The sequence below is a fragment of the Alexandromys fortis genome, unplaced genomic scaffold (assembly GCF_014885135.2).
Source record: "Alexandromys fortis isolate MF-2015 unplaced genomic scaffold, M_Fortis_MF-2015_v1.1 scaffold_65, whole genome shotgun sequence".
NCBI lineage: Eukaryota > Metazoa > Chordata > Mammalia > Rodentia > Cricetidae > Alexandromys > Alexandromys fortis.
The window spans coordinates 1,374,902-1,445,944 of record NW_026067986.1 but is presented as its reverse complement, the minus strand read 5'-3'; the positions used below and the strand labels follow the sequence as shown (position 1 = coordinate 1,445,944).

The 71,043-nt window shown below is 47.1% G+C and overlaps 2 protein-coding genes and 1 long non-coding RNA gene across 3 annotated transcripts in view; 2 read left to right on the top strand and 1 right to left on the bottom strand.

Moving 5' to 3' along the window:
* Nucleotides 1-13,602, top strand: part of Sgo2 (shugoshin 2) — an 18,343-nt gene extending 4,741 nt beyond the window's left edge. The window contains 5 exon segments of the mRNA XM_050159294.1: nt 281-366; nt 1,616-1,863; nt 3,346-5,916; nt 7,510-7,664; nt 13,255-13,602. Coding sequence (XP_050015251.1) covers nt 281-366; nt 1,616-1,863; nt 3,346-5,916; nt 7,510-7,664; nt 13,255-13,266 — 3,072 coding nt within the window. The 3' untranslated portion in view covers nt 13,267-13,602.
* Nucleotides 13,603-16,091: 2,489 nt separating this feature from the next.
* On the bottom strand, nt 16,092-66,748 carry LOC126511844 (aldehyde oxidase 1). The gene is made up of 35 exons (XM_050159293.1): nt 66,421-66,748; nt 62,386-62,443; nt 61,452-61,548; nt 60,055-60,163; nt 59,018-59,144; nt 56,446-56,507; nt 55,270-55,362; nt 53,565-53,645; nt 52,325-52,469; nt 51,564-51,656; nt 50,251-50,402; nt 49,981-50,074; nt 49,526-49,635; nt 48,436-48,620; nt 47,342-47,504; nt 45,609-45,701; nt 42,041-42,210; nt 41,609-41,723; nt 40,339-40,461; nt 39,577-39,673; nt 37,113-37,237; nt 35,674-35,807; nt 34,718-34,805; nt 31,847-31,933; nt 30,870-31,061; nt 29,314-29,541; nt 27,471-27,566; nt 25,340-25,468; nt 24,640-24,714; nt 22,681-22,733; nt 21,378-21,492; nt 18,555-18,620; nt 18,009-18,197; nt 17,202-17,369; nt 16,092-16,379 (listed from the first exon to the last, which is right to left on the bottom strand). The coding sequence occupies exons 1-35, from the start codon at nt 66,460-66,462 to the stop codon at nt 16,329-16,331; spliced, it is 4,005 nt and encodes a 1,334-aa protein (XP_050015250.1). The 5' UTR covers nt 66,463-66,748; the 3' UTR covers nt 16,092-16,328.
* On the top strand, nt 50,409-53,540 carry LOC126511849 (uncharacterized). Its single transcript, XR_007594795.1, has 3 exons — nt 50,409-51,352; nt 52,747-52,923; nt 53,344-53,540. It is a non-coding gene; the product is annotated as an uncharacterized lncRNA (long non-coding RNA).
* Nucleotides 66,749-71,043: the final 4,295 nt, after the last annotated feature.

The window sequence follows — 71,043 nt, the reverse complement described above, 5'->3', positions numbered from 1 at the left end:
ATTCAATTGTTAAAGGCTAAAGTGCAGAGTCAGTCTGCAGCCGCACACATGCACAGTGCAGAGTCAGTCTGCAGCTGCACACATGCGCAGTGCAGAGTCAGTCTGCAGCTGCACACATGCGCAGTGCAGAGTCAGTCTGCACCACACACACACACATACACGCAGTGAGGGAGCTATTTTGCTATTGTCTCTGTTGGTTTCCTGGTATAGCTTGCTATTTTAATGACAAGGTTGAGATGGTCAACTATTTCACCATTTTCTCTGTTTTACTCACAAACAGTTCCATCAAAGCCCTTTTTTCCTGTCAGCTAGGAAGAGGAAAAGGATCAGTAAGCAAAGCAAGTCCGCGCATCTTCCATTTGCAAGGTAATTGTTTAAAATTTGGTTAGATACTGACTTTTATGTTTCTGCCTTAGAAGATGCTAGGTTGGGCTTCAAGTGTTTTGTTTACTTACATCCTAAACCAGAAAAACAACTGTAGATAGTTTGTACTTTGCTTTGTTGAATTAGACATGTTCATGTGTTACCTGGGCTCGAATGCCCCTGGCTTCATGAAACCCTGTTCTCTTGGTCAGCCTGTGGCTGTGCTACTCAGGTGGAAATGGGAGCTGTGTGTGGTGACTCGTTAAACTCGGTCTTCGGGGCTCTGGGGAAACTTTGTCCCCACAGGCAGATAAACTAAGTTCATCTATAGTAGTTTTACTTTTCTTCTGGCCTCTTTAACATCACGTCTTAACCTGTGAGATTAACTCTCATTTTGGATATTCTCTAAAGTCTTTTCTTGTTTTAATTACTGGTTACAAGTCATCAGAGTACCCAGTTCCAACCCTGACATATTGCACAGTAAACACTGAGGCTGAGTGAGGTGAGCTGAGTGAGAGTGGACAGCAGCGGCCGGAACCTGTGTCTGCGTCACTCGGTGTCTCTGGTGCTTTTATCTGTGTTGAAATATTACAAACCCTGTGTATTACATAGTGCATACATAGTCATGAGCTGCCTTGTGTAAAGGTCTTAGTATGTGTGGGTAGATGCACGTATACTACTCCTGTACATAGCAGAAAATTAGAAGGTGATTTCAAGAAGCATCAGTAGAATTATAGTTGTACATTGGGTAGTTTGATGAAGGGAAACCTTCGCATTGTAATGAAAACATTTAACAGGAAGACGTGTTTAGATATGAAATATCCTATACCACAGGAGAAAAAAGAAGCCTCCTGTCAGATCACTTATCTCGCTTCCTATTTATTTATTCTAGTTCATTCTGTCGATTTATCTATTATCTGTATTGATACCGCTTTCTACCAGTACATTTTATTTTTAAAATAGTAAATTATATTGTCTTGTACTTTTATTTTTTTCAAGCATACACTGGCTGTTAGGCTTTTATTGTTTCAAATATAGTCATATTCAGTCAGGTGTGGTGGTGCCTGCCTGTAATCGCAGCCCCTGAGAGGGTATAGTCAGATTACAGTCGGTACAGTCAGACCAACAAAGGTCCAGACTGAGGGAAACGTCACAAGTTCAAGGCAAGCTAAAAACTAGCCAGAGTTATCTAAGCCCACAGCTGTTTGGTTTTTTTTCCATGCATTCATTATTACAGTGTGTATGCCTTTAGGGTTCCATTAACTTCAGAAAATGATGATGATGATGATGATGATGGTGATGGTGATGAATGGAGAACAAAGTATTACAGCAGAATTGCATCAAAAACGTCACCTGACGTCACCTCCTCGCTCTCAGGACAATCTTTGTCCTTACGCCAGTGTGACTTGGAAGTATTGCTTCCCAAGAAAGATAACCAGAATACATGTGTCTCCAGTTATTCAGAACGAACTTCTTCTAGTGTTGATGTTCATCCTAAAGGTAGGATTGTTTTAGAAACTTTATGTAGTTGTTCATCAGACTTTCTTGAAGACAACAATGTCTAAAAAGCTCATGAGTTGGTGTCTTAGTTCCGGTTTCGATAGCTGTGAAGAGACACCTGACTAAGGCAACTCTAATAAAGGAAGACATTTCACTGAGGAGGTTAGCTTACGGTTTCAGAGGATTAGTCCATTATCATTGTGGCATGGCAGCTGGAGAAGTAGCTGAGAGTTGTCTTGTAGACAACAGGAAGTGAACTGTGTCACTGGGCTGTATTTTGAGCATAGGAGACCTCAGAGCCCACCCCCACAGTGATACACTTCTTCCAACAAGGCCACACCCTGAGACTATGGGCCAATCATGTTCAGACTGCCACAGTCAGCCAGGTCTCTTGCATTTACTAACTTGTACTTTCCAACTTCTAACATTTAAAACTGCTGGTGAAAATTTCAACTAGAAGAAAGAAGTTCCACAAATGTCACATCCTCTGAGACCTAAGACTGTTAGTCTGGAAGCAATCTTGAAAAATTAGCAAGACTAAGACTTCCACTTTGTTTATCATGATTTGAAAAATACTACTACATTGATTTAGTCTTATCTAATCCTTTTTGTGGATCTGAAAAGTGGGGCTGTAGATGGATATAGTGACTTTTTTAATCACAACCAGTTACTGATTATGATGATAAGTTTTAGTTGCCAATCTGAAATAATCTAGAGGCCCTGGAGAGGTGATCTCAATGAGAGATTTCCTGCGAGGAGGGTTGTTTTGGTTGTATTGAGTTGGGAAGACTCCTCCCCTATAGGTGGCGCCATTCCCCAGGTAGGCAATGCTTGACCTTTCAAGTGGAGAAGGCAAGCTGAGTGCAAGTGATCCTCCATTGACTCTTCTCGGTACGTAAGGGGGTACATATGGCACTTGCGTTTCAGGTTCCTGCCGCTTTGATTTCCTGGCGAGGGTGAACTGTGCCAACAACTGTGAGTTGAATAAACTCCCCTAAGTGCTAGTGTCTGTTTAGTCAGAGCACCAGAAACGAGACTGATCGTGCTGATGAGCTTGATCCTGACTCACTGAGAAGACATTCCATTTACACGTCTTCCTGATTGAGGGGCCTAGACTGTAGTCTGCTTGCTCACAGATTGGCTGGAGATTTTCAGACTGGATCACAGAACCCTAACTGTTGAGCTCAGAGCCTGCTGATAAACATTAACTAGGATAATGGAGCGCTCCCACATCCCCCCTTTACCTCATATCCATGAGAATGGATACAGCCGCACCTTTCTCAGGACTAGGATGGGGTGTGCCCAACAGTGGCGCCAGCACAGCTTCTAGGAACTCCCGCTACCGTGGCTAACTGTGGTCAGAGTGAGTTCTGCATAGTACAAGGATCTGTGAAGAACGGCTTAGCAGAAGTCCTCTCGGCAATAGCCAAGTATGTTTTGTTTACTGTAGCATACTTACTTTTCTATTTCTTTATTTTGCAGAAAGCCGTGATGACTCAGACCAAAGCCCTAAGAGTTCTCTGAGTGAGATGAAAACTGCGCCATCTTCCTGCCTCAGCAGGGAAAAACCGTCACTTAACAATGTGACTGAGAGGAGAAAGCGCGGGTCTTCTGCAGAGAACCCGCACGGCACAGACTCAGGTTACCCACAGATGTCTAGTCCAGAGTTCACCTGGGACGTTGAGATAAATGGTTGTGCTAGTGAAACCAGTAGTAAAATGCAAAGAGAAACACAGTGTTCTCCCCGCTTCCCTTCTGAGGCTGCCAGCGACCCTCAGACACAGCCCACGGCCACAGTGCTGAACACCCATGGGTTTCTGTTGTAAGAATCTGTGTACGAAAACGCCGACATGGATTTAACCACCAGTGAAGTGAACAAAATCATTGTAATTTCAAAATGCAATAAAAATCAAAGGAAGAAAAAGACAGATTGTGGAAAGGAAGCGTTCAGAAAAGTTAAAGATGCAAGCTCTGACAAAAGGAGAGAAAGAGCCAAGAGAAAATGTAAAGGTAGTTCAGAAATGGGTGCAGAGGGAAAGACGGAAAACGGACCTGAAGGAGGCTTTGTTGTCTTAGGTGGCAGAGGGGACTCGGAAGATCCAAATTGTATTGCTGGTACTGAGCCACCTCAGGCAAACATGCTAAAGGAAATAACCCTCCCAAGCAGCTTGGATCAAGAGACCATCCAAAATAAAAAGAGGAAGCAAAGACGTATGACAGGCGAGCAAGAGGAAACACACCCTTTCTCTCCATGTTCAGTCAGATTCCTTCAAGGTAGTGAGTTTGATCAATGTCAGAACGCCCCGCATTGTAATAGAAATAAGCCTTCTCGACAGACATTTGTGATTCGTAACTCAGAAAAGGATCATTTATATCCAAACCAGAAGGACGAAGAGACCAGTTCTGAAAAGCTAGACGTTGCGAATGAATTCCATAGAGCTGATCTTTCCACGAAAGATAACAAAACTGTATGCGACTTTGAGACCCAGACTATGTTGGACTTGAAAAAGTTGATCAGTGCGCAGCAAATTCAGTCCAAGCTAAATAATCCTAAGCCGAAAATAAATCGGAGGACAAAAATAATTTCTAGTATGAACCAAATATATGAGGATACTGACAAAGACGTCCCCCTCCAAACCCCAGCGAGTAAAGAGTCCACCCGTGCAGCCGTCAACGCTGCAGAAGAGTTAGAAGCACCTCCACTTGTCGCAAGAAACAATGGAAGCTTACATGACTGTCGGGCACAGAATGTTCTGGATCTGTCCAAGCAAACCACCAGTGTGCACCCTGCTCAGATAGAGTCCCATGTTAGCAGGATCCCCAGGCACAAGGTAAATCGCAAGACAGAAGTGATCTCCAGGGTGAATAATTTTAGTAATGACGGAGGTGGTCATTGTTCAGAAATGGACAAGTCTTTCTTACCTCAAAAGGATAAAGACATCCCCAGAACCTTAAAGGATTTTAGTCAGTTTGAAGTGCCTGCCATTTGTAACAAAGATAGTGCAAAGTTATGTGAGTATAAGACTCACACACTCCTGGGGATGAGAGCGCACGACCATGAGATGCCACCTGCTAGTCACAAGGACTCAAAAGAAGATAAGAAGCCTAGACAAAAGGCACTTCGAAAGACAGAAATAATTTCTAAAACCAACCAAATGCATGAAAATGATGAAGGAAGTGTGCATGACCCATTAAATAAGAAGGTCTGCCAGAAGGTCAATAAATCAGAAATTGTTTCTCAAATGAGCCAGATACATGAGAATACTAACGCAGACGTGAATGGTTTTAAGAGCTGTGTCAAAGACCAAGTTGTTATGAGTTCCTACTCTGCAGGAATCAAGAGTAATAAAGAGGGAAATGGTGAGCCAATCCCAGATCCGTGTGTACTAGTTAAAAAGCAGAGAGACTTTGCAGGCAGAGCAGAGAACATCTTGACAGGAGGGAAGAGCGAACATTCTTCGCAGCTTCCAGGTTCCTCACAGCAGTCTGTCGCCTTGGAGTCTGGATCACACCAGGGCCAGACCGGAACAGATGCTTGTCCCAGAGAGCCCACTAGCCCGCATAAGAGCCAGGAAGAGAGCGCTGTGCTTACTGCCAGCTCTGTGGGCGTGGCCAAAGGAGGAAGCTGCCCAGCCAAAAGAGGAGATAGAGTGAAGTCCAAATCAAAGAAAAGAAAGAGGCCCCTAGCTCTTCCTTCAGATACCCATGGGGCGGTGGAAATGACAGCCAGCACTGACCACACAAAGTCAGGCGACTCCCAGCAAGCCGATAAGGAAAACTACTTGGAGGATGGGAAAATTGCCAAGAATAAACCGTACTTCTGCCCAAAGGCGTTGAAACCTTTGTCTCAGATGCGCTCATCTAACATAAAGAATTCTTCCTTCTACGACATGTGGGAGAGCTCACTGCCTCTGACGTCTTGTAAAACTCTGCTGGTGGAAGGAAGTTCCTTCCTGGAGAGTGCGGACATCTTTCCAGCAGGTGGGCCTGCTCCTGAGAAGACAAAGGAGAAGACTCAGAAAAGCTGCCGCAGAACACAGAAGTCCGGAATAGGTAGGCCAAGGTTTTAGAGTTATGTTCTTTTCACTTGACCACTGGTGTATTTTCTGTTGAAATGGGCAATTTTGCAAAAATTTTAAAGCAGTATATGACTGCACATATAGAAACAGAAGAAATGAAAGGTTTGTCCGTTGAGAAGAGTAACAGATTCTCTTGCACATTTGCATCTAAAACCTGATTCAGGCTTTACTAGGCTTTATCTAATGATGGTGTTGGGCGGATCGCACCCCTCTTCGTGTGTCGGAAGGGGATTAAAGGTCGTAAATGCTTGTGGTGGTTAATTGCACTGAATTTATTCTAGGGAGGGAAACTGCGAGTTTGGGAAGGTGGGGCTCGGTCCAGCTGCCTTCAGTTCGTGTGGTCAGAGCAGCAGTAAGACTGCTCCTCCCCGCAGGGTTGGCACACAGAGATGTAAGGGTTGCCGCGCAGTGTGCGGGAAGTCGTTTATAAAGCAGACAGTGAGCTGCAGAGATGATCATGTAGGTCGTATTGTAGACTCTGATGGGTTGTCAAGACTTTCAGCATTAGTGTTTACTTTTGTTTAACCCTGCTTATAAAAATAATAGTTATTACCAATAACCAAATACAACGATGGGAAAAAATTTGCTGAAACTGGCTCTCACCATTTACCATTATGGATCTTTAAACATATACTATAATAATGCTTTATATAAAACTACTTACCCACTTCTTCCTGAAAGCCCAGTCATAAATATTTTCTTTGTCATCAGAGAATTTGTAAGATTTTGTAGCATTAGACATTTGTATGTAAAAGTTTTTCTACTTGGGACCAACATTTCAGTGTGCCTATACAACACCGGACTTTACAGGCTAAGGCTAGTCTAGATAAAAGGGGCCCTAGGTAAAAGAGTCACAAGAGTCCAGGTGGTAGGATATGTTAGAAAAATAACTCCTCTTTGTCTGCCCCAAGGTGACACTCACACCGAGTAGCCAGAGCTGTGTGTGTGAATGAGTGTGCAGAGATTGCTGTAGGTTTAGGAAGGGTTGAACATGAAGAACTTTTATGTTTTAGAGCTGCAACATTGTAGCCCTTGTTAGTGGTGTGCTGGCTAGTTTTACTTCAGCGTGATACAAGCTAGAGTCAGTTGTGCGAGGGACTCCCAGCTGAGAAAATGCCTTCTGTAGGCAAACCTGTAATGCAGTTTCTTGATTAGTGATTGATGGTGAGGGCCCAGTCCGTTGTTGTTATTGGTAGTGGCCTCCCTGGGCTGCTGGTCCTGGGTCCTATAAGAAAGCAGGCTGAACAAAGAGGAGCAAGCCAGTAATCAGCGCCCTCCATGGCCTCTGCATGTGCTCCCGCCTCCGTGTTCCTGCCCTGAAGCCTCCCGTGATGGACTGTGAGTGAAGTAGGCCCTGCCCTGCCCTGCCCTGCCCAAGGTGTTTATGACCGGGGTCTCTGTCACAGTAGTGAGAACCCTAAGTAAGTAAGCCCGTTTTCCTCACAAAATGAATTTTATGTCTTAAAATGTGTTCTCTTTGCTAGGCCAACTGTATTTATTTACTTCATACTTATTTCCATATCTTTATATATGCTTTTACAAATATTTGTGAAAATATTCCTTTCAGGTAGAGGACTATTCCCAGACTTGGTGGACACCAGTTCTGTGACAAGCAAGCCCGCTAACCCCGAGAACGGGTCAGAAGAGCAGGCTGCAGAGCAGACGAGAAGGAAAAGGCAGTGTGCCCCTCTCAACCTGAGAGAGCCGAACCTCGTAAGGCAAGTGTGGCAGGGCTTGTCACTGTACTTCGAGAAGCGCTGGGCCTGTATTAGTGTTGAACACTCCTGAAACATGTTCATGTGTACGCAGGATGAACTTGGGAGAGATGCCATCAAAATGAAACTTCTTCTCCTTTCTCTTTCAGCTCTGGTTTTAAATTAAATTAGTTTCAGTTAATTTCCATCTTACTGCTGTCATTTTAGAAACTTTAATTGGTAGCTATATTTTTTTATATTTGTTGAAATACAATTTACCAACCACTGTTTTCATAGCTATTACCCACATTTATTTCCTGCGTTGCTCCCTGGAAGTCAGTGTGGCTTATATTTCCTCTGGTTCCGAAGAGAAACAATTTTTTTTCTTAATTTTTTTCACTGTAAACATACACTAGCAAAGAAAGACTTTTAGCCACTTTACCCAGTCCTGTCCCACCCCCACCCCCACCCCCAGCTTTAGTAGTTTTCGACAATGTGCTGGGTTTGATTCAGCTGTGCATCTAAAGCAGGTCTCTGATACTGAGTGATTTCATTCACACAACACTTTTGTATTTGTCTTTAAAGAATAAGGTTTATCTGGGGCCGGAGAGATGACTTCAGCAGTAAAGAGCTAGAAGACACAGGAGGACCTTAGTTCAGATCCCCAGAAATCACGTGCAAGTCAGGCGGGGCAGCGTGCGCCTGCCTGTCCTCCCAGCCCTGGAGAGGGAGGGGCAGACAGCAGGGTCCCCGTGCTTGCTGGCCAGCCGGTCTAGCGAATCTAAGTTCAGTGGGAGACCCTAGATCAGAGAGAGCCAGCTGAGGAAGGCATCTTGACACTGACGTCCATCTGGGCTCTACACACGCACAGGCACACGCACATGTGCACACTCATATGTATGCACTCTCCCTTTCTCCCTCTTACATACACGCACGCATGCACATACACGTGCACACTCAGGAATTTCTTAACGAAGTTACCGCATTAGGATGCAGCAGAACTGGGTTACAGCTCAGGGTAGACTTTGCCCTGCTTGTATGAGACTATAGTTCACAAAACTCTATAAATTCTTACTGCCTTCTAATAACCACTCTTTGCACATTTCCTTCATTCCCATAAAGATACCCCAATGACTGTTGACATTGTTTTGTTCAGAAATCTCAGGTTTTTAAAACTAAGTCAAGTAGCCTTTCTCATAAAATCAGTTTTTTCTCAAAATTCTCAAAAAAATCCTATTGTGTACAAATATTTTTCGTAAGCTGGAGAAAATGATCACAAAATGTCCTTTGGGTCATTTCAGTGTTTGCTCCTCCTGTCAAACCCTGATGATTCTGTCTGGCGTTTCCAAGCAGGAACCAGCAGGTGGCAGTACTCCACGGAGGGTGAAATGGGAAGGGCGGGCCAAGGGGTTTTTACAACTTAGCTTTTTTGAGATGTACACTGTGTCTTTTGGGGACATACTATATGTTGCCCCCATTTTGAAGTGCACAGAATCATAGGTTTTTAAATGCGCACAGATAAGGGATGCAGGGCATACTTGAGTGTGTGAGCCCTTGCAGTGGATTCAATTCTGAACACCACCAAGAAAACCCTCTCACAAGTATGTACAGCCACTACCACAATCAATTTAGAACATTCCCTTATCCGAGAGGAATCCTGTCCTCTGTGCACCTTCTAGCTGGAGTTAACTGTTCTACTTCCTAGTGGTAGCCACCTCTGTTCTGGACATGTGTGAGCACAATCGTATCTAGTCGCTGAGACTGGCTTACTCCGCTAGCACGGGGTTTTCTGGGCTCCTCCATGTGGTAGATGAGCAAGCATTCGTCCTGTGCTCTATGAACAGCGTTTTGCTGTGTGTCCAGACCACAGTTCCACTCCCCCATTATGGGGGTTGGACCGGACCTTTGTTCATTTCTCTTCCCTGTCGTTCCCGCTGTCAGGAACGATGCGGTCGGGAAGGTGGTGTGTAAATGTTTTAATTTCTCTTTGATCTTACACCCAGGCTGGAAATTGTGTACTGAGCTAGACTGTTTTACATTGCTACCCTGTGTTAGAATCCAGTTCCTTCACTCTCATCGCCTGTTTGGCTCTCTGGGTCTAGCCTCTCTGTGAAGCTCTGGTGAGCAGGGTTGCCGAGCATCTCTCCGTGTACGCACTGGCCAATTGCACACGGCTCATGGCCTTTCTCTGCATTAGGACTCCTCTGCGCCCTGTGTTTCGTTCAGCCTCTGTTTCTCCTTAGCCTACCCCACCTGCCGGTTCCCTAGTCCTTTTGTTCTCCGGGCACTTGAAGATCGCAGGTCAGTTATTTTGTTAGAATATCCACAAATTGAGGCTTGGGGATTGTCCCTGTTTGTTCTCATAATTACACGCGTGATGCATTTGTGAATGAGTTCCACGCGAAAGACACATCCTTGGCGCAACACGTCAGGGCTTCGCGATGTCGGTCTGTTCCACTAGCAGGGAAGGCTTATCTTGATCTGACCTGCTGGGCTTCAACTGTGAAAATTTTATTTTTTCCTTAAGGATTGGGAAAGATGCTTTGAGTCCATACATCCTTTTCCTCAAAATTTTGCTTAGTGATTTTAATATTTTTAGTAGGGTTTGCTTGAAATCATTCCAGTGTGGTGCTTGAGAGCATCGCTGAGTTTCTGTTCTGCTGCTTCTCTGAGGAACTCGTGTCCTTTCTTTCTTAATATTGACACGGTGAGGCGAACCAATAGCCGCTGTTATAATCTAGTTGGAATCCAACGTGGTCCATCTTTACTTCGTTACTCACGTGATCCCAACTCTGGCATCGGGAGCCCTCAGAATTGCTTCTGATTTCCATCAACAGTCTTCCTCTTCTGACCGGTCCATTGCTTTCTGACCACACAGGTGTTCAGTCATCATAATGTTCTTCCTGCCCTGGCCTGGGATCAGATGATGCCCTCCGTGTGCTCATGACTGACACTGTGTAGTACTGTCTTCCTGTCTATTCTGCACAGCATCACCGTAAATCTAGCTGCTGAGAAGACAGCACCTACTATCACTTCTCAGACTCTGGGCATGGCTTCATGGGGGTTCGGCTTAGGGCTTTATAGTACCACAATCAGGGTGTCAGAGAGACTGGATCTTCTCTGAGGATCTCCTAACAGATGTTGTCGGGAGACTTTCCTCATCTTGATCTTGGCCCTGGGCTGTTCTCACTTCCAGCCTCCCTCGCCCACAAGGCTCAGAGCTATAGAAAGTCTACAGCAGAACCTTCCGGTGAGATCGTCTTTTCTGTGAAATGTGCTCTCAGAAGTGAGACGACCTCTCTCTCACCCTTGTCACCCCATGGCTGGGCACAAATCACTGTTCCTCCTGTCACCAACTAGAAGGGCTTACATAAAGGCATGACTGCCAGTAGAGGGGATTGTGGGTGGTGTCCTGGCTCAAGTCCATCTACCCAGGGATTGTGGCTAGGCCCTCTCACAGACAGCACTAGGAAGCATATGTATCTCTGTTAATCCAGTGTTGGTGACGCAGCTTCCCCGGGGGATGCACCCACACATCTACTCACATCCGATAGGAAGCCCACAACAGACAGGTACCACCAACGTCCAACTTGATGGACCAGTCAGTTTGAGTGGGGTCACTTATAGGAATGTGCTTATACGGGTAAGGGGTTACTTACAGAGGAGAAATGACCCAGACACAGCTGCATCACCAAGCCCACCGAGCATGGGTGAAGCCCACAGAGCTGGGAACCAGGAGCTCCCTGAGCAGCCTGCAGTTAGCTCAACAGGCTGGAGAGAGTCCTTTAGGTGCCTCAGCTGGTCTAACCCTTCCAGACAGCTCAGCTGGTTTCTGCTTGCAGGCGCTGTGGTCTCAGAGTCTTTGCAGCTCGGCTGATCTGCGAGTCCTTTTTGAGGCTTAGCTTCCTTCCATCTGAGTGAGACTCTCCGTTTTTATTGCTTACTCCAATGTCACGGTTCTCAACCTTCCTAATGCTGTGACCCTTGAATATAGTTCCTTGTGTTGTGGTGGCCCCCACACCATAAAATTATTGTCATTGCTACTTCATACCTGTAATTTTGCTACTGTTATGAATCATAACATGAAGATCTGTGTTCTCCAATGGTCTTAGGTGACCGTGTGGAAGGCCATTCGACCCCTGCGCTAAGGGTCGTGGCCCACAGGTGAGAACTAATGGATCTGCTCAGTTTCAGGAACTTCCTGAAGCTGTTTTGAGTCATTTATCTTCCTGTTTAAGGAGCCTGCAGGATGGAGTGTTCTAATCTCAGAGGAAACTGATACACCATCCACATAGACATATGCTTTTATATTTCTGTATGTTGTGTGTAATGGAACCAGGATATATTAGAGTTGATCTAATACCTCTGGTTTGAATTCAATACCACAGGGCTCGTTTTAGCATTCCCTTTTGCTTAATTTGTAATTTCTCAATCAGTGAGAAGCCTAGTTCTCATTATCTGAAAGTGTTTGCTTGTTTGTTCAATTCTAGCACATAATTTCATAACTGTTATCTCGTATCCCCATTAGAAGCACTTCACCACCTGGGTTGATGTATAATTCTTTGCCTTAGATTAGATGGTTTCATAAACCAGTGAGGTTCAGCCACACTGCCTCTCTTTATCGTCCCAATGTGCGTTCCCACCAGACCTGGGGGAGAGCACCCACAACCGTAACAGAATGTCCTGTCGTATTTACAGTTGGTGCCAGCAGTAGGTGAGAAGCTGTCACCCTGGCCCTGCCCCTGACATTCTGGGGTCCTGGCCCAGGTGTTCTCTGTCCTCAGCTCTTACTTCTTCTCTGACCGATCTTCCTTATATTAAAAGTGCTGCAGGGAAATCTATGTGTGTGTGTCCATCTGTCTTCCCTGTCTGGTCTTTGTCTCAGAAAGACAGTTGTTCTGATTTAATGTGAAATCGTGGTTATATATTCACTATGGTTTGTGGATTTTACTGTTAACATGTCTTCTTTTCATTTTCAATGCTCTGCAACTTAAAAGATATTTTTAAAATACGTTTGTTCCATCCGCTCCTGCAGTCCAGCCCTCGAGTGCGGAGGTGTCTGCGGGAGACGGACACATCTGCCGTGTTCTGTTTCCACAGCTGCGCTGTTATCACTCAGTGTTTCCCTGAAAACATTGTGATCTTTGTTTAAAATCTGTATCAAGTTCAATTACTCAGAGTGGTAGCGTCATTGTCTCTGGAGATGAGTTACGGAGAGAAGGGACCTGCTCCCTGCCTGCCTTTTCTGTCTTTTCATGTTGAGGCTATACACATACATTTCATGAAAAGCACACACACCTTACACGTGTGCATGCACACACAATGTAGAGAAGAGATTAACCCCACCCACAGCACTGTGGAGCAGGGTCAGCCCTCTTTCTGAGAACACAGGAACGTGGGTGAAATACTGAAATGGAAAAATCAACTGGACGTTTTAGCGAACACTAATGTAGAAAAAGACTCAGATCAGAGTGAGGTGAGAAGGATCCCAGAGAGGTAGATGGTTTAAGGAAACCACTCTGGAAATGTTTTTTTTTTTCTCAGTTCTTCCAGAAAAAAAGATAATTAGCGTGGAATCATTATTGCTAATCTTGCCTTTTCTTTTCTTTTGCAGCAAGATGAGAAGATAAAGGAGATATGAATCCTAGCTTTTCTGAGTTCTCAAAGCACAAGTCAGAACAGAAGCATAACAAAGATCAAGACATGAGACATGAAGGAGTATTGTGTTTGGTTTTTACGTGAAGAAGTGTTCTGTTGTTTTCTTTTCTATTTTGGGGGACTTTCCTGGATTATTGTTTGTCTATACTTACATTGAGGTGTGTGTGCATCCAATAACTGTATTTTAAATAGGAAACTTTTTTAAAAAAGCATTGGCCATCACATAACTTGTTAATTTAAATTTTTACTGAACATCATTTAGCAGTTCAACTTTTAGCCAAATAAACACGCTTGCATTGGTCATCTTGTGCAGCAGGGTACCTTGCCTTTTGTTTTGAGCCGTTGAGTAGACATGAAGATGAAAGAGGGTGTGAACGTTATTGCCTGTTACCGTTTCCTCCGCCATGCTGATTTCAGGAGTACTCGTTAGCCGTCAGCTTCTTGATCACTTCCGCCGTCTGTAGTCTTAGCGCCCAGGCCGTGGTAGCTGTCATGCAGCAGACAAACCCTGGGCCTGTTGTGAGTGTCTTTCCCGACTAGCGAAGGTGGGAAGAGCAGCCCCGTCCCACAGACTGGGGTCACATGTGCACTGGGCACCAACGTGAACCTTGTTTCCTGACTGTGGCTGAGATGGGACCCCGACCTCGCGTGCCTGTTCCGTGCCTTCTCCACCATGGTGGCTCTGATCCCTTCCAGCTGCAGCCTGAAGAAACCCTCACTCCCTTAAATCACTATGTGTCAGGGATTTGTGCCTGTAACCAGGAAAGGAGCCAACATCCTAGTTCTCCAGACCTTACTTAAATCTTATCTATGTTTTTAATGTATCTGCTTTTGTCTGTGTGAGGACAGAGGGGGGCACTGCCTGTGTAGGTAAGAGAGCGCCATTGAAGCCTGAGTTACAGGCCGGTGTCAACTGCCCACAGTGGTGGCAAGAACCAAACTCACTTTGTAGAAGACCAGGCTGGCCTTGAACTCAGAGAGGTCTGCCTGCCTCTGCCTCCTGAGTGCTTGGATTAAAGGTGTGTACCACCACTGCCTGACTTGTAACTTGTTTTTAGTAGAATAAGAACACCACTGGATATTATCAATAAAAGGTACAGTGGTATAGGGCTTTGATAAAATGCTTTTCCTTTGGAAGAAGGAGCACAGCAGATTCCTTTGGATGATCGCTTCCTTGCCGTGTCTCGTGAGACCTTAAGACGGCGAGTGTAAATGTGCACGCCTGGGATGGTGACGGCCGTCACAACCTCACACCTGTGTCAGCACTCGGGTGACCAAGGAGGGGAGAGGCTGGGCCAGTTTATCCAGCTGCTCGTTTGGCACCTTAAATCACAGAGGCTTTCTCCCGGGTGCCAGCCTGCTGTGGTTGAATGTGTTTGGCACCTGTACGCTCACGTAGCTCATGGCTTGTTCTGCAGCTGGCAGAACGGTGAGGGAAGGGTTAGCAGGTGTGACTTGTTTGAGGAGATGTAGCGCAGGGGTGGGTTTTGACGTTTAAAAAGACCACACCTTCCCAGTTCGATCCCACCGCATCTCATGGCTGTCGTTTCAGCATCTGAACTCCTGGCTACCGCGCAAGGCTATGCCTGCTGCCATGTCCTCTGCCATGACTATCACCGACTCTACCATCCTCTGGACCAGGAGTCCGAATTAAATGCTTTCTTTTATAAGTTGCCTTGGTCTTGATGTTTTATCGTGGCAACAGAAAAGTAACTAAGACACTGTGGTATAAAACCCCTCACACAGCGGGCTCACACTCATCCATTTATGCAGCTCTTGTCTGCACTCCCCACCGGCCTCTTCTTACGCTCTGAACACCTGGCCAAACCATCTGTTACCCCACGATCATTCTATTCGTGGGACGCCTGCATGTTCCAGAAGGTGATAATCACATGCACTATCTAACTCTGTCCATTGGGAAAACGTGCCCCTCACCAACTGCTAGAGAGACTGTCGAGCACACTTGCCATCCTGTCTGTACCTGCATCTGCTGCTAGCCAACCTGTGAACCAAGCTGCGTCTCTCCCCGTGCCCATCACACGGTCACTGGGATAGTCCACTCTGCTCAGTCATGGAGTGTTAGCTGAGGGAGAGAGGCTGACATGGGATGCCTGCTGGCTGGGGTCTACACTTGCTCACGTGCCTGCTTCCTCCTTCTGTTCCCACTTGTACTTTGCCCTGAATCACTGAAAAGTGATTTGCTCAAAGTTGTAAGTGTTCTGTACACAAGACGTTTGTCATATATTTTCAAAAATTCTGTCTTATTCTGTGGGTTTCTCTCTCTCTTTCCTGTGCTAGAAATGAACCAAGGGCCCTGAACACACTAGACAAACACTCCATCACCAATTATATCCTTAGCTCTTGTTTTGTTGGGACACGGTCTTGTTATGTAGCCCAGGCTAGCCTTGGAATCCAGACCCCCCTTCCTCACCCTCCTGATTGGTGGGAACGCTGTTAGCACCTTTGAAGTTTTGATGAAGTTCATTTATCTCTCTCCTCCTGACCCCCGTGGTCCCAGAAACTCTTTAGATACGGGGCCCATATCTGTCCTGATTAGGAAAGTGGGGTGATTGCTCTCAGGGAGAAATGAAGAAAAAAAAATCCTGATCACAATAGGAAAGAAATAATTTATAAAATCGTCATTCACTAGATAGTATAATTGTGTTGGTATACAAACCAAAAATGAGCACAGCCTAGCTGTTGTATTTAACTATACAGATCTGAGGGGCAGAATAATGAATGAATGAATGAATGAATGAATGAATGAATGAATGAACGAACGAATGAATGAAACCACTTCAGAGGAAACGATTTAATATCTGTGCGATTTACAAGAAGATTTATAATTACTTAGAGCATTTATAATTGCTGGAGCATCCTGAAGTGAAACTTCCAAATCAGCTTCATGAAAATCAGCTGTGGATGATTCCGGGCTGTGAAAATCTGGCTTTTAATGGTTACCATCTTCCAGCAGAGAGACCGGGAGGTGCATCCTGCAGACGGGTGGACCCAGTCCCTGCAGTTCGCATCTGACTCACACAGGGATGCTCCAGGGAACAAAGGATCCAGGTTCGTCCCTTGGAATCTGGACAGAAAGAGCAAGTTTGGATGCTTATCAGTTAGAAACACGCTGGTGACTTAGGTTAAATAAATAGCAGAAGACAGTGAAGGCTAAAACCATGGGTAGGGCCAATGAGAGAGCAGAGAACAACATCACGTGGTGTGCAGAGGCGTCCTGTACAGGGCCCAGCAGAGGGGTGTACAGCTTTTCACCCAATGTGCAGAGGGCTAAGGAAACATGGAGTCAGTGTCTGTTTGTCCACAGGGAGGCCCAGGATCCTATGCAGAGCCAGCAAGGAAGGAGGGCGGAAAGGACACCCCCACAAGTGAAGGAAACTTGTCTTTCAGCTGGGGAGGGAACTGAGTGGCGCGGCTTCCTTATCATGCTGCCGTACAGACAGCGGAGAACCCTAGTGTGTGCTCAGCTTGGACGCTGCACTGGAGGGGTCTTTCCCTCTCGCTGCCAGGGCCTGCGTGGGTGACAGTGGACTGTAGCTCAGTGACCTTGACTCCTGGCTGTGTCCCAGGTTCAAGCCACAGCCCCTGAACTCCTAAGCCTGACTCAGGGGAAACATAAAACCGAGAGAACGAACCTTCTGGTCCCCTCAAGTGATGAGGGCCCGAGCACCCAGGAGACCAACCGAGACCAGGCTGATGGAAACACACAACCAAGGGGCACAAGTTCAAGAGCTACTCTATGCTGCTCGCATGCCCCAAGGGGTTCCTGTCTTCTTTTTATCCATGGAAAAACCACAGCAGTGGGCTAAAGAAATGTAGCCATGGAGCCAGGGGACAGAAATAAAGAATTCTATGGTTTTTTTTTTTTTTTCTGTTGAGTACAACATACCATTTTTGTGAAGGTATCTTCACAGGCCATGCGGATCTTCTCTGGAGTCAGTGGACTTTTGAACCTCAGTGGTGCAGAGATGCCTCTCTCCTTTCTTGTTGCGCTCACTGCATCATGGATGGCAAAAAACACCGAACAACCTAGGAACACCCCAGACTCTCCTAGACCCTTGAGAGAAAGGAGCCAGGTAGGTGAGGACACAAAATGCCCTCCCTTTCTGAATATAGTTTCATATGCATATTGTACACACACACACACACATAACCTTTAGACTGCCATACATATATTGTTTTTGAAAAAGCAATTTACCCATTGACCTTAATATTTATATACTTAGAATTCTAGCTTAAGAAAATGATTTCAGGGGCTGGAGAGATGGCTCAGTGGTTAAGGGCATTGCCTGCTCTTCCAAAGGTCCTGTATTCAATTCCCAGCAACCACATGGTGGCTCACAACCATCTGTAGTGAGGTCTGGTGCCCTCTTCTGGCCTTCAGGCGTACACACAGACAGAACATTGTATACATAATAAATAAATATTTGAAAAAAAAAAGAAAATGATTTCAAATGGGACAAACACATACAGAAATGAAATTGATTATTGCAATATAAAAAGTCAAGTGGGATCTGATAGTCCATGTCAGGCATATTGGGAATATTGCACCATGTTGTTAAGTCGATTTATACTTAAATGTTTACTATGGAATCCTTCTATAGTGTCCTAAAGACCTCAAACACCAAGCAGACCAGTGTCTCCCCGCCATACAGACAACAAAGAAACGCGGGCTCCATCAGCGAGCACAGCTCACCTTAGAGGAATACAGGGTGTTGGAGTTCTCAGACGGCGGCAGGAAAAAGACGTGCATCTCTGTGGGGATGTCGCAGATGGCCGGGATTTTGTACTGGTTTGGACCGCGGCTGTACAGAACGCCTTGAGGGGAGTAATTCAGCTCCTCTATGGTGTAAAGTCCCATTCCTTGAACAAATGCACCTTCCACCTGAGGGGAGAGAAGGAATGTATCCCATGAGGAGGCTTCCCAGGAGCATGTCCTCTGCCTTCCAGGGCGTCTCAGAGAGTGTCCCCAGGACCCCATCTACAGCCATTTCTGTATGTCCCATTCTGTGCTAGACTCCAAGTCAGAGGCCTTGGGTTTTAGTCTTAGCCATTGGAATGGTAACTCTGGGTGAGTCCGCACAGGCTTGTGCACACACCGTCATGTCTTCCTCCAGTGAGGCAGACGGAACCCTTCACGGACCCGTCTACCAGGGTAAGGTCCCCAGGGGATGTTTCCTCTTCAGACTCACTGCACTTCCTGCCCCCCAAACAGGAAACAAGAACAAACAGTTACACGTACCTGGCCTATGTCCAGGGCTGGGTTTATGCTGTGGCCAACATCCATCACAATGTCTGTTCTGATGGTCTACAAAATAAATATTTAATGCAGGTAACACAGAGAGAAGAAGCTGAGAAATGCCTTCTTCCAGGTATGGGGTCAAGTCTTTCTTTGGACAGATCATGTTATTTTCATGATAAAGAAGCAACCAAATTTTCATTGTGTAACCACGTTTGTTATCTAAAACCTTTGTTTTTGAGATAGGGTCTCATGTAGGCCATACTGGCTTTAAATGTCGCCAAGGTTGTTCTTCAGCTTCTGATTCTTCTGTGTCCACCTCCCCATTGATTAACCACCACCATGCGTGGCTTATGTGGTATTGAGGACTGAACCTGAGGTCTCAGTCATCCTAGGCAAATGCTCCACCTTCTGAGCTCCATTCCCACCCTCCATTCTGCATGGCTTTAAAAACCAGATTTATTTACTTTTATTTTTTGTGGTTGGGTGTTTGCCTCCATGCCTGTGAAGGGAATCTAGCCAGCTCCATCATGGCGGGTGTGGCTCCCACTGGCCTTGTCCTTCTCTCCCTTTCTCTCTGCCTTGCTAAAAACCATCAGATTACATTCCCAAAGACAGCCATCAAGGTCTGGTCACTAATATGGCCGCTTCCACCTTCTGAGGCTACCAATGTCCAGCTATCAAACTACTGAAGTCAAGCAATCAAAATTCTCCTTTGGCTTGCCTAATTAACACCTCATCCTAACACGGGGTTTCCCCTTCTCCCTTTATAAACCACCATTTTCCTCTGTGACATGTCTGTGTCCCTGTATCCAGAGGCAGAACTTTGTCATCGGAGACAATTGCCCGTGCCTGGTCTCCCTTGTCCTCTGTCTCCTGTCTTTGACTCTCATTCTCTGCCCTCTGTCCCTCTGGGGCAGATAAATCTCCACTGTGCTGAGAACTTGACCTTGGGGGTCCAGAGCCAATACTTTTCCTCTCATATTACAGTATGTATGGCCACTCTGTGTGTGCTTGGTGACCACTGAGGTCAGAAGGTTGCCATACCACCAGAAACTGGAGTTACAGATGGTTGTACGCCAGCACGTGAGAACTAGGGACAGAACCTGGATCCTTTGCAAGAGCAGTGAGTGCTCTTAACCACTGAACCATCTCTTCAGCCCCACACAGTGCTCTTAGCCCCAGATTAAGTAATATTTGTTTTCCAAGGGGATAAAAAAGTTCATTTGCTTTGGATTAGCTTCAAGATGGCCGATTCCAGAGACTAAATTTAATCTATCACAACAAACAGTGAAACAACAAATGTCAATATCTCTGTCCTTCAAAAGCCTCATCACAAAGCCCTGTGGCTACTATCCAAGCTAATCCATGGAGTCTACCCAGCTCGGTGACATCACCGAGCCATGGATCAGGACGAGGCAGCAGAAAGTCAAACTGCTTTCCATTGCTGCAGAGCTCCATTCTGTGGGCGGGGAAAAACCAAATCCACCCTTAGGACTGGTGTTCTGCTCACCTAAAAGTGCAGAAAAGAGCGGGCCCCGCCTGTGTGCTGGCAACACCTCCATCCCCCAACAAGTCTGTAGATTCTTGGTGTGAATGATGGTTTCCACCATGCAAACACGCCCTGTTGATCGTTGTTTAGGAACAAAGAAAATGCACAGCTGTGCGGTGGTGTCGCACGCCTTTAATCCCAGCACTCCGGGGCAGAGGCAGAAGCTCAAGTGGGTCCATAAAGGTCCAATTACAGTAAAACAAGCAAAGAAACAAAACCCTGAACCAACACCAGGTTAGTCATTACTGTTCTGAGCGCCCACAAGGCCAAGACAGAAGAAAAACCTAAACAGGTATGCTCCCACCGACTTTTTATTTGAGGGCAAAGGGATTCAGAGATTAGTTAGCACTAGAGAGCTCTCAGCGTAGTGTGGGACAGCCACTCTAACCCAAGAGTCAGGCTTGAGGTGACAGTCCTCTGCGTCTGCCCCAGGTTCCCCAGAGACAAATCTGATATTCTAGCAGGGAGGCTCAATGAGGCTGTACATAATCTCAAAGATAAGGCTGACTGTACTTAAAAGTATATGCTAAGAGAATATTAAATGAAAAATTATGCATAACAGTCTGAAAACATAGACACAAAATTTTGGAAACCTCAAAGCTGGAGGTTGCTTCTTGGTAGGTTTGGGGGCAGATTGTCACTAACCCAGTAGCTTAGTGACATGACATTGTGAAGGCTACCGCAGTCCCGTTTGATGTGTCTCTGCTCATTTATTATATAATGGCCAATGAATACTTTCTTTACCACAAAAGGCCGAGTACAAGAAAGGAAACCAAGTCCTTGAAGCTGTTGTGTGTGTCCAGGAGTGTGCATCTACAGCCCACCCATCCCCTAAAAGTATAAGAAGACACTTAAGATATCCAAGGAGAGGGCATGATTGACCACTGCCTCTCCTGAGCTGACCCTTGGTCCTTCTTAACAAGCTTTGGACACCTGTGGTGCCCTTAAAGAGCATCGCGCTAAGACACTTCTCATACGAGGTCAGGATTCCTAGTTGAGAAAAGAGTCTGCATGGCAGCTCTCGTCGGGCTGTTTTGAAGTCATTTCTTTCCTATTTCCAGTTAAAACTGAAAGAAGGAAACACCTAAGAAGGATTTTTGTTTTCCACAGAAGGAAACTGGTAATTTTCATTTTTTTCTAGCAATACAGAGAGATCACCCTTAGGGCTAATGCGTGGTGCTGCCACACACCCAACTTCCTTCCAGTAGGCAGCACGTATGGAATTTTTAGCATCTCACCCATACAGTCAGGGGACCTTCCCTGGTGGAACTGACCTTGTGGTTCCCAGTCAGGCAGTCTATTTCCACCTCTGAGCAGGCAGCTCCAAACACAAAATACTCGAAGATATGGCCTTCCCCTGTCTCCCAGTTCATTTCCACCTCATAGCCCCTGAAAGAAACAGAATTGTCGAGGCGCACTGTTAGGTGATCAACTCCTGCAATCTCAGACAATGGTGATTAAGCCAGCAGAAAGGGAGCTGTGGCACTCAGAGGTGGACCTGAGTCTAAGGCCATGCCAGCACATAACACATGCCTAACACATGTGTCCAAGAAACATGTCTTCTATGGTCCTCAGATTGAGGGTTCAGCCTGCATCTTAAGGCAAACGCCGTTTCAAGGGGCCTTATCTGCCTGCTTTCTCTCCTTCTGGCTCCAGGATTCAGTGTTGCCTGTGAGGATTCAGGTCCCCTGGCTCCTGTGAGCTGGCTCTATGCTTGCTCCATCCCCCACTCTTCAGCAAGAACAGCTGAATGTCAACGAGAAAAGAAGTCCAGGCCAGCAGCCTGCTGAGTCCTCTTCCCTGTCTCCCCTCTGTCCTCAGCCTGGAGGTGGCCATGAAAAAATGCTACCAGTGTGTAGGGATAAGCCCACCCATTGGGGGCAGGCTGGCCTCGGGCGAATGTTTACTGATAAATGGGTGCACAGAAGCCGCGCTCCCCTTCCTGCTTCTGGTACTCCTCTGGAACCTTGGTTTTGTGAGTCTGGTTTTTTCATTAAAGTTGTTCAAATATCTATTACTATTGGTCTTCATTAATCTAAACCGCCACACCAGTGTCTGTCCCTGATGGGCAGCTGGAGTCCCAGGCAGAGTGAGTACAGGAGCTAAGACCCTGCCCTGTCTCAGCACTCACTCTCCATAGAAGCAGTCAACCAACCGTTTCCTAGAGGGTGGGATGCTCGGGGCTCCACAGCTACTCGGATCTCTGTCTGCTCACACAGGGGGCGCCTATCCTAATTTTGGCTTCGCTTTCACCCACACTCTTGGGTCTTAACTTCAGGGATAAATTGCACTCTCAACAAAAGCCACGGCTGTGGATCTCAAGCACCAGTTCACAGTAAGCCACATCACGGCCACAGTGGGAACCGAATCAGCACCAAGTCTACCGGTGTGAACTATTTTCCCCAGAGCAGGTCGTCTGGGAACTTGGGTTAACTAGCAGATAAAAGTTTCTTCCCACAGCAGACTAACTGAACGTAGTGAGTCAGGTTGGGGGCCAAAATCGCAAATAGAACTGAAATTCTTCCTCAAGCTCATACCGGAATTTTCCACAACACTGGATTGAAGGGATGGTCTTACCTGAAATATCCAATAGCCGAGAGGCTGATGCTCTGGTCAAAAGCGGTCTGCGCCTGGGGGGGACGAGCAGAGCAAGATATAAGAAGGAGTCCCGAGAGAACTGCTCAGGAGTTTGGTTTATTTCAACATGTCTTCAGTATTACAGTCACAAGGATGGCCCCAGATGAACAATTCCTGTCACCAACAATCTCCATCTACATAAGCAACCATGGCTCACTGGGTGTAGTAGCCACGCTAGGTCAATGCACATGGTGGTGGTAAATGTCTGCTCTGATATGTTATGCTCGTCAGCTGAACTTTAATGGTCGTCCACGTCCCGCTTATGAAGTGATCAGTCACCTGGAGAGACTTGGGCTGTTACTTCTGGGATACAATGGTTGGCTGTTTACTTTTATATCATGTGTGCATAACAGTTTCAGTCGAGCAGAGGGATTTGCTAAACAGTGCCATGACATCAACAGGTCCCTGTGTCTGCAAGGACATATGGTTGTTTACTCAACAGATAACCAAAGGTCAGGTCAACAGACTCAAGAGAGACTGTGACAGGCGCAGTGTTACGGAAGAAGGCGGGCTCCATGGCAGCATCCTCCAATGGATGGCAAAGGAGGATGTTCCTGAACTACATCTGGGGGCAACTTTCTCCAGTCAGCCATTCTCAGCCTTTCTGAGGTCAGGTGTCACTAGGCAGGGGGAAAACAATGATGCCCAGAACAGATGCAGAAGTTTCATATTCCATAATAATAGTAGTATTAGTAGGTAGTTTGTTTTTCAAAACAGGTTTTGTTTTTGTTTGTTTGTTTGTTTTCCTGAATAGCCCTGTCTGTCCTGGAACTCACTCTGTAGACCAGGCTGGCCTCGAAATCAGAGATCAGTGTACCTTTGCCTCCCGAGTGCTGGGATTAAAGGCGTGTACCAGCACCACCCAGCTTACTCCATAATTGTGAATTATGAAATCAGCCTTTTTGAAATAGCAGGAGCTTTTGGGTGAGAGAAAGGTGACTGAACTGAGCCACCAGGATTTAAGGCACCCTGCTTATCCTCTCATACTGTACTGGGCTAGCTCAGCGCTGGGGTCTTTCCAAGCAGAACGGTATGCAAACCTTTGCCAAACCTGTCCTTCGATACTGCAGAGCTAATCACGTAGAGCAGTCGGCATGGCAGCTGCACCAGGGGTTATTAATGTAAGCTCCACATCATCTAATGCTTAACAATCCGCCATTGTGAAAACTTAGCTGGTCTATGACAGGGCGTGTGTCTTCTCCTCCAACCAGACTGCCAGTGCACCAGGAAGCAGGCGAATGTTTCCAGTCCACTGGTCCAGTCTGTGACATGTAGAGAACATGCCCTATTTGTTTTCACAAATTGTTTTCTTCTTGTGTGTATGGACATTTGCTTGGAAGGCGTGACTGTGTGTGCACTGCCTGCAGAGGCTAGAAAAGTGCATCCGATCCCTTGGAACTGGAGTCAGCTGTGAGCTGACGTGTAGGTGATGAGAATTGAATCCAGGTCCATCGGGACAGCAACACATCCTCTTAACCTGTGAGCCATCTCTCCTGCCCCTGGTTTCCCATCTCTGAGTGAGCAGCTATCTGAGCTTCTCAGAATGATTCCAGCATTGCTTTTCTATTTAGGAACAGAAAATCGGAAGGAGGAGAACACACAGCAGTTATCCAGGGAGCACCTAGGTTCCACGGGACGAAACATATATGTGTGGAGCTTAGGGCAGGAGCTGGAGCACGGACCCCATCTTTCTGTGTCATAGAAACACGCCTGCATGCACCCCTTCTCCCACTGCATGGGATCTCCATGTGCCACAGGCAGAGGGCCCTCTGCTCGTCATTGTGCAAGGCCAGAGCCTTTGAATTACCCCCTCCATAAACATAGCCCACACTTGTCTCTCCTCCCCCTCCTCTCGCTTGTTAGCTTCTATGATAAACACAGAGAAGCGGTGACTCTCACCCAATCCTTCCACGTTCCCTGAGGATTCTTGCTGATGATGGGTTCAAGGCGTTTTAGAAGAGTCTGGCAGGCGTCCTGCAAGTGATTTTAAGTTACGGTTCTAATAATTTTGTGAAGACATCAATGTCCAAACAACACGGTATGTCATCCCACAGAGTCACCTCAACAGCACAGAGGAACAAGGAGACATAGGGTATCCGTGCAGTAGAGGACGGCATGAAAGACGTCATGCAGGGATGTTTGCAGGTGTGAGCGGGTCAGACACGCACTGGTATAAGTGACAGTCGCCTCACATCCTACACTAGGTCAACACTTAACAGGAGGACCCTTGTACACTACTAAACACTGGTGGCAGAACATGAATCTTCTGGGCATGTTGTTCAGGGTTCAAGAAGCCAGAGTGAAACACAATGAACTGGGATGGAGAGAGGGCATCGCCCGAAGGCCTGGCAGGAGGTAAGGAATCTGACTGAACACAGAAGGGGGAAGACAGTGGGGGTTTGGGGTGGAAGTAAGAGGACTGGTGACCAGTGGAGCAGCGGGCACAGAACTGCTGGGTGCTGCGTCCCTGCTGGGTCTGTGTGCCCACCCTTCCCTGCACTGAGGAGACTTGGGAGATAAACGACTCTTCTCTTCTGATCCCCAGCCATGGATCTGACCCCAAAGGGCTCGTGAATGATGCTACTTTAGGAGGCTTTACCTTAACTGCCAACCCATTGAGATCGGCCACCACAGACCCTCCAGAGGCATTGGTGTTGGGGACGGTTTCTGTGCTTGTCCCACGCAGGTGGACACTGGACATCGGCATCCTTAGTTCACGGCTGACCACCTAGGTTTGGAACCAATTTTCTTTTCAGATGCTTTGGTTAGTTGCACCCTATGCTCAGACGTAGTTGACACAGAACATGTATGCAGCCCTCAGATGCAGGACAGGGATGAAGAAGCGGAACCCTGACCTCCTTCAAGTACAAAACCCCTCTCTTCTAAAATCCTGCTTGCTAGATAGTCTAGACTCCAAGTTCTAAACACATCTTCCTTTTCTGCTGGTTCTCTCATGTGAAACAAAGTCAGGAAAAGGCTCCAGGCTAGTGCAGGGGAGAAGCTTCATCCCCGTCTCTGGGTTAATGATATCAGCACTGTCAAGCTAATCTCACCATACCACTCTGCAAACTCCTAGCCAAGAGGATATGACGTTAGCAGGAGCTGTATGGTTCTCCATGCAGTTCTGAACACACTGCAGGAAATGAACACCTCTCAGGAAGGACTCTGGCCTCAAGAACACGTGAACCATGGAAGAGTGGATGGGGCTGGGGCCTCTGAGGGCCAGCATGGTGATTAGGGATTGCTTTGGTCTATTATTTTACATTTTAGTTGATTCAAATTAACCTCTCTCTGGCTAGCAGTACGCTTGATAAAGTTTTTTTCGCAACTTGTCCAAGGACATGGGCATTCTGAACCCTTCCAAAATAGCAGGCTCTCAGAGAAGCATCCTGACAGAGTACGCAGGCTCTCAACATAAGGACTTAAGGACTTTGGCTCAAGGAAGGAAAAAAAAAACACTGAAAACTCACTGAAACATAGAACTAAGAATTCTCAAGTTTTAGCAGCATGAAAGCAAAAAACAAACAAAGAAAAACCCCATGCACATCCCGGGTCCCTATAATCTAAAAATCTAAATCTTGAGCTGCTTTCACTCACCTGGCAAATTATCTAATTATTTCAACAGTTCATCAAATTTAGCGTTAGTTAAGGGCACAATAAAACAACAGATACTTTATGGAAAACAATTTGGCAGCCCGTGTCAAGTAATTCCAAATGCCCATACCCCATCGCCCAGTAATTCCTCTGCAGGTGAGTCACGTTAAGAAAACAATTGCTGAGAGGATCACGGGTTTATTTTGAGAAATATTCATGGAATAGCTCAATAACTGAGGTAGAGTCAATTACAAATACACCCCCCAAGCAGCCATTAAAAGTCATGATTGCTAAGAATCTCGTTTGCTTGTCTGTTTTGCCTTTGAGAAAGGATGAGTTTGGCCTGAGTTTGATCCACCTGCCTTAGCTTCCAGAGGGCTAGGATTATAGGCAGGCACAGGTGTGGCAAATTGTAAAGAATTTGCAATGACACAAAAAAAAAAATCTGACAATGAACAGCATAACACCAGCAACATCTTAGTAATTTTTATAGTAGGTAAATCGGTTGGGTGGTGGTGGCGCACGGCATTAATCCCAGCGCTTGGATGGCAGAGACAGGAGTATCTCAGTGAGTTTGAGGCCAGCCTGGTCAAGAAACATTACAATCCCTCTGAATTTACACATCTTTTCACCACCCAACAAGAACTCAGAAAATGGGGCTGGAGAGATGGCTCAGAGGTTGAGAGCACTGGGCTGCTCTTCCAGAGGTCCTGAGTTCAATTCCCAGCAACCACATGGTGGCTCACAACCATCTGTACTGAGATCTGGTGCCCTCTTCTGGCGTGCGGGCATACATCGAGGCAGAATGTTGTATACATAATAAATAAATAAATCTTTAAAAAAAAAAGAACTCAGAAAAGGACAATTCAGTTGTCAATCATCGAAATGGTAGCAGAAAGCAAGTACACAGCCATCTTCAGCAACACAACAAACCCATCTTTTGGCACACGCTTTTCTGGCATTCAGTAACAAAACTGACTTATTTACCCAGTTTCTGCTAACAGCTTAAGGCTTAAACTGTCAAAGCTACAGTGTCCTACCCTGTTATTCTGAAACAGCTATGTACGCTCACCGTCTTCGCTCATGAACACATCTGTACGGACACACTCAAGAGAATCCAGTGTTTGTACGCTCACCTGGATCATTTTAGTGTGGACTCCCTGCCCCATCTCAATGCCACCATGAGTGACGAGTACTGAGCCATCGAGATAAACGTGAACCAGGGCGGCTGCCTGGGGAGGGGAAGAAAAGAGGCGAATCAGAAGAGGCGCTGACCCCTGTCAGGACGTGTCTCTGTAACTAAAACACTGTCCACCCCTCTCCCCAGTCCCTGTCCCCCAAATATATATCCTAACAGAACCAGGGCAACGGCAGGGCCAGTGCTGCATGGTGATCACCCCAAAATGCTAATCCAAGTAAGGTTCACAGAGAAACGTTTATTGTTTAGTTGCAAAATGACCCAGAACCACAATACACCAGTGGTTCTCAACCTTCCTAATGCTGTAACACTTTAACATAGTTTTTTAAGTTGTAGTGATCCCCAACCATATAATTCTCTCATTGCTATTTCATAACTGTAATTTTACTGTTGTTATGAATCTTAATGTAAATGTCTCATATGCAGGATATCTGATTTGTGACCCTCAGAGGCGTCGCGACCCACAGGTTGAGAACCACTGACCTGAGCCATCTTGGCACAGAGCTGCAGACCTCTGGAGTGATCACCTGACTGCACAGCTCCTCCGAACGGTGCAGAAGCAACCACGCTGCCCACAGAATATAAAGCTCTTCTACTCAGAGGCAGCTAGACTAAGTGACCTCGTTTACAACTGACGAGCATGCGGCTTCTACCAAGTCTTACTAGGCTAGAATTGTCCACTGTAGATTCTAATTCAGTGTGTGACTGTGATTGTTTATCTAGAAGGTGACAGGATAAAGATGGGGAGAGGAAGGGACCCTCCTACTCTCTGCTCACGGTCTTCTCGCTCCGGACACACACAGTGCATAGGTGTCAATAGGAGTCCATCCCACTGCCCCACCCATTCCTGCTTTTCCCTCCATGAGACTCATGCAAAGAGAGGAGGCACAACCAGTGACGTCAGGGCTTGGCTGCATCTCTGTGTGCATGCACAACATACACACATACGTGTAATAGATTAGATGAGGAGTCCCCATCACTGCTATACAGCAAGCTAGAACATAGCGGTCCTTCACCAGTGAGCACACACAAGTTCTATTCAAAACCAGAGGCAGAAAGCGTAAGTGGGGTTTAGGGGCTAAGCAAAGACTGATTTAGTCAGCTAAAGGAACCAGGACAGCAATTCAAAAACTTTTCTCTTTAAAGGTATAAGGAGAGCCAGGAGGTGGCGGCGCTTGTCTTAAACCCCGACACTCGGGAGGCAGAGGCAGGCAGATCTCTGGTTTGATCCCAGCCTGGTCTACAAGAGCTAGTTCCAGGACAGGCTCCAAAGCTACAGAGAAACTCTATCTCAAAAACCCATTAAAAAAAAAAAAAGAAAGAAAAGAAAGTTACAAGGAAAAGCAACTCCTAAAATTGCATTTAAAAAGTTAAATAATTTATCTTTCCAGGTTTAGCTGACCCTTACCAAGCAAGAAGTAGGGTGCCCAGTGCCCCACAATGCCCCATGTCTATTTCACATCTAGAAACACCGAGTCCGTCTCTTACTGGACACATGAACAGGACCCAAAGCTGGTATCTCAGCTGCTTAGGGTCAGCCTGCAGTAAATCACAGGTGCCCCATTTCCCACCAAGAATGTCCCTACCCACGGTGGGGGCATAAGCAGAAGAGCCATTGTGTCCCAGAGTACTGCAGCTTATGCAAAACCCAGCCTGGGTGGGGCTTAACAGCTGGGCCGGGCCATCACACAGCTGATCCAGTGTGAAGGATATTTCCTCGGCTCCTCTGTTTCCCCAGGTCTCTGACGGGTGACATCCCAGCCTGGGTTCCAGGAACTGACCTGTCCCATGGCTACTGTGAAAAGACCCACAGGAAACTTCAGGGGGATCATGGCCAGCCCCCTCTTCTTCCAGGAATTCTCGGCATTGAATTTTTCTACAGCTGTTTTCCTCGTAGTGAAGGAAGACTTGGCCATACATTCTCTCCAGCACTCCATGAGGGGCTTGGCATTGATCTCTTGCTTGTAGTGGGTACAATCAATTGGCTTGTACATGTTTATGGTTCGAACCTATGAAAGGAGAGGAGAATGAGAGGTGAGGGGAAGCTCAGAAGACACAGTTTGTTCACCCCCTGTCCTCTTTCTCCACTTCTGCCCGTCCTGAAAGGGTCAACTTATGTGCTGCCCCGTGGGCGCTAAAGCCATTCTCAGCCATGACATTTTCCTTATCCCCCACTCAGAATCACAACAGCTATGCTAGACTCTCTTGTTTCTATGCCATTCTTATTCAAGTTTATAGGACGGAGCCCCTGGCCTCTATTCCCGTGTGTCTCAGTATGGTCCGGTTACATCCCTGACTCTCAGTTCTTGTATTTGTGGGTATCTGTTGAAAGGTGCCTGGCCTATGCAACCTGGGTTACATAGATGCTCTGGCGAGATAGGACCACTTATTCCCAAAGCCAACCCACGGGGATATTTGTCTAAATTGAACTGATGGCTAGGAGGAAGGACAGCTGAGATTACTCTGTAAATTCTTAGAGAGTTCCATGCATGCGCACTGCACATTTTAGCTGCTTCCCTTCCCTTTGTCCTCCTTAGCCCCTGGCCCATCCCACTGAAACCTTTCTCCTTCCCAGGCTCTCCCACCCGTGCATGCTTTGTATGAACAACTCTACACAACTCCTGCGGCTCGTGCAGACTTGGGTAGGAGGTTATTTTCTGCAGCATGGGGAACTGACTAGTGGTTACACCACTGAAGAAAGCCACATGCCCTGTGGAGAGCAACCACTATCAGCCATTATTCCCTCAAGGCAGGGTGAAGCTGCATGATCTCCTTCCACTACCTATGAAGAAATGTTTACTGGCTCCATCTTGGATAGGTCTTACACAGGAAACCACAACCAAACATATTCTGATCTCCCCAGAAGTCTGACACCCAGAGTAGACGGTGACTGCCTTCCCAGAACCAGCAACTAAGACCCTCACCTGAGAGCAAAAGACACCAAGTGTCTTCTATTCCTAGATGAGAAACCCTCCCAGTTACGGTCAGCTCCCTCCACAGCAGATAGAGGCCATTATAAAAACACACACTCCCCCAGAAACCCGTCTAGAAATTGCCTAGATCCCCGTAAGAGAAAAAGTGGAACAAAATGCAGTGTGCCTTTGGAGGTATTGTAGATTTTAAGAGATCTACATTGCTATCGACAGGAAGGGATACCTTTGATTTCCCCTCTCACTCATGTTACCAAAATAAGAGGACAGAGGTAGTAAGGGCTGGACAGACTCAGGCCAGTGATTTCCTCTCTGGATCACCTCTCAAATTCTGCAACCGGAATGACCCCAAGCCTTCCCAGCTCAGATAATCAGCATATTTTATACACGAGTTAGAGGAGGTTTACCTGCTCAGGGGACAGGCCACATTTGATTGCCACTTCTGTGATACAGACTTCGGTGACCAGTCCTGCCTGAGGAAAGCCAAATCCACGGAAAGCCGTGTTGGATGGAAGGTTGGTTTTGCAGACCCTGCCCCGGCAGCGTAGGTTGGGGAACTTGTATGCATTTTCCGTCTTCATAAGCCCCATTTCAATCACCTGCAGAAACCCAGAATGGACGTGAGAAAACTTTGGCCTTCTGTGAATGTCCTAGCATGCAGACACCTCCCAGTGAAACCAGGCTGGAAACAGCTCGCTCTTCACATCTCAACAAGAACACTGAAATACTTGGCACCCCAGGTCAATACAAATTGCTGTAATACAATTTTAAGGGATTTGAATTCTTCTCAATTATTGCCTTTGATTTTCACACTTTTGCACAAATCATTTTTTTCAAGTTCTGGCTATTCCTAGAAGCCCTGGATATGTCTGTATCCCCTAAGGATTGGCCCTATAGACCGAGACAGTCTAGAAATTTTAAAGGCATTCTGGTATCTGCTTTAATGCTCGATACTCAACCAGAGGAAACCCTTCCTTCTTTCTACGAAATATGGATATTTAGCAATATCTGAACATAGTTTTGGCTGCTGCCAGATTGGGATCTGGCATGACAGGGACATCTACAGGTCAAGGATGCCGGTGACATCTCATAGTGCACAGGATGGCCCCATAAAGAGTTACACAGTTGGAAATACCCAGAGAGCCAAAGCTGAGACAGCTCAGTCAAGGGCTCGCAGCTGGGTGTGGGGAGCATGGACAGGAAGCAGAGACACAAATTTGGCCACGGTCTTTTCTCCACTTGTGGTTCGTAGTAACTCTATGCTACTGTGCAGTAAGAGTCTCCGCACTTTCCTTAAGTGTTACATAAAGAGTAAATGGTTCCTGAGTGGAGTCATTTCCTGTCACACTCTTTGGAGAATGAAAACCTCCTTTAATACGCTTACATATAACGACTCATCCAGGGAGCTTCCTCCGTTGCAATAATGCTCCATGTCCAGGGCCACGATCCGGCCATCCTTCATGAATCCCACCTGTGGGCAGTGGGGCAGAGAAATGCCTGTTGATACTGGCTCAGGAGATCGAGTCTACAGAAAGTTTGCTTAGTCATGCTTTGGAAAAACCGTCACAGAGTCAGATTAGAAATCTGTTTCTTTGATGTGGAGCTGGCTTAGTGACCCTGGGAAAACACTGTGTGGCAGTTAATCATCAGCTCAACAGATCTAGAGTTGCCTCTGGACATCCCTGGAGGGATCATCTTGATTGGGTTAACTGAAGTGGGAAGAGCAACCCTGACGGTGGGTGGCACCATCCCCTTGGCTTAGGTCCTAGACAGCTCCAGAGAAGAACAGGAGCTGAGCACAGCCCTCACACTTCCCTTCCTCCGGTATGCGCTGTAGTATGAACACCCTTCATGCGCTGCTCCTGCCCTCTCCACACGCTCGCCATGATAGGCAGTCCCCGCCCCCCCCCCCCCCCCCCCCCCCCCCCCCCCCCCCCCCCCCCCCCCCCCCCCCCCGCTTCCAACTCGCTGCAGTGTGAACACCCTTCACACTATGCTTTTGCTCTCTCCGCACCCTTGCCATGACGGGCACTTCCCTCCAACTAGAAAGCGAAATAAATCCTTACTCCTTTAAGATGTTTGGAAGGGTGTTTTGTCACAGCCACGGGAAGCACAGAGTACACAGGGGAAACTCTCTGCCTAGCTTTGAAATGGAAATAAATCAGGGAAGCGCAGAAGAAGAAGCACAAAAGCTCTTTAGTCAGAGCATCCGTGTTGCCATGTAAATCTCAATCTCATTCCCAGTCCTCACACCGCTCTCCACCACTGCCCATCACTGCCATGGTCATGGCCTCTGTAACTCCAGCCCAGTTCATTTAGATGAAGAGCATTTCTGTTGCCATGTCCAGTTTTCCTTTCTCCCCCAAACGTACAAACACCAGACCACCAATTTCCTGCCAGAATGCTCACTGCTTTCTGGTTGTTTTTTTTTCTTTTAGAAATCTCTAGCTGTGTTCTGTGGCCTTCTTTGTCACATGGTGCTAAGGTTTTCAACAAGCACTGTTTTATTGTATACAGTATACTCAGGAGCTCATCTGGTCCATATATCCTACCACCACGTCTCCACCCTACTGCTTCCTGCCTGCATTCATCCTGCCTCCTGAGCCACATCCTGCTCCATCCTCTCACTCTCAGACCATCCTGCCTGCAGCAGTATCATGAGCCTCCTGTGAGGACTCAAACCAGTTACGGCTGCAACTCATCAACCATCAACTCAGTCTCACTGTTCTGTGTGAGGTCAGGTTTAAAGTTGTTATTCTGAGGTTCTGAGGCTCCCCCAGGCTGGTATCTGGGCACACAAGACTTCATTTCCTAGCCAGGGAGTGGCAAAGTCAGTCTCAAAGACAGAAGCTAAGTCCCCCACTTACAGGGCTGGACCTGATGTATCAGCCTCATTAGTGTGCCTTTGCCCACTGCCTTGTGTATACAGCTCCATGGAGGACTCAGAGACCCTGTACAGAGTTGCAATATAGTCCTTGGGGACGATGACAACATCGTGAGTACATGTGTACCATGGTAGTCAGTAACTACAGGTGGCCACTGTGCACTTGAAATATTGTTAATGCCACTATAGAACACAATCTTAATTTAATTGTATTTTGTTAATTTAAATAGTTACACACAGCTCACGGTCACAGTGTTAGAGAGTGCAGTCTAAAGGGTTAAAGTTGTCATTAGAGAAACGGGTCCCTGAATGACTAGAGCAAGGCCTCCCTCCCCAAATCTATGCTTGCTACACGGCTGTTACCTACATGAGAAATGACATAATAAAGGCTTAAGATCCTGTCAGATTTTGGTTATTTGTTAAAGCTATCAGACAACTTGAAAATGTAAAATGGTCTTTTAAAAGGCAAAAGATAATGAATTTCTATGATAAAAACCTTTTCTAGGAATTTCTGGGTCATGGTTTTTCAAGATACGTTTGATATATTAAAAATGAGGAACAATTTGCAAATAATTGCAATTTCATATAGCACTATTGTTATAGGAATTATTCTATTTTTCCCTTTTCTGTGAAAAGGATGGTTATCAGATCTCCATTCATGGACATACTCAGAGGTTTTCCTATTATTCACTCTGCAGTGCACAATTCTAGATGGTTCTCTCTCTCTCTCTCTCTCTCTCTCTCTCTCTCTCTCTCTCACTGACATCTCTGAGCAAAGCAGGAAATCTCATTGAACTGGATGGTAATTTAACTGGCGCACAAGGAGTAGGGAAGCAGACGATCATTCTGTCCTGGCTGGTTTTTATGTCACCTTGACACAAGCTAGAGTCACCTGACAGGAGGGAACAGCAATTGAGGAAATGTCTCTATAAGATTGGGCTGTAGTCAAGGATGTAGGGCATTTTCTTAATTAGTGATTGATGGGGGAGGCGTCCGCTCATTCGGGTGATGCCAACATGAGCTGGTGGTCCTGGGTGCTATAAGAAAGCAGGTCGAGCGAGCGACGGGGAAAAAAAAAACATTCCTTCATGGCCTCTGCATCAGCTCCTGCATCCAGGATCCTTCCTTGATTGAGTTTCTGCCCTAAATGCTTTCAACGATGAACTGTAATATTCAATTGTGGGTAAAATTAACCCTTTCCTCCCTGAAGTGCTGGGTCATGGCATTTCATCACAGCTTTAGACACCCTGAAGAGGACACATCCATTGATGCGTGTTTTCTCCCCGGCAGAGCAGACAGACACTGACATCTGCTTGTATAGAATATTCTATCTGCAGCACAACTCTTTCCCCGGCTCCTTCTCCTGCTCACTTTATACTTTCCAAGGTAAGGGTGGCGGCCTCCAGTTATTAACATGTCTTCTCCTCTTTCCAGAATGCAGCGGACTGCGCGACCATGTCTGAGACAGAAAATAAAGAAGCGTGAAACAAGCGAGCAAGTAAGCTAGCAAGTTTTCGTCAATGATAGTATGCCTGTGTGTTGGCTCCAAAGGCAATTTCCTGCTGTGGGAAATCCTCCAGCCAATGGCCTTTGGGTTGCTACCCCACTTTGGGCATGGTTTTGTGTGCTATTTATGCAGATGTAGGGGCATGCATGCCTCTTGGCTGCTGGATTCAGTTACAGTTCCCGGAGTACACAAAGAACTACAGATCTCTACTCTTTCTGTGTGATTATTCCCACATAAATAAATATCCATTTGGGGCTATTGTGGAACTCTTTTGTATGCTAACAATTTCCTATGGTGAGGTTTTGAGAGAGACAAATAAATGTAAGCTTATCCCAGAAAATATCTATTTAATTCAAGAGAGAGTTAGAAAGACAAACACACTGAAGTAAGGGGAGAAAAGAGGGAGATTGATTGACTTGGGGAGACTACGCAGTTATAGCTGATCAATAAGCATACAGATCAGACTCTCAGTGCTCAAAGCAAGGGACTCCTTCCACTCAGGACCTGTTCCTGTTGACTTTCCAAGTACTATAATAATTCATTTATTTGCTTGTTTATTATTTATTTTGGCTTTATTAGACAGGGTTTCTCTGTGTAGACTAGTTTGTCCTGGAACTCATTCTGTAGACCAGGCTGGCCTTGAACTCAGAGATCCTCCTTCCTCTGCCTCCGATTGCTGAGACTAACACCCAGTTCAAGAACTGTAATATTTTCACACTGGCTTCCATCATATTTTTCAGAAATTGATACTTCTTTTGGTTCTTAAATAAGGCAAAGATGTTTCCTAACCTGGCATCTGGTAACGGGTTTCCCCACTTACTTGCTGGCGGCAAAGGCAGTGACGGCGGCCAAGACGCTGGTTTTGTCCACTTTTCCTCCAAACGCCCCACCAACACGCCTTACATGACACATGACCTTGTTGGCTGAGAGCTTCAAGGTAGAGGCAACTACATCCTGGAGACAGTAAAGTTTTCACTAGTCCCATCTTCAGAAAAACGTACGGCCATCACTTTTATACCCACAAACTTAACAGGAAGTCTTTCCCCAAGTGCCATGACCTTTACATATTTGGATTTCATAATATTGAATACGATACACAAGTCATGATGTAGTTATTATCAAAAACAGAAGGAAAATGTCCAATAACCATCACCCACACTCATGCTCATGGTTAGCTCATTTGGCTTGAATGGCATTGCCAGAACCACTGCTAATATGAACTAGTTCTTCCTACAGCAGTGAAATAGTCCTGTGTCTCCTAGACTAATATCTTTCCCCCTTATCCCTTAGGGAGGTTTTCTGAATCAGTAAGGTGCTGTGGTCTTCTAAGCTTCTCTATTCGCCCATCTCTACTTTTCCTGTCCTTACTGGGAAACTGAGAATACCGCCCAGCTGGACTTCCCAGGATGTCTTGATCATCCTAATATTTATAGACCATTTTGTCTAAACAACTGGTTTTTATTGAAGGGGAGCCCAAGATAATAATAACCCATTGTCACACAGGAAATAGAGGAGATCTATGGAGCAGCAGGGATCTGGTCCCTCTTGGTGACCTACCTGCCCAGTGCCCTGTTCACCCCCACGCTCCTCCTCCCCTGGCTCCTTGGTGCCTCCTCACGGCTTCCAGGTCCCTTTGCTTTGCCCCCTAACTTATACCTAGATGCTTAGATCAGTGCAGGCCAACCAAAGCATCCAGTGCTTTCAGACGAGACCCGTGGTTGAATGGCTGAGTGGTGTTTGAACCGCGGAACTGCCAGAGATAGCCTCACTTCTGCCATCGAAAAAGCCTCACTCCCATTACAGAGGCAAATTAAGGCTTCTTCTTTGTAGGATTTTGGGTGATTCTGACCCTCGTCACACTCTCCTTTCTCTCATTCCTCCACTCAGGTTATTTTTGACTTAGCGGGTTTAGTGCCTTGCCCCGTCTTTTCCAATACTGTCTCCTAACTGCTTCTTGTAAATCAGGTCCCATCACTTGACAGGACAGGCTGTTCTTGTTTTCCCCTCTTTTTCTCAACAGCCAAGAGGACATCAAAAGATGCCTGCTGTAGCTGATTTTAAAGCTATGGATCTACAGACAAAGTCTTCTCTCTATTTTAATAAAAACCCTCTTCTATGTTAGGAAGCTATACGGCTGTTTATATCCAATTTAGTATGGTTATTAGTACTTAATATGTTGTTCTGCCTGTAACTGTTCTCAGTCCATTTTGCTGGCAGAAACCATTTAGCCGTGCCCCCCTCCTTAGGACCCCGTGTTACCTGTATGTACTTGGGAAACTGTGTGGACACGTAGACGTCAATCTCTCCATCCTCTCCCTTGGGAACAACAAGCATGCTCTGGGTTTCCATATAGAAATGCTCCTGGCCTCCTATATGTATTTCACCTGTTACAGGAAATACTTAGAAGTCAGAAGCTGGCAGAAAAGCAGGCAGTCTCTCCCACCCACTCCCATGGTCTCCAGACACAGAAACTCCACTGAGTGAGCTCTAGACAGAGAAGCCTCACCGCGAAGGTGACGAATCCCAATGTTCAGCTTCCAGGGTGAAAGCAGAGCTATAGAGGGGAATCTTGGGCCTGTCTGTGTGCAGCCAGATCCCTAAGGAAAGACCTCTGAGTCTCTAGAGTCAAAATTCTGTGACAGGAGACTTCTAGGTCCAAGACTAGAAGAATATTGTGTTCCTCCTCATTCCTCCCCCTAAATGTATCTAGTCCCCTGAACCCTACATGTAAGCTGATCTAAGAAGTGTGACAGTTAATTGTCTAAAATCGAGTCACCGTGTCACACACAACAGAAATGGCAGCAAGAGGCCAATGGAGAGAACACGGCCTGTGTGTCTGCATTCCAGAACTATCTCCCGATTCCAGCCCAAAGTGAAGAGGGCCTGAATGTAACTATTAGACATAACTGTTATCTACCAAATATTGACACACGCCAGTCAGAGTGTGCTCCTGTTCTGCCGGCGATGCTGCCAACGTCACTGGGCTTCTGTAAACGGAACTTGGATACTCTTTTCTCCACCGACAAACCTGACCTTTCCCTTTGTTCTCCAGATAATAGGGTAGCCCTTCTCTGCATAAATCTCCCATACTGAAATCTCTAATTTTTGTATATTATCCCCAAATAAATCCATTCATTATTTTATCTCTCTCTCTTTCTCTGTCTCTCTTTTTTATCTCTCTCTCTCTCTCATTACAAACTGAGAGAAGTCCCTAAAGGTAGAGAGACAAAGCAGCGTGAGTAGGGACTTCAGGATACAATGAAGGACCCCAACAGCAGTTGGCTCTCAGAGTTTCTGCTGCCCAGCCACCTCTTGTGCGCCAGTACTGGCTCTAGAGAAGCCAGAAATCGCAAAATACCCACAGGCGAAGTACAAACCTCACTCCCACTACAGAGGTAAATGAAAACTTCTTTGCAGAATTTCTGGATGATTTTGACCCTCGTCCCACTCTCCTTTCTCTCAGTTCCTCCACTCAGGTTATTTTTGACTTAGCTGGTTTAGTGCCTTGCCACGTCTTTTCCAATACTGTCTCCTAACTGCTTCTTGTAAAGCGGGTCCGATCACTTAATAGGACAGGTGTTTCTCATTTTCTCTCTGTTTCTAACAGCCAAGAGGACATCAAAAGATGTCTGCTGGTTATATAACTAATTTTGGAGCTATGGAATAACAAACAGCCTCCTGAACACCAAAGGACCCTAAGGAGAGAAGACTCAGAAGACAGAATCCCTTTACCCAGGAAGCAGTTGATACCAACAGATGCCACAGAAGGACCTGGAGCCCCAGCTCCACCTGCAGAGGTCAAGAGGGGAGCCAGACTCCCACCCATGTCAGGGTGTCATGAGTACTCCCCAGCTCCTTGCTGGGCCACGTCAATGATTCCAACAAGAAAGATATGGTAGTAATGACTTTAACCCCAGCATTTGCGAGACAGAGGCAGACAGATCTCTGTGAGTTCAAGTCCAGCCTTGTCTGCATAGTGAGTTCCATGACAGACAGGGAAAAAAAATGTCATGAAAAACTCAAATAATAATAATAATAACAACATCAACAACAATAATAAAAAATATGCCAATCTGAAAAATATAATAATTAGACTATAAAAAATAAACCATGTGCCCAAGAACAGGGCATCGGGTGCTTGTGTCATTGAAATCAAGTATTTGAGAAGTAATGGTTGAGAATTTTCCAAACTTGGCAGATAATAGAAACTCACAGATTTAAGATGCCGAGTGACTCTCAAACTGGATAAATTCAAAGCAATCCTCAGCATGACACAGCAGGGTTCAATTTCAGAAAAAAGAAAAAAAAAAAACTAAAGATTAAACTAAGCCAGGGAAAAAGGTCGGTGCCTGCTCTGTGAGAAGAAAGCACTTCCGAGAACACTGTTATTTCTCCTCGGTAACCATGGTGACAGAAGAGCTGGGACAAAACTTTCGACTGTAGTCAACCCAGAATTCTGTATTTGATGAACTATTCTCCAACAATGAGGGGGAAGTCACAGTAACAGAGCAGGCTGGCGATGGACAAGAAGACGCCCTGCTTCTGGGTCCCTCACATGGCTTGTAGGTGCCACTAGAGACACAGGGAAAGGGTGTGAACGGGGACTTGCTCCCTGGGAGCATCACCCCCGAAGCTGTGGGATGGTTTCTAGGAGGCAAGGAGAGACCTAAACTAGACATGACTAGAAAGTTTCCCTGCGGCTCCCTGCTAAAGCAAGCTTTACCTTCAAGAATTTGATCAGCCATTTTGAAGGCTTCATCAACATCCCCGCACTCCAGCTTCCTTTCCGGCCCAAAGAAGGACTTGTGCCGTATGGCTTCCTGGAACGGGAATGGGGAGAAAAGCGAGGCTTCCTGGGTTAGAAAGCCTGGGAGTCCAAGCCCCGTGGAAAAAGATCGGGTCTGGGTTGCGTTTCCTCTTTTGGAAGGAATCCTGGCATTCCCCCATTGGCCCTGGGACGCTAAGCTGAAAGCCAAGCTTCAGAGATTCTCCAGGAAGCTAATGCAAACGTGCCCAGTGAGTCCAAGGATGCAGCCTGCTCAGAAAACACCTAATACCTAGGGGGTCCAGTGGAGAACGATTGTGTTCCAGTCTGACGCAGACCGAGACACAGCCATCTATTCCTGGTCATTGCCCCCACTTCCTAGTGTTTGCCCGGCCTCTCTGAGCATCATCCGTGGCAGGCGCACATACAGCCTTCGATGACATGAGACACATAAAGGGCTCCATGGCGTAAACACCTATAAATGCTGGCTAAACCACCAATGACTGGAGTCACTGGCTCTGTCTGCTAGAGTCACGCTAGTCCTGGAGGGCCATGAGCTTTTCCTTTGCACAGGGCAGTGGGACACCAGGTGCCACCAGCCCCAGACTGACGGCTCACGTAAGGCTTGCCAGGGTACCACAGCCCTGGAATGAACCCACCGCTGACCATTCACACCAGCACTCTGGCCCCTAATCTGCCTCCATCAGCTTGACCTCATACCTCAATCGTCAGGATCGGTGGCTCCAGGTCTTGGTAGACGACCTTCACTTGCTTCGCTGCTCTTCTGGCCTGGGTCTCTGACTCAGCGATCACGGCGCAGACCAGATGGCCCACGCAATGCACCTGAGGCACGGAAAGAAGGCACACGCAGTTGGGCTCCTCCCATTGGTCCTCGCTCCCACTCTTAGAGAGGCAAAACTCTGCTTGTGTGGGGTAGACTGTGGGGCAGACTCTGAGGACAGGTACTGTGTGCAGCCTGGCACTGGCTTGTTAACATGGAAAGGCCATGAGTCACGAGGCCTCTAACGGGGTGCACAGGCCTGCCTTGGGGAGCTTCACACTCGTGAGGGCCTAGCTGTGTTTAAGTGAGAGCCAGAGGCGGGGCTGTTTGAAATTAGGAAGTTCTTTGGGTAGACAGAGGACTGAGATGTCTCAGCTATACAGAGAATCTCTATCCCGTCTTTGCTGCATTGCAGTAGCCTGAGATCCCGTCGTCAAAGTGAATCATTTGACATTTTCACCTGGCCTGTGTTAGAACAGCTCCTCTCGGCTTCACCATCTGGGAAGCAGTACATGAAGCAGACACATAAATGAAGCGTGATCTCTCACTTCAGGAATTACGGTAGGCAATTGGTAAGTGTAAATGGACTTATCACCAGGAGAAGGGGCTGAGCCCATTAGGTCTTCCCTGGAGGGGAAGTGGTGTAAGGACAGGGTCTGCTTGTCTTTGCTGAGTTCATTATAAAATGCCATGGGATATGGAACAGCGTGGATGAATGAACCGTGGATTCCTTCCTCTAGAATCTGAATTCGTTATACATACAAATTCCAGTTCTCACTCCCTCCCCTTCTCTCTTCCCCTCCACATATCCAGCAACCCCCATCCACTCCTCAGAGAGGGTAAGGCACATCGCTTTGGGGACTGCCCAATGCCCTCCCTACTATATCTAAGCTGAGCAAGGTATCCATCCAAAGAGAACAGGTTCCCAAAAAGCCGGTACAAGCAGTAGGGATAAATCCTGGTGCCACTGCCAGTGGCCCCTCAGTCTGCCCCAGTCATTCAACTGTCAACCACATTCAGAGGGATTAGTTTGGTGTTGGTGAGCTCCCATTAGCTCAGGTAAACTGTTTTAGTGGGTCAACCCATCATGGTTTGACCTCTTTGCTCATATTCTCACTCTTCCCACGACAAATTAGACACTATCTCTATGAAAACATGAGGTGCCTCTGACTGGGAAAATTGTTCAAACAGAAAGCAAAAAGGCAATACCTCATCTGTGGCCAGGAATGTCACTGTGTCAAAGGTGTTTGCATCCTGAAGATGATCTGCAGTAATGATGTCCACCACGCCTGGCAGGCTGAGCGCCTCTGACAGGTCCATGGACCTTGGGAAACAGAGCAGACAGCTCCTCAGAGCCGACACGAGGGCCAGAGACACAGAGAATGTGGCAGGTGGAAAATGAGGATTATCAGAGAGTTAGTTACTCTGACAGTTCTCTGCCAGACACAGGACGAAGTTGGGGCACAGTCAAGTGACTCTGTGCAGGATGTTCGTGAGGAATCTGACATTTCAAGCCCATGTCCTCTCTAGTTTGGGGGTCACCAAGCCTCCGTTCATCCCCTCCATTCCACTACATTCCATTAAGAGAGTGGAGTCAGACATGGAGGAGAATCTCCCCAGCTGCGGGGTGAGGACACTTACACGATCTTAGCGTGTGCTCTGGAACTGGTTACGAAGGTCAGGAAAAGCTCCCGGTCTACTGCAGGCATGTCGTCACAGAAGATGGCCTCGCCGGTGGCATGCTTAATCCCGGAGAGGTGCATGATGGGACGCCCAATCGGGTCTTGAGGAATCTGCTTTGGGTCCACGCTCTGTGGAACAGAGGACGGACATCTAGCTTTAGGTTTCCATAGAGACTGCAGGGATGATCACAGAGTGTGTCTCCCATGGGAGAGTAGCTGTGTACATGTATGCTGAAGCCAGAATACTCCTGAGTGTGAAAACTGCCACTGTCTTCACTATTCCAGACAGCCTATCAGAACACTTTAATAATCAGACTGGAACGTGGAAGTGTGACACATTTTCATTTTCTTAGATTTTGAAATGCAGATCCCAGATATCGCTAATGGAAACTCCACTGCTCTCAGCACATGGGTTTCAATCCCTTCTTTCTATGACACCAAATCTGTACACTGGGATTCAGGCTGGAGCGGGGATCTGAAGCGGCCCCAACATCCACCGGCTCCACCCATCCAACTCACTGCCCTGCTCCCTGACAGAGCCCCCTCCCTCTCCTCAGAGTCCTGAGCTGGGGAGGAAAACACAAACAGATGATCCAGCATCACCAGGTACACCTGCTCAAATGCTGCAGAGGGAGAAATTGGTTTCCTCTGAAAAAATTGCCCCTCCAAAGTACAGAAAAATCATATTATATAGGCTCTCAGCTTCCACACTATTTGAGTGAAAAATTACCCACATCTCTTTTTTGTTTTTATAAAATACTCTCAGAGATTTTCTGTTTCCATCCTGAGGAGCAGAATTCTAGGTAATTTATAGGCTCGGACACTGAGCCAACGTGTTCCCAGGGATCTAAAAGGCTCGTGGAGTTTTCTATTATTAATGCTAACACCTTTTACTGTAAATAATAGAACATTTCACAACCGTGAAGAAAATCTTCTGAAACTTTACTGTGTTAGGTGTGCCAAAAGACTGAAGAAATTTTCAAGGCCGTGACAGCCAGATGTGAACACTGATTTATCAAAGTAGCAGCCAGCTGGAGTGGACCGCGGGCATGTGCACTTGGCTACCTCCTTCTGCTTGTTACATGGCTAGAGACAGTGGGTGAGGGTGGATAGCCCCCAGTCAGGTGATCTCCTGAAGTCACCAGGGACGGTCTGGATGCAGAATGTCTCCCAAAGGCTTGGTTCTACTGGGGCAGGGTGGAGTGGGAGGTGTTAGGCCATTGGGGGAGCGTATCCTGTTTCTTTTTTACTTGCTGGTTTCTTTTTTACTTGCTGGTATGAAGGTCACAGTTGGCTCTGCCATGCATCCCTCACCCTGCCATCTACCCCTCACGGCAGAGCTTAAAAGCAGGGGTCCACTCGTCAAGGACCCTGATGCCCAACAACCCTCCTCTGTCACTGATGACCTGTGTCTGTGAGGGTCTGAAAGTGAACTTTCAAAGCAAGAACGTGACTGGGAAAAGTGTTTGTTGTGAGAGCTGAAATAGCTCTAGAAACCTGGATGTGAGTGTGTGTGTTTGTGTGTGTGTGTGTGTGTGTGTGTGTGTGAGAGAGAGAGAGAGAGAGAGAGAGAGAGAGAGAGAGAGAGAGAGAGAGAGAGAGAGAGACTGAGACCAGTTGGGAAAAGGAAACAAATTTTATCTGTGTGGGAGACACAGAAAACCCCAAACATTGATTCAGAACAGTGCTGTAAAAACCCATTTAATATCAACTGCTCAGGAGACTCAGTTTTCTCGGATCACCTGAACGACCATCACTGACTTTGGTTCCTCCCTGAAACGCAATCCATGGCCAAATTGCTCTAAGGGTCTCTCCATAAGTCACAGACCATGAGTGTGTTCTTCACAGAACACTAGGGAAAAGGCAGCTGTTCTTAACTTTCAAAATGTTCACTTCCAAAGAAGTTTGGCATATTTAAATTTTCTGAACATATTGAACTGCAAACCTCCAGGGATCCTCAGCAAATTTAGTGTTCACTGTGGTGTGATTTGAATTTTTATAACAAAATCTGTCAACTGGTTGGGTGCACTGAGGTTATAAAATCTCTTCTCATTTCTTGCTTAACAAACTCTAGGTCCAGTTTCCTGACAATTATTTCAAGAAAGCACACATTAATCTTATCCAGTTATATTTTTATGATGTTATGACAGGAACTTCCATTTGAGAGCTATGGGAAAGCCAACCCTTTGGCACACAGCTTTAATCCCAGCGCTTAGGAGACAGCAGCAGGTGAATCTCTGAGTTCGAGGCCAGCCTGGTCTACAGAGTGAGTTCCAGGACAGCCAGGGCTACCCAGGGAAACCGTGTCTGGAAAAACAAGCAAACAAAAAAAAAAAACAAACAACAAACAACCCCAGCTACTGGAGTCCTATACTTTCAGGAAACCGTGTCTGGAAAAACAAACCAGAACAACCAAAGCTACGGGGTCGCACACTCTCATAGTGTAGCCTGCAGCAGGAAGCCTGGGAAATTGCTCACAGTGCTCTGATTGATTTCACAATAAAATGAACCTGCGGAAACCCACGTGGACTGGAAGGACTCGGGAAGAAAGAAGTCCTTCCAGTTCAGGGAAAAAACAAACTAGCAGCTGTTGCAATGTGTTGTGGTTCCATGGCCCCTGGGGACAGGGGTGTGTTCTTGTCCTCTGAAATGTACCAAAACATTTCACTGGCCAACTCAGAACTAGGCTTTGATGAATAGCTACAAAGCCAGGGTAGGAAGCCAGGAGCATAGGCCAGCTTGTTTATGTCCATGGCCTGAAGCCATAGTATTAAAAAAAGGGGGGGGGCTTTAAGATAAAACCAGGCATATTTCTTTAGCATTTTCTGGTTTTTGGTTTGCTTTGTTTTTTTTTTTTTTTTTGTGATTTTTATTGGTTTGGGCTACTTTTCTTTTTCCCTTTTTGAGGTACTAGGTATCAAACTCAAGGCCCTGTCCGTACTCCACCACTGAACCACACTCCCAACCTAGTTAGGAAGTTTTAATAAATACTGAAGAAGACAATGTGTCTCTAACAGGCCAAGGCTTTGCAGTCCCCTCTTTGATTTGCTTATTTGGTTGTTTTGTTCTTTGAGTCAGGGTTTCTCTGTGTAGCCCTAGCTACACTGGACCTCATTCCTGTAAACCAGGCTGGACTTGAACTCACAGAGATCCGCCGGCCTCTATCTCCTGAGTGCTGGGATTAAAGGTGTGTGCCCCTACCGCCCTTCTTGTCTTTGAAATTAAACACACACATACATGCACACACACTAACACAGACACACACGCACACACACTAATACACACTAATGCACACAAGCACTCGTGCGCACACACGCACGTGTATACACACACTAACACACTCACACACACGCAAGCACGCGAACACACACACACTTGTGCACACACCAACACATGTGCGCACGCATACACTAACACACAAACTAACACATGCACACACACTAACACACGCAAGCACGTGCATACACACGCGAGATCACACACATACACACGCATGCACACATACGCGCACACACACATGCACTAACCTGGTGGGTCAATGTTCTCCAGTGAGGAGTTGAATGAAGATCTTCTAATGCACTCTCATGCCTGACTTCCAGGCTAGGATAGCGAGCTGGGTCCTGCAGAGGAAAAGAACAGTGGGAATTTAAATCGACCAGAATGTTCTAGGGGAGAACCCTGGTGCAGCTCCCAGCAAACATCTCTACCCTGAAGTCTGGAGTTGATTAAGTATTCACCCTTTCAGAGCCCTGGAAATCTAAACGGCCTCCTGACCACAGGACGGGACCCTGCAGGTACATATTCTCCTTCATGATGGGACAGACCACACGAAATCAGAATATCAAGACTGCCACCGTCTCTGTTCTATTAGATTATTTTCCGGTCATCACTATTTTCTCAACTTTGTCTAGACAGACAGACTTGCTCTCCTAAGTGGCGGGAGGGGGGTACGTACCAATACAACAACAAAAAGAAGTCAAATAAAACAGAAAAGACAAAACTCAACATGCAGGAAAAGTCAGAACCAATGCCCTTTATAGCAAATGTCCCCAAAGCTGCTTGGTGACATCTGCAGGCACAGAGAAGGGCAGAGGGGGCACAGCTGCCATCTCCCCACAGAAGGGACCTCTGAGAACAGACAGAAGGTCAGGCGCTGCTTTATACAAGATGTTAAGTGATAAACTTCACGATTATTTTATAATTTAATAATGATTTCATTTTTATAGTTAAAAATTTTAATAGAAAATAAAGCCGACAGCAACTAGTATTTTCAAAGAGAGGAAGGTAAGTGGGGGCAGAAGCTGTCAACTATATCAGCAGATTCACCAAGAACTGTATTGTTTGTTGGTCATTGGGAGTGAGGGTCTACAGTTGCTTTATTTTCTCACTTGTGGAGACCTGGTAGAAATACGTCATTTAGAGACAATTTTGAGATTGTCATCGTGAACATCCGATACGGCCTATTGGTTCTTATTCATTCTCATCTATACCGAGAAGGCAGCCTTTCAAGACCTCCATGAGAGGACTTCCTGTCCTCTATAGATTTATTTATCTATTAGCTTTTAGGAATTCTTTGAGAGCTCTGTATAAAGTGTTTTGATCCAATTGGCCCCCTCTCCCAACTCTTCCCTTTGACTTAAAGTTATTGTGCTGATTTCTATACAAGGCAAGGAGTCACGGCTTCTCATCTAATTGGGTTAACTGTGGCAGGAGGCTAATGAGGACAATTAGGTCCAAGTTCCTTTCACCCAGAAAATGCTTTTCAGAGAACTTTTTCCAGGTGTGCTTTCTCTGGGCAACAACCACGTGGCCCTGGGCTAAGGGAAAGCAGGAAAGGAAAGCCTGCGGGTCACCAGCATCGCTAAGAACTGTCATTCTACCCAGCATCCTCCGAATGGCTGGGGACCACGCCGAGCCTCCTCCCTCTGCTGACTCACGTCCCAATACAGGGGTGGCTGCCATCCACGTATGAATGAGGGTGAACCCAGACAAGGAATCACACACAATAAGGTAAGCTTCAGCAAGTAGGAAGAAAATGCATTCACCTCATTAACGAGTTTTCTCAGCATTATGCAGACAGATGAGAAGTCCTAATAACTTGAGGTGTCAAGCAAACCCCTGTGCAGGTGTGTGCCCTCCTTGCAATCCCTCCTCAGACATACAGCCATCCTCGAGACCGCCCAGTGAAAGCCGCTGGGAGGATGTGATTCTAGTTTCTCTTCCTTTCCGGTCCACGGATCCATACAATGGCCCCACTTACCATCCTCTTCAGACTCTGGCACACCTCCAGGTAGAACTTGAAGAGAAAGCTGATAATGAGGGTCCTCTTGAACTCCACCTTCCCTCCGGGAGCAGAGCCTGGCAGGGTGACTTCATTCAGAACCAGCCTGCACGCTGTGTGGAACATCTCTTCATCCCAGGGCCTGTGAGAGGCACGGGAGGAGACTCAGTCTGCCAGGGCTCAGGATCTCACAGGTAGGGCTAACAGATAAGGCCCAGGGCTGCAGTCTTTATGGGAAGCAGGAGAGCAGGGTCTACAGCCAGGCAAGCTGAGTTTAGGACGCTCAGCTACTCTCCAAGCATCTGGCTGGGTCTCATCATATCCTCACCCAACAGAAGTCCTTAGCTCAGGAGCCACTCCCTGCCTCATCTACTCCTAGACATTTCTGTAAGCCAGCTCCTAGGGTAGCACTGTGTGTGTGCTCGCATATGTAACCTGCTCAGCCACTCGTGAGGTAGGTTTGGTTCTCTTTAACAGGACACAAAATGGAGGCTCCATGGTGTGAAATAGGCTGACTGAGTTAAGTTAAGGAGGAAAAGAGAATGAGGTATAAGATGCACCAGGCAGTCTGAGCCACCGAAGGCTTAAAACACACGTGCTGAATCACTGCTCTCTCTTAATTCATCTAGAAAGTTCTCAGGAAAGATTAGTTATTGTTACCTACAGATAAAACCGCTCAGGTAAGCAAAAGAGAAGGTTAGCAACCAGTTAGCACACGCTCTATTTTTAATCAGAATAAGATCTTCAGATTCCCCCTAGAAAAGAATATAAATTTATACGAGAAAAAAAAATGAGCATCTGACTCCCTTTCTGTCTCTTTCTTACACACACATATACAAACACTCATGTATGCACACCAGACACACGTGCACATCATACATGCTCACACACTATGTACACAGATTACAGATGCTCATCTCTGAATTTGCTAAGAAGCAACATGGATGATGATATCCTGTTGGCATTCCCAGCCATCAGACTGGGAGATCCCAAGCATTTTGTCTTCTTTCTGTTACAGCTTCCCACAGGGCAGGTGGCTCAGGTACCTGGAAGCTAAGAACAAAGCATCTCACCTTCCGATGAGTTTCTGACAGGAGTTCTTAGCACTGATGGTGGTCGGACCAACACCTCCATACACAATGGAGAGCTCCTTAATGACGTCACCACCCTCTCTAAAGAGGACTCGCATTCCAGAATTAACAATCGCTAGAGCGTTCTGCTGGCGCTGGGCTTGTCTGAAGGCTGACACAAACTCCCACTGAGGGAAAGAAACACAAACAGAACTCCCCTGAGAGACAACTCCACGCTGAAGGGATTTGATTTCAGCAGACTTTCTGTTATGGCCTCTGCTGTGTGTTCCCTAAGTTCAGATGCTGGAATTTTAAACCCCAGTACTTCAGTTCTTGGGGACAAGGTAAAGAGAGGCCCTAATAAATTGATCAGGACCATAATCCCATGTTACTGGTGTCTGTAAAGAGACTAATTGAACAGAGACATGAAAAGGACCACAAAACGGTAGAAGAGAGGCAACTACGGTCAAGGTGCAAGGTCTTAAAAGACGTCACCAACCCTACTGACACCTCGATAACAGAGTTCTAGCCCCAGACATCCCAGGAACTAAAGGTCCATTATTTGAGCTACTCTGTGTTCTTCTTTGGGACGGCAGTCTGCCTAAACCATCACATCTCACGTGGCAGGTTTGATTCTCCCACACTACAAATGAGGAGCCATTGACTTGGGGTGATTCATTAATTAGTTCAAGTCTTGAAACCAGAACTCAAGCCTCAGGATATCCAACCCCAAACGCATGATTTCCCTCTGGAGGTCCCCTGCAAAAGTCTTTTCAGCATTGTTCAGGCCCCAGGATCTAGGCAGAGCTGTCTCACTTAGGGAAGACTTCGGAAAGGGCGAAGGACGTCTTTGAAAAAGCAACTTTAGAGTTTGGGGCAGAGGAAGAGGGAAGAAGGTCTCCTTGTTCTAGAAGTGGCAGGGGCTACACAGCCAGGTGACAGTGACTGTGTCCAAGTCCCCCCCGCACCAGTGGCCTCTGTCACTTCCTAGAGTGAACATCATCCCCTCTGCACACACACGTCTGTGTCCTGAGCCCACACAAGCCACAGCCGGTGGGACCACTTTGACGTGGAGAGGAAGGGCCTTCCTCACCTTCCTGGAACACGGGATGCTCACTGAGACCAAGACTTCCTGAGGCCTTAGATCCGCATCGGGACTCTTGCGGAGAAACTGCTCACTTACAGGGATCTGTCGATCTCCATCTGTGGAAAAATGACACCTTCTCTGGAATCTTCAGTCTCTTGAACCAACTTCCCAAACCTGGGAAATGATGCTACAGGCTGTTGTGGGTGGTAGTGTGTGTGTGTGTGTGTGTGTGTGTGTGTGTGTGTGTGTGTGATGTCTGACAGAATCTTAAAATGTTTCCTCTAGCCTAGCCCTACAGGTAAATAGTTTTCAGACAGACTGAGCGACTTCTCAGACTCAGCAAGGTAAAGGAAATTATAGATGTTATAGAGAACAGTCATGTTCCACTCAGGACTTCCTGCCTCCCCAGAGGGAGAGAAACAATCAAGCTTAGGAACTCCCCAAGCAGAAACTGCTGTTACCTTTGGACCGTAATTTGAGGGTACAGTTCCCCACAGCCAGGAGGGGATTCAGATCAGAGTCCAGATGTCTGCTCACTATGTGGCCCCCTAGAGACTTTAAAAAGTGGTCACTGTCAGTTCTGTTACACAGTTATGAATCACAAGCACTAAAATAAAAGTCAAGCGATGCATCGGAGAGCTGTTCCTTTGGTTTGTTTTAAAGAGCAGGAAGGAGTCACCAGTTACAGTCATAGAAGTCACAATGCCAGAGTTGACTTGCTAAATACATACAGCCATGTTCCTGATCTGGGACCCGGCCAGAGTTCTGAGGTGCTTCAGGAGGGCGCGGTACGTCTGTGTCTTCTCTTCAGGGAGCTTCTGGACCACATCAGCCAGAATGTCCTTCACCTGTTCCAGGCTGAGGCCAGCACCGAGGGTCAGCCCTGAAATAAAGTCTCCTGTGAGTGATGCTGTGTGGTCAGTGATGACCTCAAAGTGTTGGACCAAAGCTACAGGTGTGGGAATCTTTATATTGGATCCACGCTGCTGTGCCTATGGGCCGTGGTGGTGATGGTGATGGTGATGCAGGTGGTGTTGGGATGGCAGTGGTGCGTGGATCGATGGTGGAGTCGGTGGTGGAGAGCGTGAAGGTTGGATTCCTTGAAGACTGAGTCTATCACACATTATACTGATAGTAATAAAAAAAAAACCTCCACGAATGTAAACACAACCACGAGATATTAATAGGTTCACTTCAGAGATGGCAAAACTAAGACTCAGCTCAGTCATGGCCCCAAGATCTTAGATGAATTATGTCATCACCAAGAATCTGATTTCAGGAACTTTATCCTGAGGACTGCTGGGTCTCACTGCCATTTAACCAAACTCCCTTCATGAGAATGAAACAGGTCAGACTGCAGAGGCTTAGCCCCCAATCTTTTCCTTCTACCTCGCTCTTGAGAGCAGCCAGCATGTCTCATTCAGCTGCATCTTCTCCTCTCATGTCCCAGATCCCCCTTAAATCGTTGTTAGTCCCTCAGTGACAGTCCGACTTCTCAGACAGGGTCAACTGGGACTTCAGAGAATTCTGCCTGGACTCCCTCCAGACACTCCCGGCTTTGTCTGAAGAGAAACTGGGAAGTCTAAACTAGAAACAGCTCTCCACTGTCCATCAATGGACTGAGAGGCAGACCAGAGGAGTGCACCAAGGAAACACAGACGGTAAGATGATGTGGGAGTGATTTCTTATTAATAAAGAAACTGCCTCGGCCCTCATAGGACAGAAAATTAGGTAGGTGGAGAAAACAGAGGAGAATTCTGGGAGAAAGAAGCTTAGGGAAGGAGTCGCCATGATTCTCCTGCTCCAGACAGACGCAGGTTAAGATCCTCCCTGGTAAGCCAGCTCGTGGGCTACACAGAATATTAGAAATGGGTTAGAACAATATGTAAGAGCTAGCCAATAAGAAGCTGGAACTAGCCGGGCCAGGCAATGTTTAATAGAATACAGTTTCCGTGTAATTATTTCGGGCATAAGCTAGCCATGCGGGCGGCTGGGTGCCAGGGACGCAGCCCTGCCGCTCCTAATTTCAACAGTAAGAACTCACCGTCACCGGCCTGGCTCACAACACACATCTCTTCAATTCTGTCAGGAGAAATTACGACGGGGTGGAAGACACCTTTAAACTTTACTTCTGGCCCTGAGGGATTGTGGAAGAGACACAGGATTAGACTAAAAGGATTTTAAATTTGAAAACTACTCTCTTAAATTTGATTTATGATTAATTCCATGTCTTTGGACATATAAAATATAAAAATTGTTTGCTTTTATTGGGCTGTTTATTGCAAACCATAAGCAGAGAGAGTGGCCGCTAAAACCCGAGGACTCTTTAGAATTTTTAGCCCCAAAACTTGTGCTGTATGGCACATTCACAGTCACTGGGAGAAGATCCTGGGGGCCCTGCAGAGAGATGGGCAGCCACACTAGGCCTATGTGGAAAAGGAGAAGACCCTGCCACTGCCTTTAAATAAAACACATTACAGTTACAGAGACACCACCCAGAGAAGAAAGACAGAGCAGTTTCAGCACGAGAGCCAGAGTGGTCCCCAGATGGAAAACCAGAGCACTGGCACCCCTGCTACTGGCCTACCATGGGGCCAGCCTGTGCTCAGTGAAGCCCAGGCTAAACCTGCTGCTGGGTTAGCATGGGGCCAGCAAGCCAGCCTCTGCACCAGCGAAACACAGGGCAGGCAGTTTTCTCATGCTGGAACATCTCTTGAACAACATTGGATTTCCTCGCTGTGGTCCTGACAACACACCCATGTGAAGCTTGTTTCCCTCACAAGATATCCCAGGGGGTTCGCATACCCACAGAGGTGTTCCCCATCACGATGGGGGCCTGGGGATACTTGAATTTAACTTCCATGAGTTCCTTCAGAGTCACTGGGGAAATCCACGTCATTCTCTCGCCACTGAACACTCTGGTCTTGGGTGGCTGTTTCTCAGCCATTGTCTGTTGAGAAGGCAACAGGGATACGAGAGCTTGTGACAAAATTCCCTCCTCTTCTCATTCGATTTTATTGAAACAGAGAAAAGAAATGCTTATCTTCTAAAAACTAAATTCTGTGACATAAAGTTGAGCCCCACCAGGGGTCAGAGTTCAAAGTTAAAGACTGGCAGTGTTTAGTCCTGGAAACTGAAGCTCCCATTGGCCCTTGGGAAACTCAGAGTAACTCATTTTGATGCTCACTGACATAAAAATGTGCTCGTTTGGTCAAATCCTTCTACAGAACATGAACTTCTGCACAGACAGGAGAAACGAGTCTACACTGAAGCCCATTGACTGTGCCTCTTGACTTTGACAGACGTCATCAGCTGTGTCCCACGTCCCAGCCCTCATGGCAGCTCCACCCCCCTCCACCTCCTGCTGGGCTCACACTCTCTGGACTCTGGGGTGAGGACGACAGGTGAGCATTGCCTATTTGCCCATCAGTTTGTTCTTTATATACTTTTACTAATTCCTTGAGAATTTCGTGTATGAACACGTGTACTTTTATTATATTTCCTCCCATTCCTCCACCTCACTCCTCCAAAGTTCACCTCCCACCCTCCCAGCCGACTGAGTACACTCTGTCATGTCCACAGACTCATGGATACGGGGTCATCCACTGGGTCATGGTCAACCTAGAAGTGGTCACAGCCTTGAAGAAAACTGACCCTCCCTCCCCAGCTGTCTTTAACTGTATCAGCTAAGGGTGGGGGCTGGCGAGCCTCTCACCTCTCCGTCCTGAATGTTGACTAAATTGAGCTTGTGTAGGCAATGAGTTCATGTGGACAGTGACCCTGTCGTTTCTAGAAGACATTAATCCCACCCTCTTTTATCAAAGGTCCCTGAGTCGTGGAGGGAGTGGGTGTAATGTAGATGTCCCATTCATGCTGAGTTGAGCACCCTGCAAATTCTCTGCCCTTTGACAAGCTGTGACGTCTGCATTAACCCCTGTCTGCTGCAGTGCGTGTTTCTGATGAGGTCAGGGAGCTGTGTGCCCTCAGCTTTTGACAAGACTCCCCCTGACATGTCACCAGGAAGGTGAGCAGCTGCCTTCCTTACCATTAGCTCTGGAGGAAATATCAGCTCCTGGGTTGGGTCCAGAGGCAGAAACTCCTCTTCTGAGAAGAGTTCTGGACTTGTCTTTAAAAATAGAAAATGACAGAAGTTACAGAAATATCCCCTATTCTCAGGGGACATCTCTCCCTGTGGGTACCCAAAAACCAGAGGCAGGTTGAACTTTAAAAGGTTCGTGAACACACTCCAGTTTTCCTATTCATTCTTAGCAACACACTCTAGTACTAAACATACCTTTTCCCTAAAAAAAAAAAAAAAAAAAAAAAAAATACCCTGTAATTACTCATTGGCATATCTGAACATACAGGCTTGGTGCTATTATCAAGTAAAGCAATGGTTATTTGAACACAAGTACTGCAATGCTGTGCCAGTCAATCTGATAACCATGGCAACCGCTTAGTTACAGGTGCGCAGGTAAGGTATGCAGCATGGATACATTGGAGGAAGGGGTGGTTCACCTTCCAAGTGAGCCAGGGCTGAACACAGTGGGAGTATCTCATGAAATTCATAACGGCATGTATTTAGAAACCTATGTTATGTCTATAAATTCCCACTTAATATTTTTAGAATACGGTTAAGTACAGGTAACTCAGATTGCAGGAAAAGAATCTGTAGACAAGAGGTGGCTACTGTATTATTGTCTGGCACCTCTACTTTAAGTTTTTAGTGCAACGAGACCGGAAGAAGACACTCAGACAGTCCAGGGATGGTGGTGCGTGCCTATAATCATAAACCAAGGAGACAGAGGCAGGAACAGCAGGAATTCAAGGCCAGGCTTAGTTCTAGGATCATCTGAGGACAGAATGGGCTCCATAGGACCTCATCCCCCACCCCCCAGAAGAAGGCAGACAGACAGGTGGACAGAGGACAAACAGGAGCGGATCTGTCATGGTCCCAGCTGCCAGCCAAGGACTCTGCTGCAGACCTGACCTCTCATAACTCCGCAGGTCTTAGAACACCTCTGCGGTCCTCAGCTCCCTACCTGTTCCCTTCGAGTCTGGGGACAGCTGAGGGGACAGGCAGGAGCAGGCAGACATTGAGGACCTAAGGGAGACCTGGAGTCTCGCCTCTCCTGTCATTGTTCTTCCTTCTCCATCTCCACTCTGCTTCTGGTCTCTCAAGATGCCCTTTAACAACCGAGAGACCTGGGGGCCAGTGCTTTTCTGTCCTGCAGACGGCAGCGTTTGAGCAGGACTGATGTGAGCAATGAGGGACCATGAGGATGCGACAGGTTTATAAACAGATTATTAATCTTCCAGTTGGTATGATAATTGCATCTATTTGTGGGGCAGAGTGACATTACATGCACGTGCATGAGAAGATCTTGTTATTGTTTAGCGTCTGGTATCTCAGACGTGAATTGGTTCTTTGTGTGGAGAATGTTAAAGGTTCCACTAGTTATTCTGAAATAACAACCCATTGTCAAACACAGACACCCCGCTATGCTACAGAACAATTAGAAGGCATCCTCTCAGCTGGTCGCACTGCGGACCTGCTCACCCTCCTTTCTCCACCCCCAATCTCCTCCTGGGCTGAATCTTTAGACTATATGGGGACTGTGGGAACAGGAGAAGGAGCATGTTGACATAGATGAATTTGTCAACCCGAGCAGTCACTGCTTCCTCCAAAGACTCGGTCAGCTGCTGCTCATGTCTCGAATGAATTTATGAGAGTGTCCCCATTCACGGACCTCATCGGCTTCCTGAAATTCCGCCAATCCATTTACTCCTCGATCCCCATTACAGCACACCCCGTTTTCTTTACTTTGACAGCAGCCAGAAGCCTAATGAGGAAAACAAAACAAAACAAGCCAATGAGAATTCCCTGGGGGTTCGATCGTTAACTGGGTGCTTACAGCTGCAGAACCAATACTGTAAGGCGTTGTAAAAGAAAACCATTTACCCTTCAACACATCGAAGGTAACGCTAATGAAAACCAAGTATACACAATTCTGAATGCCAGCGATTATTTAATAAAGTTTATAAAGGTCTTACTAGATAATCCTGTCATACAGCAATAAACATTAGCCATGTTAATTATTGATACTAACAATGTTTAAATACCGCTAATAGTAGTAACAAGAATTGACAGGTTGTTCTGATCTTATCTATGAGGTATTGATTCCATGGTTCACGGAGGAGGAGTGACCTTCTAGTGGTGGGGGAGGACCAACCATGATGGAACATGTATTAAAATTCCACAAGCGCTTATTGCTTTATATAATAGTTTAAAAACTAAGAAAAAAAGCAACAACTTTCAAAACTTTTTATTAGTTCTATTTTTATTAGTCTATTCTATGACTGAGTATCTTACTAACTGGCACGTGGTGACCCTGTCCTGGAGAAGAACTGCCTCCACTGTCAAACAGTCCAGTAAACACACGCAGATGCACAGGGACCACTGGACCACACTGTGACCAGGGCTATGCTGGACCTTACTGTGACCAGCGTCATGCTGGACCATACTGTGACCAGGGCTATCCTGGACCACACTGTGACCAGAACTACGCTGGACCATACTGTGACCAGACTATTCTGGGTCACTCATACACACATGTCACGCTTGCAGGGGGCTGCAGGCACCCAGGCAGGTCCCTAACTTAGGCAAACAGGTCAAGAGCAGCTTCTTGGCAGGAATGACTTACGGCCAACAGCCAACTGCTTGGATGCTCACAATTTGACTACCCAGGCAATGATATTAAGTCTTCTGCCCAGGACAAAATGACATACAGAATTGTAGACCTTGAGCTAAGAAGTAGTCCTGTATCAGTAAAAATGACTGTTGCTATAACACACCAGGGAACCCCTACACTGCTTTGTTTTCTTTCATGGAGAACGTATTTGGCCATGCATTCCTTTCTACTCACTTTACAGAAAGTCTTGCACGCGTCGATTATGGGCCTGTATCCAGTGCAGCGGCACAGATTTCCTGAAGGAGACAGAGCAGGTCTGGTTACTCAAGGTCCCCGGACAGAGCCATGGAATGCCAGGTGAATGACGGCATGAAGGACCCCATGTTAGAAGAAAACTCTGCCTGACGCCTTCATTTTGAAATCTTGCGTTTGAGATTTCATTTTTGCATCAGCATCCTGGGATATTTAGCCAAGAGTCCCAGAGTATATTTTAACATCTCCTTCATCTGTACTTACTCTCTGTAGACACATCTTACACCCTCTTCTTAGGACAGATGCTCAAAGGACACAGTATTTTTAAGACAAAAACTTGTTCTGTAGCTGCAATCAAGAGCTCAATTTAAAACAATAGCCACTTTGTTGAGTCGCTACGGACGCTCCTGTGTCTAATCAACTGATTAGTGATTGGTGTATCTGAGATAAGTATCCCCAGTCTGCACTGTGTGCAGACCTAACACTGTTTCCTCACGCCATTTATTTATTTAACCATTCAGCCAGAAGGAAGGCATCTAACAAAAGATCAACCCTCATCACAACTGTTTATATAGCATAGTACCAATAGCTGTGGGGACCAAGCTGCGTTTCTTGGACTTATTTATTTCGCATAATAAACTTTGCAACCTTTGATTACTCCTCATTTTCTCCTTCTCCAACCTCAGGTAATTGCTATTCAATCACCATTCTTATCCCTGCTGCTTATGTTCTACTCCAGGTTGTCCATATGATACAGTGTTTGTTCTCCTGGGCCTGGCTTGTTTCTCTTAGCATCCTGTGCTATGGTCCATGCGTGTTGTTACTAGTGAAGGATTTTCCTCTTTTTTAAAAGACAAAAGGAAGATTCCTCTCAGAATTAATACTTACCGTGGCAGCTATCAGTTTTGACAGAGGCAGAGCAAAGGGAGGGAGGAGAGAGACACAGAGAGGGAAGTTTCAGTTGATCAAAGCTGCTCTGTAACAGTAAAGAAAAGGTGGGAAAAGTGGGTGGATTCTGAACCTGGAGGCAAGTACACACACAAGTGACTGCAATAGATGGTTCGGTCGGTGTTTCTCTCACAGTGGGTCTGTGTCCTTACCCCACCCCAATATGAGGTCATATTATAGTTGTGTGTGTGTGCGTGTGTGTGTGTTCTATGTACTTATCTGTCGGTGTGTGTACCGTGTGTGTGAGTACATGCAGAGGCTGGAGATTGACACTGGGGGTCTTGCTCAATTTCTCTCCAGCTTTTTTTGAGACAGAGTCTGGAACCTGGAAGCCGCTGGCCAATGGGTTCTAGGGGTCCCTTGGTGTCTGATGCACCCCCCTCCCCCAGGACAGTGGTTATTTACCATCCGTCCCAGGCTTTTACGTGGGTGATAGTGACCAAAACTCAGAAGCTCAAGCCAGACACTGACTGAGCCCATTATCCCAGCTCCCGAGGCCTCATTTTAGAAAGAGCACAAGATCGAGTTCCCCTCTGAGAGATTTCCTCAAATCTTCATCGTTTATACATTTCCCACCCTTGTCTTAAGCTACTAAAATTTGAAAATCCTTCATCAGTGTTTATAACATAAATAGCCATAAAGCAAAATGTGACCTCCTGGAAATCAGGCAGGATCCAGGTTAGGTGCTAGGTCACTCCTTTCTGCCTGTGTTTGCTCGGAGTGCCCCCGAAATATTTTGTAGAGGAAGCAAACAAGCAAGCTTAGACTCATGTTCCCTGGACAGGAAAATAAGAAGTAAGAGACAAAGAGAAATAGAGCCAGGGAGCATTTCAGCAGACAGACATCGAATATGAGAAGCTATTAATGCTTAGAATGTGTTCAAAACCTTATCAATGAATGTACACATGTACACACATACATGCATGCACATGAGATAAAAGATGATGAGATAGATAGATAGATAGATAGATAGATAGATAGATAGATAGATAGATAGATGATAGATGGACAGACAGACTAACGGATGGATGGAGAGAGAGAGAAAGAGAAAGAGAGAGACATTAAAATAAGCATCCCTAGCAGATTTCGGCCCACCTTCCAGCTGAACTCAAAGACAGTCTCTGACCCTTGCTCTGTGGTGGGGAGGGCGTCTATCACAGGACTTAGAAGCTACTTTTGCTATAGAATCTTTTGCTGACCCTTCCCTTGGGCAGTGATGGTAACCAAACCCAGCATGACACCTGCCACCTCCACCGTCTTTTCCATCTGTCTCCTTTGTCAAACACCCCAGTGGGATTCCAGGTGGACTCTGCATGGCGGCCTGAAATTCCTCAGAGTGTTCATCCAAAGCCTCTATTCCTCTCTTCCAAGTCAATGTGTAGATCCGGTTTACAGACTGACATCAAGAAATCAATGCTTCTGCTTACAGGGATCATTTCTAATACACCACCCTCTCTAAATCTCAGCTTCTCCTTCTTCGAAATGACGATAATAATGGTAACTATCTTGTAAACATATTTAAATGAGTTTCCGAATAGCATTAATGACATGTAGGATGTGTCCAGTTATTTCTTTCATCATCGCGTGAAAATGAGAGCATACTTACCCCCTAGGGCGTCTGTCAGCTGATCTAGGGTGGGCTCTGGATGGTTCCTGAGCAGAGCATACATGGACATCACCATTCCGGGAGTGCAGAATCCACACTGTGTGCCGTGACACTTGGCAATCCTCTCCTGGTAGCAAAGGTTAGAAATGCAGACCTTGCGCTCTCTTCCAGGCCTACAAAGTCAGAGCAGCGTCCCCTGGGCATTCTTGAGCTCACTGCATTTGGAGAGGAGCCCCCCCCCCCGAAATCCCACATCTCAGGCGGCTTCCCTTGGGCCAGTCTGATGGTTGAGCCCCATAAACTGCTCAGCTTGACTTCAGACAGTGGTTCTGAGACTTTGCATGGCCAGAGAGTTTGTGATTTCCGCCCCAGCAGCACGCCAGATCAACTGACTGTTAGGTCAGGCTGAGGGAACATTGCATGTCTGTGAAAGACTCCTCAGCATGCAGGGGGAGTGTGAACCCCTGCAGCAAAGGAAGGCCTTAGAGAAATGATCAAACTCTGTTCAAGTTGAAAAACATGGAAAGAGTGTGATAGCGCACACACTTGGGAAGGAACGTGGGCACACCTCTCTCTCTCTCTCTCTCTCTTTCATGAGTGTTTACATCTTCCTCTGACAAGTCTAAGCTTACACAGCATTTGGGATGGGGTGAAGGGGGTCTGATTCTTTTAATTCAGCTTTTAAATAAAGTTGTTTTTCAATTTCCAACAACAACAACAAAACTGTATGTGTCAATGCACGTGGCTGGTGTTTCCTTCTGGGTTTGGGGGGGGTACAAGATGGATACCTCCCTCTAATTGGAACACAGAGGAAACAAAGCTGGTCAGGCCAGCATCTGCCTAGGAAGGGGAATCTTCTAGTCTTCCAAGAGCACCTTCAGGAGAAGTCAGCTCCTCATCCGTCCCCACATCCCAGCTTTATCCTCAGCTCCAGAGACTTTCACTGTCATCCCTGACCAAGCAGCAGGGCCCAGACGTCCCATTCTCAGGCTCGGGGGCTCAGAGTCCCTTTAGGGAGTGGCGCAGGTATTCCTCACCTGAATAGGGTGGAGTCTGGTCGTGGTGCTGCCTATGCCTTCCACTGTGGTGACTGCGGTGCCATGCAGAGAGCAGATAGGGGTCAGGCAGGCGTTGACGGGATGATGCCTTCAAAAGCAAAGAGAAGCAGAGGTGACAAATTGCGCGACATCCCGTGATAAGGGGACCGAGCGCCCCTTGGGCACCTCCCGTAGGCAGGCAGGAGTGACCTCCCAGGCCCTGAGTCTGTGTCTCATTCTCAGCACATAGGCATGTTACAGAAACGGTTCTAGAATCAGAGTGATGAATTCAGGGTCACAGCTGGAGAGCCGGTGGCAGAATGGAAATTAGACCTCATGATTCCAATCCCTGAAAGCTTCCACCAACCTAATTATTTCCCTCTCCAAGTCGGGGCGGACTCTCTCTAATTGCAAGTGACTGGCTATGAACTAAAGCCGCTTTCGTCCTGCGGGTGGAGCTGGGCGAAGGCTGCGTGGGTGATGAAGTGAGTTTGCTGTCGCTCTTCAGAAGAAGAGGTAGCGCCAGGTGAAGAGCTGCTCCACCCCACAGGACCACTGCTGAAGATGCCCGATGTGTGGCTCAAAGTGGAGGAGAGGACGGAGCTGAATGAGATTTCCCAGCCTCGGAAGAAAAGAAGCCCATGATGGGCAGAGCTGAGAGAACGCACTAAGCTTTCACTAACTATAAAGGCACCATTCCCCTTTAGGGGCTAAGGATAAGGCTACATGGCGACCCAAGATCTCCTGAAGCATCGGTAAGAGAGGAGCCCAAAGAGAACTTCCGGTACCCTAAAGAGCTGGCAGCCAGGTTAGGAGGCAGGGAGAGGTTTCCCAGCCAATGCAGGCCCAGCATAGCCCTGGCTGCTGTTCAGACCCTAGATCTCATCTGGAACGTGGGGATGAGGGAAGTGGTTTTACAGATGCATGATGGGAATATCCCAGAAGACGGGAGAGACGGGAACAGATGAAGATGTGGATCAATAATGAGCTGGAGATAAATACAAAGTGCGAACAAATCAGGGAACAACAGGCGGCTGTGAGCAGGAGAGTGAGGCTGCCTGATCCTTTCCTGAAGGAGAGGTCTCTGGCTTACACACGGAGAATGCACGTGTAGGACCACGGAGATGTTCGCAGGCCCCCACTACGCATGCGTGACCACGGCTGTCTCTTCCATGGTCATCTCACAACCGCCTTCCTTCCCGGACTGCAGAGTAGACGGCCTTTCAGCTCTGCTGAGGTCATGTTCCCACCCTTCCCGTATTCCTGTTCATCCCTGGGTCCCCAATGCCCGCACAGGTCTTCCCACACGGTGATGTACCATGCACCATCACCAAAAGAGGAGGAAATAAAGCTGGGACCTGCAGAGGTCGCTCAGAGCTGGGCTCTGCCGCAGGTACCTGATCGTCTTGGTGCTGGGGTTGTACCGCGAGACCATCACGGTGCAGGCGCCACAGCCTCCCCCTCCGCAGCCGTACTTCGTGCCTGGGAGTCGGACTGGAAGAGGCTGAGTTAAAGATCGCGGTGTGTATGGATTTATGTCCAGAATAGCCAGGACTTAGTACAAAACCCCATCCTAGTCGTGCACAGGAAAGTTCCATGTCGACTCAGCAAAGGCTGCTGCTTAAGTCTGATCACTTCCGGTTTCCTTGTGTGTGTTAGGATTGCACCCATCCTTTGAATGGAGCTGGAGCTCAGTCTGCCAAACCCAGGGCCAGACTGCAGAGGGGGCTGTGCGCGGCAGTGCTCTGAGAATGTGCAGGTGGGGGCACACAGTATATCCGCCCTCATCATCGTGTGGCTCTCTGATGTTATATGGTGTTAAAATGTTATGTTATAAATGCTCTATGAAATGTCTGTGTCACACTAGAAACACAGTGAGTCATTTGCCTGCATCTTGTCAGCAGAGACTTCTAACTGCTCTCTCAAATATCTTCTGTATGCTGGGAACATCACTGATTAATAAAGGAATTATTCTGGGCCTATAGCAGAGCTATAGGGGGCAGAGCTAGGCAGGGAAAACTAAACTGAATGCTGGGAGAAAGGAGGCAGAGGCATAGAGAAGCCATGGAGCCTCCGGAGATGAATGCCAGAACTTTACCAGACAAGCCACAGCTATGTGGTGATACACAGATTAATGGAGATGGGTTAAATTAAAATGTAAGAGTTAGTCAATAAGGAGTTAAAGCTAATAGACCAAGCAGTGTTTTAAATAATATAGTTTCTGTGTGATTACTTTGGGGCTGAGCAATTGGGAACTCTAACAGGCAAACATAGACCTTCAGGCTCACAGACTCGCAGGCACGCGCGCTCACAGCACACAGCAAAGGATACGGGTCTTCCTCAGGTACGGTAACAGCATCATCTCAGGGTCGGCATGCTTTTCTATCACCTGTGTGAGAGAAACACAGTGATGCCCTCCAGAGCAAGAGCTGGTGTGAGTTATGTTCACACTGCTTAGGACCCTGCTGACCTGCGGTAAAGGCACCCGGGATGTGCAAGCATTCACATCGCAGGGAAAGTGTAACCATCCAGCCCTGCCTGTCCCTCATCCGGAATCATCACTGTCCCCTAATGTCACAGCTGTTTCCACTCCCAGGAACACTGGCGACTCTGCCCTGCTTCTCCTAGAAAGACCCTAGAGCAGAACAGAGCAGTGGGGTAAAGAGGGAGATAGGCAGGAGAGAGAGAGAGGAGATGCTGGCAGAGCAGAGTGTCCGAGAGAGGGATGCAGCTAACATAAAAGAGTTGTTTGCCAAGTCAGTGGAGACTGTGACCAGCCATGTCCCTAGATACCCAGACTAAGGAGCAAATGCCTGTGCAGAGCCATGCAGGGCTGTTCAGCTAGGCACACGCATGGGTGTGCAGCTAGGCACATGTAAGGGTGTGCAGCTAGGCACACGTACGGCTGTGCAGCTAGGTACACGTAAGGGTGTGCAGCTAGGAACACGTAAGGGTGTGCAGCTAGGAACACGTAAGGGTGTGCAGCTAGGCACACGTACGGCTGTGCAGCTAGACACAACACACGTACGGCTGTGCAGCTAGGCACACGTACGGCTGTGCAGCTAGGCACACGTACGGCTGTGCAGCTAGGTACACGTAAGGGTGTGCAGCTAGGCACACGTAAGCAACTGGGCTGGCAGACAGCCAGGTGCAGAAACTGATGAGTCCATGGTCCCCTGGAATTCCCCTTTCTCTGCTTTGATTAAATTATTTAAAAACTAATGTTTTGAGCATGTATCGCTGCACAGACATTGTAAGCCAAACACCCATTCACATAAATAAGACTTGAATGTTTTAAGTTATCACATAAAATAATGGACTTGTGGCGTTTTTACTTTGTTTTTAACTCCTCCCCTCCCCCTGAGGGCCGCCAGCGTGTATCCTCTTCTGTCTTCATGTCCCACGCATCTGAGCTTCCTTCAGCCGTCACAGAACAGGCAGAAGAAGCCTGGCTTGCTTTAAACGCCAATCACCCTTCTCCACATTGTGCTACTTCCTCCCTCTGGGAAGGAAGACGGGGAAGGCACAGCGCACACCCAGTGCTGACTCCTCCCCTGTGACTCTACTCGGGTACCAGCAGGACAAAGCAAGCCCTTTTGAGGAACATGCAATAAGGAAGACTGTGCAATATGATAAGTTTGGCCTTCAGACAACCTTCATGTTAATTCATTGAGTTTACTCTCATTCCTCTTTTCCCCAAACAGCTCAGAGCCTCTCTCTCTGCCAGGACATCTAAGGTTTGAAAACTGGGATATTTCTAACTTTCTCTTTCTTTCTTCCCACTGCAATCAGCGGCACCAGGTTCTGCTCCTTGGATGTCTGAAAACGATTCTCCGCTATGCTGCAGCCACCAGCACAAGCCTTTATCATCCAGAGCCTCCACAGTTATAACAGCCGGCTCACAGGTCTCTCTGTGGTCTCTCTGCAGCCTGAGACCCTGGTCTGCAGGAGCAACAGCTCTAAGACACGATTCTGATCACCTGTGCAGCTGCCATGCCCCCAGGGAACTCCTGAACCTGCCACACACATGTTATGACCCCTCTTCTGCTCTGGAACCAGGAATTCCTGGAGGGGAACCAACTTCAGTGAATTAAAGCCAGAGTCCCTGAGTTTGAAGCTTTCAACTCCTGGCAGTGTGTCTTTTATGACACTCGAACCCAGACAGTACACTGACTTTTAACTTTCATTATATCTGCATTCTGTGTTTCTCTCCTGAAGAACAAACAGCAAATGCCGGAGGGCTGTTGTGTGGGTCACCAGAGCCCCTGAAGGTCTTCCAGGAGGCCTTGCAAAGGCAGACCCTAGTCACAGAAGTCCGGAATTTCACAGGACCCTTCTGTCCAGTGGCTTTCCGTGCTTCTCTGAATAGCCCCTCACTCTCAACTTGCTGACCAGGGTTGAAACACACGCTTCACTAAAACTGGGAGGGACAAAAACGGGAGGGGAAATCTGACATCATGTTTGTTTGTTTTGTGGGATTGGGGGACAATTCAAGAACCAAACCAGTATTTCTGGAGTCTATTGTACAAGGGGTCACAGAACATTTGGTCCCAGGACCTGGTCCAAGGCACCTGGAAGCCCCCAGCAGTGCCAACAGTGGTACTGAGAGGTTAAAGGAGCCTTCAGATAAGAAAGGGCTCACTTACTCTTAAATATCATTAGCACAAGCTGCAGTACTGGTGAAAGGCTCCCGTTTGGAAGCAGGGAGGGAGAACGCGAGAGACGTCAGACTCAACAGCTGCTGCCTCACTGAACTAAACCCCAGCATCACCTGTACTCTGGCTCCTGGCCACGTCTCCAGCCCCAGCAGTTTGTTCTCTGAGCATGGAAACATTCTCCTGCCCCAGGGCCTTTGCCCCTGGATTTCGCTGCCTGAAATGTTCTTTCCCCACATGGATGCCTGGCTACTTCCTCCCACACACTGCCCCGAAAGACCAAAGCATCCCCTTCACCCACCCCATCAGATCTTGCCCATCTCAGTGTTCTTACACCAGCGCCTGTCACTCTGTGTATTTATGTGCACGTCATCTGTCATCCCAGGACATGTCAACTCCACACTGGCCGGGGTCTCATCATTTCTGTGGTTTGCCGTATCCCATAAACCCAAACACAGTTCGGCATATGATAGACTGATAACAAAACCACAGATTGAATATTCACGATCACTCCTTGTGCAGTAAGAAGCATGGCCCCCGTTAGTAAAGGAGTGTGCCTCCCTGAGGCCACCTCGGTGAGCAGCAGGCATGTAAGGGAACCCCTGCTTGTTTAGTGTGGACAGAGACTCCCGTGCTTATTCTGCTATGCAAAAGAAAACACGAAGGAGCAAGGCAACCCTTTCACCCCATTAGCCTAGCTCCCCCTCACGCTGGTCACTTGGGGTCCTAATGGAGCTCATGAAGGATCCATCTTATCCCATGTGAGGCCCATAAAGTGTGGGGGGAGCAGACAAGATTTTTAGTAGGGCGTTTATAATTTGAGAGATCCGGTTCCTCAAGAAAACACTTTACAAATCCACAACTGTCTGAATCAACTTACCGCCTCAGAACAGACACATGAAAGTCTGATGCTAAACCTTCCATGGTTTCCTAAGGGTCAGCCAGTGCCAGCCAGGGCAGGGGCTCCGTTTGTCCATAGCCAGATGCAGGGGCCACAGGGGACCCAAACAGAGGAACATTGTCACTGTGGACAGCAGGGCTCTGCCCACCTCCTCAGTGTCTACCGAGAACACTCCGAGTAAGCCAACTCACTGCCAGACCTCGGCTTTAAATGATGCTCAGGGACTTTGCTGTCCGCAAGCAACAGGCCTTGCTTGAAACAGTCGTAAAGGTCCTCGGAGTCAAAGCACACACAAGTAAAACAAAACGAACTGCCGCAGTCAGCAGGGTCCCTACAGCCTGGTTCTGGCAAGCTGGGCTGTGCCAGGAACTTGCTTTGACTTCACAAATCACGGCTTCCTCTGAGAATGAACAGGGAAGCTTGAATCAGCGCATCACTGTGGTCCTGTCAAAGTGGGAATCTCTCCCCGGACAACGGAGAATAGGGGCTGGAAGATGCTGTTAGCTGGGGCTTTGAGGGTGGGAAGGGCTGGATCCACAGAGCCGAATGGATAAGAAAGGAGCTCTTTTTCCCTGCTCTTTGAGGAGGGGTTTGGGCTAGGGTATTGCCTATGGAAAGGGGATGCTGGGAAGGAAGAGGTACTGGGATTCAGGCAATTCTGAAACTTGCCCTTAGACCCTTAGTCTCCTTTGTGCAGGTAGTGAGGCAAAGTTATCCATGCCAAGGTCTCAGGGAAAGCAGTGACAGGATGAGAAAGGACCAGGCACCCGTGCAGGGTCCGCCCTGCGTGGGCAGCCCAGGGGCTCTCACCTTCCTGCCATTCACGAAGAAGAGCAGCTGCGTGGGCTCCATGGCTCCAGAGGTTCCCAGCAGTTCCTGGGCAGCACCAGACACCAGAGAGAATAAGTTGCCTGAGACGAGGGGAGGGGCTTGCCCGCCCAGAAAGTTCTGGAAGAGCTGGTGCTGCCCAGTTCCTAACAGGAAAACTTTCCGGACACCTATGGAGCGTGCCAAGCAGGTGACACACGGGAATCTTGCGGCATCTTTTCAATTTTGCTTCACAGCAGCGCTGCAGGCAAAGGAGGTCCCGGTAGCTGGTGCCAAGACTTGCTCATTAGAAATGGCTTCCTGCTTATTTGAATCTTCTCTGCTTGTTTAGGGGGAGGTCAGGCTGTCTGTAGTGCTGAGTCACTTCCGAGAGAACAGTGCCCTTAAAGGCAAACAGCCACATTTATTTACTAGGAAAAATCTTACCTACATATTTAAACCTGCGCTCTGAGGGCAACTTTTGGTCCCTCTCTTCTTACATTATAAAACTTGGGAAATCTCAACTGAGATCAAACTAGTTTTCATACCTTGTCTCACTTAGTGCCCCATCCCAGATGATGTTGTTCCTGCTAACACATCTTCCCCCTCCCTCCCAGATAGGGCTTCTCTGTGTAGCTTTGGCTGCTTCTTAGTAGATCGCCTAGCCTCACAGATCTCCGTCTGCCTCTGCCTCCCGAGTGCTGGGCTACACTAACTTTTGATTGGGAAACATGCGAAGTTTGTACATAGAAGAGAATAACCCACATCTCCAGAGCTCCAGGGGCTTTAGTGGTGAGTGGTTAGCCCCTCCTGGCTTCCTGGGTGTCGGCAAGGAAATTTCAGATGCAGTGTTTTGTGCTTAAATGCATCAGTAGACACAAAGTACGTGAACACACATGCATACGCACGCGTGCACACACACACATTTTTTCCTTCCTTCTTTCCTTCTTTCCTTCTTTCCTTCTTTCCTTCTTTCCTTCCTTCCTTCCTTCCTTCCTTCCTTCCTTCCTTCCTTCCTTCCTTCCTTCCTTCTGTCCTTTCCCTGGGGCAGAGTCTCACTATATAGCTATGGCTAGTTTGAAATTTACTAACCTTGTACTGACAGACATCAGCTTATGCTTCCTGAATGCTGGGTTTAAAGGTGTGCTCCACCACACCTGGCATGCTCTTCCTTTTTTGAAAAATGCTTTGTTTGATTGAGGCTGGGGAGACGGCTCAGTGGTTAGGAGCACTTGTTATCCCAATAGAGGACCGGGTTCAATTCCCAACGCCCACAGTCATCCAAAACTCCAGTTGTAGGGAATCCGATTTCCTTCTTCTGACATCCCAGGACCCCAGGTGTGCACATAACACACACAGGCATGCACACATACACACACACACATGCACACACACACTTACAGAAACACATAACACACACACACACACACACACACAATCTAAAAAAAGCCAAGCTATTTGCTTTATTTTGTCCATAGATCTATTTAAAAACAAGAACATCCGTATTGCTGCACCAATAAAACTGGTGGGCGTTTCAGTCTTTTTATCCATGGAGCACATTCTGCTGCAGATACAAATTGGCAATCTTTTCCCACGCCGGTTATCCCTTCTGCGCTCGCCGACTTAGGAAAAGATGCTCTCATCTCACAGGGTTTCCCAGTGGCTGCCACCCACTGGCAATCGCTCAGATTTTTGTTCTGGATGCAATGCTATGCTTTTGCTGCTCTTGTTTGCAAGAGCAAACCGTGGCGCCCTGACACTTGTCTAAGAGAAGTTTTGATGGTTCCCCAAACGTGGGACTGCAGAAACAAACAGTAGCTGCATATGTGCATTTTCTGGATATTGTCAAAATCTTTTCTATGAGCTTCTATCACATTGCACCCTTCCAGCAATGTGCAAGAAGCAACTGTGGTATCCGAGGGAAGGGGCTGAATTAGTAAAGCCGAAATATCTGGGAACCTCTGAGGGAGGGCACTGCCCAGTCTTTGTCAATACCTCAGGAGAGGGCATTTTTTCAGGGGCAGGACCTGAGATTTGGGAGGTGGGCTGCGAGGGAGGAGGGGGCGTGTGGGAAGGCAGGCTGCAGCCTCTGAGGGAGGTGCGCAGCTCCAGACTGAGCATCAGGCTGAACCTGGGATTGCTGGAGCAGGCTGAGAACCGACCGGTGCTGTTGGGCATTACTAGGGTAAGGCTGACAAATGCCGGCCCTTGGGAAGGAGCGAGTGAAGCCCTTTGCCCTCGGTACTTCTCTCCTCTGTGGCCCCCGTTGACAGGAGTTCACACGAGGTCAGCCAGCAAAGAGCAGAAATCGTTAGTCTTTATAGCATACAGGAAAGTGTAAAGTCAGAGTTGACATGATGGCTGGCGGGTATTAAAAAGTGGAGTTTGGTTTACAAGATACTCATGCTTGTAATTCTTCCAGCCTTTGGAAGCTGCGAGGGGGACAGCCTGTGCTTGAAGACTACACTTCTATAAATCTATGGGTGTTTTTGTTGTATCAGTGCATTGAAGTCCTAGACCAGTGCGCTATTAATGTTACTCAGACTCCCCCCTTCCCTGCTCCTTTAGCAACCACTGGCCGGACACTAGCAGACCAGGGTCATCGTGCTTGTTCTGGGAAACCGGCAACAACAGACCTGGGGCTCATGCTCTAAACCTTGCAGTGTTTTAAGATGTATTTATTATGTATACAGTGTTGTGTCTGCACGTAAGCCTGAAGGCCAGAAGAGGGCACCAGGTCTCATTATGGATGGTTGTGAGCCATCAAGTGGTTGCTGGGAATTGAACCCAGGACCTTTTGGAAGAACAGGCACTGCTCTTAACCTGAGCCCTCTCCCCAGCCTGCCTTGGCATTTCTTACGTCCACCTTTTCTATGTCACACCTGAGAGAAGTTAAACATGTTAAAGTAGATTTGTCTGTCCTCAGATCTTTTTTCCCCCCTTTTCACTTACTGTAAGTGCCCTGTTCTGAGTTCTGATGGGGTACTGAGCCTGGAACTCAGAAGCCCCCAATAAACCATGATTTCACTTGTATTAGCAAGTCTCGCAAGTGCTTGGCCCTCCCTTTGACTTATCTGAAGATCCGATCACAGGGATTGTGTAATCTAGAGAAAAGTTACTGATTAGCGAACTGGAGACTCTTTCCTTGGGGATAGCGTTTCCTGGGGACAAGTCTGTGGGACTCCATGACCACCCGGCTTGCCTTCTTAGTTCTTTAGACCACAGCAAAATTAATTACACATTTTATCTCTTGGTTGGGTGCCAATCAAATTTCTATCAGCGCTAAGCAGCATTTGACAAAGTCAGTACCAATTGAGATTTCAAAAACCATTCAAATAATAAGTTTATGCTGCGATGTGATCACAATATGGGTTCTCTGGCCGCAACCCCACCTTGGTCAGGACAGGCAGTCTCACAGAAATTAGGAACAGGACGGAGACGCTATTTCCATCACTAGCAAACACTGTAAGGAGACAGACACGCTATTTAGAGAAGAAACGCTGTGAATGGCTGGGGATTCATAATCAAGGAAAATAAAAACTCTTCAGCTTCATTTGCTTTGACTTTAAACGTCATTAATTCTGGAGCTCATACTGCTTGAGAGACGCTAGCTTAGCTGCAGACGGAGCTGCCTAGAACTCAAAACTATGTCTGCGAGTTCTCCCTGCTCTCTCTCTCCAGCAAAAGATGCCATTGTTAGTGGCTCGCTATCCCAAGGAAAAGGTCTCCAGTTCGCTAATCAGTAACTTTTCTCAAGATTACACAATCCGTGTGATCGGATCTTCAGATAAGTCAAAGTGAGGGCCAAGCACTTGCTAGACTTGCTAATACAAGTGAAATCATGGTTTATTGGGAGCCTCTGAGTTCCATCAGGGTTCAGAACAGGACACTTACAATAAGTGAAAATGGGCTGAAAAAAAAAAAGATCTGAGCTGAGGACAGACAAATCTACTTTAACGTGTTTCTTCTTCATGCCTCTTTATTCTTCTTAAAAAAGCTCCCATTTCCCACGAAGCGTTCAGTTTATATACACATACAGACACACTCAGCAATTCCATAGGCCACACCAAGCTTGCATTTCACAGAGCCGTGGAATCCAGGCACTTGTCAGCTCATGACTCTCTCAGAAGGGTGAGACTGTGAAGCCCCTCCAGCAGACACCAGAAGGGTTGGTTAAGGATGGGAATTTCAAATACGGGATTCGAGGAAGAGGAAAGAAGGGGGTGGGAGGTTGTGCACTAACTACATTTCTTAAGTGTGACTTGTTAAGCTAGAAGCTTGTGGTTCATAACTGCAGAGGATACCACAGCAGTACTGTTGCAAGTTGAGCAAGTGTTGGGTAACCATGGCAACCAGTGCAGGCCTCCAGAGGAAGGCCATGGCTCTTGATTTGCTTAGGCATTTTGCTAGCCCATTTAAAGGGAATTTCTTTGGAGACCTCAAATTTCAGCCCCTAGTGGGTGCTTGTTAGCACCCAGGTGAAAAGGAATTCCTTTCTCTGGGTCTGGTTTAGCAATCCAAGCTTTTTTTTTCCCCTCTATCTCTAGGAGTAAAGGCATACATAATTAATTTCTTAGGCTAAGATCTTGTGTCAGTTAAAACCAAGGTGAAAGGTAAATTCACAAT

What these genes read in the sequence shown, in the direction of transcription:
- LOC126511844 (XM_050159293.1), bottom strand. Translation starts at nt 66,462, where the DNA reads ATGGAGCCCACGCAGCTGCTCTTCTTCGTGAATGGCAGGAAG. An exon ending in CCCAGATCAGGAACATGGCT is followed by an intron (nt 50,075 to 50,250) that starts GTATGTATTTAG and finishes CACTTTTTAAAG; the next exon opens with TCTCTAGGGGGCCACATAGT. An exon ending in TGTCAGAAACTCATCGGAAG is followed by an intron (nt 47,505 to 48,435) that starts GTGAGATGCTTT and finishes TGCCTCTCACAG; the next exon opens with GCCCTGGGATGAAGAGATGT.